The sequence below is a fragment of the Neomonachus schauinslandi genome, chromosome 4 (genome assembly GCF_002201575.2).
Source record: "Neomonachus schauinslandi chromosome 4, ASM220157v2, whole genome shotgun sequence".
Classification (NCBI taxonomy): domain Eukaryota; kingdom Metazoa; phylum Chordata; class Mammalia; order Carnivora; family Phocidae; genus Neomonachus; species Neomonachus schauinslandi.
In genome coordinates this window covers 172993117-173065205 of record NC_058406.1, presented here as the reverse complement: position 1 = coordinate 173065205, position 72089 = coordinate 172993117, and positions in this window count along the sequence as shown.

Here is a 72089-nt window from a genome sequence, read left to right as displayed (position 1 = left end):
CAGAACACAAAACAATGTCCGAGGCCGCACAGCTAGTATTTGGCACAACTGAGATTTGAACTCACTGTTTTTCATGTCAGAAAAGTTAGCCATTTCCTGAGTTCTAAGGGTTTGTCATTCTGTGAGAGAAATAGAAAAATAACTTGAATGTGAGGCAGAAGTGTTGAAAAAAGAAAAAAAATCTTGTGGGAGATAAGGAAAAGGAGAGGTAGACACTGCCATCTCTTCCCTCTCAAACTTTTTCCACTGGCTTGGCAGCCTAAGTGGGGGGACAAAACTTTCCCAGCAGAAGACACCATGTGCACTGAGGCAGCTCAGGTATGCAAGAGATGCAGCCCATGGAAGCATGTAAGTACCATAAACAGATCTCAAATCAAAAGGACTCAGGCTGTAAACCTTGAAAGAAGGAGATTTTGAGTAAAAGGAAGGTTTTTTTGCTCAAAACCTGACCCTGTCATGGACAAAGACCATGAGTAAATTAGCATTGGTGCATTAGCCTACTTATGAGACAGGACTCTGAATAATTTATATTGAAGCCTTGGCAGGTGGGAGACCGTGAACCAATACTGCCTGAACTCTGAGCACCCCTCTGGACAACCATCAGATGAACAGGACGAGACTGTCTCCTTTCAAGGCTGATGGCTATATGTGAGGGGAAAAAAGGAGACACAGTAAAAGAATTCCTCACTCAGCTACTTCTCTGCAACTCTTTGCACTTTTGTGTCTGGGGGGGCGGATTTCTGCATTTCCCAAGGAGACTGCAAGAAGTGACTTCCTGGTGCCCTACCCACCTTGAGTTGACTCCACTGTCTGATATCACTGTGCTTTTGGTTGTCAAATGACACTTAACTTCCCTCTTCCACCTGCCCCTACCTGATGACCTCTACTGATAATGGTGTAATGGTGCCTCAAACTCTTTGCCAAAAGGTAAGGAAAGGATTTCAAGTTCACTTTCCAAGTGAGCACATCGTAAAGGTAAAGGGAGAAGGATGAAAGAGTTTGTGTGATTTCCCTTTACCAATGATATGACGGTCTCCTTTCTTCCCCCATCTAGGTGGCACTATCCTGTGCCTTCCTCTCCCTGAGCATCCAAATTCTACCCATTAGTTGAGAATTAGCTTACAGCCTGCACCACTGGTGAAGGTTTGTCTGATCATTCTACCACCATTAACTTCATCTATCCCTGGAAAAACTTCAGCAAGCTGGGCACAGCTGATTGCCTAACTTTAGAGTATATGCTACCTCTTTTCTGTGTCACTTTGTCTTTGTTTTTCCATCCATGTTGAATAAACTTGAGTCAGGAACTATGTGATACAGCAAAGTGGAAATAATATGGGATTTAGAGTCAAGGAGACTAGGTTTGAATCACAGCTCTACCTTTCGGCAGCAGTATTAGTTGGGAATTGATTTAAAAAAATAAAGCAGAATAACCCGTACTAATATTGGCTTATACAAATAGATTAATTTTCTTCCCATAACATTGCCACAGAAGGCAACACAAGACTACTGTAGCTACTCACAGATATCATTAAGACCCTAGACTCCTTGCATCCTCATGCTTATGGACTCATGGTTACAAGATGCCTGCTGAACTTCCAGGAATTACCTCCAGGTCCTAAGAAAAACAGCAGGGCAAACACAATGGTGGTTTAAAAAAAATAGAGTGTTCCAGTCGAGGTGGTCCATTTTTAATTAGGAAAGCAAAAGTTTTCCTGGAATCCCCACCAGCAGACTCACAGTTACATGCCATTGACCAGAACTGTGTTTAACGACCTCCATTAGCTAGAAGAGGGCTGAAAAGAAAGAAGCTCAGGAAAGTTAAATAATCTCTTTTAACCTCAGTTTCTAAATCTTAAAGATAGGAGAAACAATGCTTGCCTTGGGTTTTTCTGAGAGTGAGTGGCACATAGCAGGTGCAGGTGCTTCATAAATTAAGAATAATAAATAAATAAATAAATAAATAAATAAATAAATAAATAAATAAATAAATAAATGTATTGTGTAATTATTGACCACCTTCAATGACCTAGTCACAAAAAAATAGATACCATTTACAGATTTTACTTTGAGCTAATAATAACTATGCAAAACCTTGTAGATAAAAAGATAATTAAAGCCTAATCTTTTCCCTCAAGGAAGCAATAATCTAGCAGGAAAAACACTTTACGTAGACATATAAGTTCAACGAAATGTACCAAGTTGCCATGTGACTATATTTACAAAGGAGAATGGGAGCATGGAGAAGAAAGAAACTAACAGTACCTATGGATTTAGAGAAGGCTTCATGGAGGAAGTGATGAACAACTGAAACATAAGGAAGGTGTAGGAATTATTGAGGTAAAGAAGAGAGAAGGGTACCCAAGAAGGGGAATCAGCATATACAAAGGTACACAGATATGAAAAAGCTGAGCAGTTTCATGGCAAGGCACAAAAAATGTCAGGCACAGGTTAAAGATGACTCACCTTCTCTTCAGGAAAGTTACTGTGGTAGAATTTGAATATATGCCAGGCCGTATTTCACATAGCTCACAAGCATCCCCACCTCCTAGAATTCACATCCTTGTGTAATCCCTGTCTCTTTCTGGGCTGGATCTAGTGGCTTACTTCTAACAAACAGAAGACAGCAAAAATGATGGAATGTCACTCCCATGATTAGGTTACAAAAAACTATGACTTTTCATCCTTCCATCTTGCTGGTATTCTTTCCCTTGCTGTGTGTTTTCTCTCCAGTGTTTGCTCTGATGGAGAGGTCATATGGCAAAGAACAGAGAGCAGCTTCTGGTCAACAGCCAGCGAGAAATAGAGACCTTCAACCCAACAGCCCATAAGGAGCTGAATCTTGTCAGCAGTGACATGAGTGAGCTTGGAAGTGGATCTGTCCCATTTGAAGCTTGAGACAAGGGCAGGCCCAGCGGATAACTTGGTTGGAGCCTGTCAGAGCCCCTAAAGCAAAGGCCCCAGCTGAGCCATGCTGGGGTGCCTGATGACAGAAACTGAGCTAATAAACGGTGGTTGTTTTCTGTGGGGAATTTTTGGGTTTTTGGGGGGGAGGTTAATTTAATTTTATTTTAATTCAATTAATTAACATATAGCGTATCATTAGTTTCAGAGGCAGAGTTCAGTTATTCATCAGTTGCATATAACACCCAGTGCTCATTACATCACGTGCCCTCCTTAATGCCCATCACCCCATTACCCTGTCTGCCCACCCACCTCCCCTCCAGCAACCCTCAGTTTGTTTCCTAGAGTTAAGGGTCTCTTATGGTTTGTCTCCCTCTCTGATTTCATCTTATTTTTCCCTCCCTTCCCCTATGATCCTCTGCTTTGTTTCTTAAATTCCACAATGAGTGAAATCATGATAATTGTCTTTCTCTGATTGATTTATTTCGCTCAGCATAATTCCCTCTAGTTCTATCCACGTTGCAAATATAAGATTTCATTTGTTTGATGGCTGAGCAATATTCCATTGTATATATATATATATATATATATATATACCACATCTTCTTTATCCATTTGTCTGTTGATGGACATCTGGGCTTTTTACAATGTTTGGCTATTGTGGACATTGCTGCTATAAACATTGGGGTGCAGGTGCCCCTTCAGATCACTATATTTGTATCCTTTGGGTAAATACCTAGTAGTGCAATTGCTGGGTCGTGGGGTAACTCTATTTTTAACTTTTTTGTTTTAAGCCACAAGATGTTGGAGTTACTTGTTACACAGCAATAGATAACCAGTACAGTTGCAAGGTTTTATTAAATACCTATATGGTACCTCACTATTGTCATACTTTCCATATAAGAAATTCTAATTGACCAAATTGATCCTATTACCTTCTGACTGTTCCTCCCACTGCCTTGGCCCTACTATTTCCCCACCTCCAAGCACTATTGCTGCATGCTCACCAAAAGTACCCTCCCCGTCTCCTCTACACACCAAGTTTTAACTCCAGCAAAGTCCACCTGGACTGTCACCACTTCTATCTTTCTAGATATTATTAGATTCTTCTGGATTCCTACATCTTTCGTTTGCAGCTCACCCTCTACCACTCGAATCCTTCACGGACTTGAGGCACTTTTGTATCATAGATATTTCATCCAATGTATTATACTCTAATGTGTACAAAGTTTCTAAAAAAAACCTTTTGGCCAACTTTCTACTTTCTCTTGCATCTCTCTGAGGCAACAATATTGGTCTTCTAGAATTACTGGAACATACGAATAATGAGAGGGTTTCTAATAGGTATTCATTCAACTAATATTTACAACATATCTATGCTACTGCTCCTGGCACCATATGTAGTAAAAGTTTTCTAAGAAAATGGCCCCTTCTCTTTTTTTTTTTTTTTTTTTTTTTTATTCATGAGAGACAGAGTGAGAGAGAAAGGCAGAGGGAGAAGCAGACTCCCAAGGAGCAGGGAGCCCGATGCAGGACTTGATCCCAGGACCCTGGGATCATGACCTGAGCCGAAGGCAGACGCCCAACCATCTGAGCCACCCAGGCGCCCGGCCCCTTCTCTTGAGCAACAAATAATCCAGCAGGAAAAATTAAAAAAAATTATTCTAATTGGCCTCACTACCAGCTCATCGTACAGGCTTTCTGTGAGAGGCACAGGGCATACTGGTGTCATAGGCTACGGGGGTCATGGACGGGTTCCCTGAGAGGCCACAGAGGGAATTTGGTATACAGAATGCTTTTTAAGGACTACCGTTGTGATCTAGCCCTGTGGAGAAGGAAGTAGGAGTGGCCAGAGGGAGAACTCAAGATATAATACTGGCCGTGCAGCAGCCTCAGTGAACGCCATGGAAAGTTCAAGCTAGGACGGCCCTTCAAAGCAGTCCCACATTGGAATATCATGGCCAGGCCTATACCATGCTTCAATCATTCAGTGAATGTGGACAAACCAAAAGGGATGTGAACTCAGGTGAGTCAGCTGTGTCCAGCTGAGCAGCCCTGAGGGGCAGGTGGCTGAAGGCTGTGTGCTAACAGCTCTTCCAGCAGCTGCGGAAGTATGCCCTTCCTTAAAAAGAGGATCTGGGCATTACTTTAAGGAAGTATGCCCTTCCTTAAAAAGAGGATGGTAATCCAGCAAACCTGGGGACGAAGAAATCGTGGGTGTAGACAATGCATTTGCAAATCTGATTGGGCAGGATGGAGAAAGGACAGTGACTACACATATACTTTAGGGAAGGAGTCTTTCTGGTAGTGCTGCTTTGTTTCATTTTTCTATTAGAAGACGAGTGATGTCCGTATGGAGGGAGAAGGTGACAATATAGGAGAGGAGAAGGATATAATTAGCAGAATAAAGCAGGCTTATTTATCTTTCACCATATAGAACTTTTTACACTTCAATTATAGCACTTATTCCATTATAATATACTTAGTCTTCCCCATTCTACTGTGATCTACACAAAACCAGAGACCCAAATAATTCTCAAATTGTATCCTTTGCATCTAGAACTGTATATGGTTCATAGTTAGCATGTAGCTGTTAGGTCATTGAGTTGAACATTAAAAAATGAAGAAACCTAAACCATTGAATATTACTTGTTAATTAACTTAATAGTTGACAAGAAGAAATATCTAAACATTTTATGTTTTTTAAAGAACAATATCCCCTACCTACTGTGTAAATGCATCTTTCCGCTGGTGTGGAGCAGGGGAAAAGGCGCAGATGTTTCTTGCCGTAATTATGTTAGATAATTAACAGACCTGGATTCTGGTGGCCCCAAGGACCTATCAGCTTGTCGACTCATTATATAAATAAGAGAATCTAAATTAATACATATGCAACTCAGGATTATATATATACATAATGAGATTTTGAGATATCTTAAACTGTCTTAAAGACCCCCTTCTTTATAATGTCTTTTTTCTCTTTTGAAGTATCAGCTGTGAAAGATGATTAACACACAGCTTATTGGACTGGAAACCAACTAAATCAATGTTGTATTCTTTAAGGCTAGAGCACTCGCAAGGAACAGTTTTTACAATATTTATTTATCTTTCATAATCTCCAATGGACAGATCTTTACAATTGATCTGTCAAGGGTCAGTGAAGAATGAGGGAAATTCTTCTCACAGTTAACCTTCATGGGACCTTTATTTCTTGTTGGTGTTTGTGTTGTCTGTTTCTCTGTGGCTGAAAGGAAAAGCAGCATTACAAGAACTATTTGTCGTGGTTTTCATTCCTGGAGCACCGGAAGAATGTAAAAGAAGGTGGAATTAATGGAAGAGCATCCTTCCAGATTCTCGTAATTCTCCACAGATGCATCTAATCCAGTGTGGGATGTGAGAAAAGAATACTGATTAGCAAAATGGATCTCTAAAATGAGCCTGTGAGGCACTCACCGTTTGGGGAGTTCATGATTATGTAAATCTCTGACTCTATATCAAGGGGTTTGGATATGTGCTCAACAACAGCAAAATACCAAATAGACTGTTTCATTCCAAATATTAGGCCCTCAATACTTATATTTCAAGAAGGAGAAACTGCCATAAATAACTGCACCATATTTGGGGAGGTTTTGGCTGCCAGTCCTGAATACACCTTAAAGGACCACTGAAACTTCTCCAAGATTGCTGCAAGATAGAAATAGAGAGCCAGAAAATTGAGCCATTTTTTAATCAACACATTAGAACTTAGACATGTTCTTGGCCAACTTAAAGTGGTCTCTTCGAGAAACTACAAACATTCCCACAAAGTTGCCATTACCCAGGACATTTTGGGTGTCCCTCTTCCAGAATTCTTTTCAGGTTGTTGTTCAAAACATGTGCTTTTAAATAGCTTCTGTGGCAGTAATGAGATCTGCATACTCAAACGTGGATTTGTTTTTTGAAGTTTATTTTTCCATTTGAAACAGTCAAAAGCCACTCAGAGCTGAGCTTGAACAAAGAGCTAGATGACGAAGGTGGGTCACAATCCAGTTTGACTCTGACTTTATGGACTGAATTACTTAGTAGTGCTCTCAGAACCTGTCCAAAAAGGTAACTACCCAAGGGGGATTGCAGAAATAGCCTGAGTAAGGGAAAACCAAAAAGAATAAATGTGCAGCCTTCCCAAGAGAAGATCTTTGGAAGAAGAAAAAACTGCACTCATAAGTATGAGTCCAGACATGCCTGTTGAAAAGCCCTCTTGTTCATGTATTCACTAATTTAGCAGCATGTTCAGGAAGTGTTACTGACTACCCACCAAGCCCTGGGCATAATCCTGGAAGCTGGAGACATTCAAACCAATAAGACCCCCTCTCTTCCCTGAATTATACACAGTCTAGTTGGTGAGGCAGACATTTAATGGAGTGTTATGGAAACTGAGAAATCCCTTTGATAGACACATGCATGGGCATCATAGAACCACATGAGACTGTGACCCAGAATAGGTCATGACACCCTTAGCCATAGTCTCATGTTTCTGGAGAAATTTATCTGAATAATATGTTTAATATTATAAGTTTATTAATTATAATATATAATATATAAATAATATTTTAATGCATAATATAAAATACACAGGATCACAAGGAAGGCAATTATATTGAAATGTAGTTATCAAAATATTTTAAGTGTATGTCTTCTTAGTTAACTTATTAAAATAAGATCAGTGGGCCTAATAACTACTATAGTTACCAGATAGTGAAGAATATAGTCAATATTTTTAGATATTTGCAATAACTATAATGTCTTAAAAAAAATCTGTGCTTCCTTTGGTAACAAAATCTCAAATACTGCTAATACCAGTAAGATTTGTTAACAACGTTCATAATTAAAACAAGTGACCAATTTCAGTTAGAGGTTAATGAAAATAGAAATAATTTCCCCATGTTTGGCCCTCCTGAGTTTCACCCATGGATCCTTTGGGGGAAGGTGAACCCTTGTTAAGAACCCCCATCTAATGGATAATCCCAAAGCTGAGTCCCAAATTAGTGGTGAGGTCAGGGAATCTGGGTAGACACATGAAGACCTCCCCAAGCACTAAGGGCTGTGTAAGCAAAGGCACACAGAAAGGAAACAACATGGCATCTTTGGGAGATATTCATGTCGTTTCATTACTAATAAATGGTATTTTGTAATATTTCTAGAGCTGATGACATATGATTTTGTTTCATTCTATTATTGTATGTTTGTGCAAGAGCCAATGGAATATTATCCACAAATAGTTCATTTTCTAGGAAGTGTCAGCTTTGGGACAACTGTCATCCTGTTTACTATGGTGTTGACAAGATTACTCAGACAAATTGCACAGGAGGGGGCCTGGATTCTAATCCTGGCTTCTGACTTTATTTACCTCATTGCAGGACAAAATATTAATTCCCTTATATATTCATTTCATCAATACTTCTTAAACACCTATTATGTGCCAAGCACTGTGCTAGGCTCTAAGGGTATCAAGATGACTAAGTCACAGATTCAACCTTCAGGGAGTGCAGCATCTTGACACAACTTGAATGTAAATACCCACAATCACAGCTAACAATGAGATAATGCATGAAAACCACTTGGTCCAGTTCTTAGTGCCTACGAAGCATTCAAGAAATTGTAGTTGTTTTTACGTTCTATTGGGTTTTTGGAAGGAAAGCAACACACCTATCTGGAAGGCATCAGGGAAGGCTTCCCCGTAAAGGTGACTTTTTCTTTCTGAGCCTTACCTAAGATACAACAGGATTTAGACTAAACGTCTGGCGGCTTCAGTTGCCTTTCCACTCCTCATCATTCCTCCACCCTATAGACTGATGGTATGGTTTAGGGTGGAAGGAGTGGTAGTGTCCAGTAAAGGGTGAAGTCACAGGCCTGGGTGGCCCAAACTCTGCACATTCCCAAGGGTCTTCAGGATTGGCCTTCAACTATCTGCTGCAAGATCACCTCTGAGCTCCTGGAATATCCTGCCTGATAAGAGTGTCTTTGGATACCTGAGGCCTTGGGCCACACCAGACAGTTTATGCTAACAGTAGGACTTAGGTTGAATGCCTCTTTTTGTATGCCTGGGACTTTGGGCTGCATTGTATCAATTTGACTTATAATGGGGCTGGAGTCTGGGTAACTGAAAACCTAAAAACTGTGAACTCCAAGCCTTGGATAATCTTACCTGACTGATAGTATTCCACACATGTTGGCCCACATCATTGCTGGGAGAATTGAGTGCTGTCCATCTGACTCCTTTGAGAGAAGACAACTGAAATCTTGTACCTCATCTTTCCTGGGCTCTGCCCGTGTGCCTTTTTCCTTTGCTCATTTTAGCAGGTATCCATCCACTGTAACTCTACTAAAGGAGCGTAACAGTTTTTCTGGGTTCTGCAGGTCCTTCTAAGGAATCATCAAACCTGAGTGTGATTTTGGGGAACCCCAATACAGGTGAGTAGCTTTTTCTCTCAAAGCCTCTGCTGCTTCCTTCAGTCCCAGATGTACCAGCTATTCCCTGCTCCCAAGCTACTCTACACCTTACAGCCTCATCTGTAACACACATGTGAATTTAAACAGTTATTTAACTGTTTCATGACTGTGTACTTTGTTTATCAACCAGACTCTTCATTCTGCAAGGCCTTGCTTACATTTTACACGTCCATAGATTCCGCACAGCCAGGGCTGGGCACACGGTATACTCTCAATAACACGGTATACTCTTAACCCATTCTGACTGCAATAAAGTGAGTTGCCTGGCAGGAAAGAAAAAAAAAAAAGTGGAATTCTTGCAGCTAATCAACTAGACCTGTTAAGGAGGAATGAACCAGGACCTTTGCCTTGGTACGGAAGGCAAACAAATTGGGAAGTAAAGGGCTCAAGGGAGATTAGTCAGGTATGAGAATGTCTGCCTACAATGGAAACAGGGAAAACAAATAGAAAATCTGTAGTAAAGAGATTACAAAAAGATTATATTGGAAATTGCAGGATGAAAGGAGAGGTGAGAAGGACAAAGTAATATAACAAGAAGCCAGGTCCTGAGAGAGATGGTTGTGCATTGAGTGGGGGGCAAAAAAGGTCGTAGAGAGGAGACAGAGACCATGCAGGCAAGCATGATAAACGTGAACTGTCTTGGGGCCTTGGCTGGCTATGGTGCTCTTGGACATTTTAATGCTATCAATGAGATGGGCATTGATTCACCAGGGGTGGAAAGAGGAAAGAGCATGTCTGGTGGGTACACACCCTAGTGAGTTCAGGTCTGGAGAACCCTAACCAGAAGCAGCCCCAAGCACGGGCTGAGAGAGGATCTTCCTGGGCTTGCAAACATTGTTACTCCCACCAAGCTCGTGTGCGCGTGTGTTTGTATGTGTGTACTTGCACACGCATGCTTGCACATGCACCAGCCTGACAACAGAAAAGGAAGTTGAGGGACTGAGGGGCGCAGCATTTTTCACCCTAACCTAGCATTGATAACCTGTTTCTCTTCAGTCCAACAACAACCAACTGTGGATCAGGCAAAGTGGATTCAATTGTCAAAGCCATGGACAAATTCCTAGATCTTCCCTGGAGGGCATACCCAGACACTGCCCTACACCATCACTGCCTAAGTGTGTTCCCCAGCAGGGGGTTTGCTTGGCCAGCTCATGGCACAGGCTGGAAGTACAGGGGAGTAATCTCTGAGGAGCCATGCTTAATCAATGAGGGGTTCCAGTTGGTAGACTCCAGCTTCACTGACCCTCAGTGGGACAAGTGTGAGATGAGTTCTACAGAGTTTATCAAAGAGTTTCTAGGGGAATTACATCCCTGTGGCCCATAGCAGCAACCTGCAGATTAGCATACCCTTTATTACTCTTCCTCTCTTCCCTATTTCATTCTTCATGACTAACAGTGCTTTCTAGGATCACTTCCCCAATAAACTACTTGAATTCTAATCCTTGTTTTGGGGACTGCTTCTAGGTGAGACACAAGCTAAGACACCATATCAGGTATGAATGAGAATAGAAAGAAGACAATGTTTTTACATGCTTACTGTAGCTAAGGACTTCATAGGTATTATCCCCATTTAATCCTCAAAACAACTTGTCAGGGTAGGTATTGTTATTATCTTTATTTCATAAATGAGGAAATTAAGGTTAAGAGAAATTAAATAGCTTGGCTCAGAGCACTAGCTGGAAGTTCACAGAGCTGGAAGCAAAATGCAGGCCTAATTCCAAATCACAACCCTTCCCATTGCATCACACAACATTTCCAATCAGCAGTGACACTGCAAGACCTGTGGTTTTTCAGGGTGGTATTCAGAGGGGATTAGAGGGAAGGACATTGAAGGCTAGGGATTATTTCAGAGATTTCTGCAATCAGCCAGCTCAGAAATCTGAGAACCTGACATGGGTCATGGAAGTGTTCAGGGAGAGATGAATGCAAGACTGGAGAGACAGGAGTGTCAGAGTCTGGTAATATACAGATGTGGAAAGGAAGAGAAAGAAACCAATAGGATGTCCCTAAAAGACAAAGTTGGTGCACTATTCCCAAGTGGGGCACTATCTCCCTCCCATGACCCTAAGGAATCTCTGTGCACTACGGGGAAGAGGTTTTGCATTTGAACGTGGGGAACAGTGTTATCAAATGACTTGACTCTTTTCTACAGGACCTCTGAACTGCACTGTTGGAGTCTCTGCCTAAATTACATCCTCAATAAATCCCCCCCCCTCAGACAGAGACAGAGGTCATTCCAGATTCAGATTACTTTCTTCTGGTATGGAAACTCTCCAGGGCTGGAGCTCCATCTGGACACTGATTCCAAGAGCCCATCCATCTCCATCATGGACTGAGCAGAGACCTGGAATGTGCTAAACCTTTTGCAAAATGACTCTGATAATATGACTCTGTCACTAGTTTTCCCATCAACCCTCATAAATCTTAAATTCTCAGTCTTGAGAATAGCCCAGCCTGTGACATCAGTGGATAGAACAAACAGATGGACTCAGGCTCATGTTAATATACAAACAAGATCCAAAAGAGCCAGTAGACATGAGGTATTGTCCTGGCTCCGCCATGAAGGAGCTATGCAGCCTCAAGCAGGCCCTTAGCCACTTTTGGCCTCCACTTCACTTTTGAAATGTATTTGGATTAAATCATCTTATCTCAAAAGTCTGCCAAATACCAACCCCTATGAGCGCTCCAGGGACTGGGCAAATAAAGGAGTCTCTCAGAGAGTGATTAATTGAAACAATAACAACAGGTTTAAAAGCAAAAACTGTGCTATTTATCATGCAACCAAGGGACAACTGTGTATCAGACACTGGAGAAGAAATTCATCTCTGCCACAGTGTCCCATATTTCACCTGAAAATTACAATTAAAGCTCTCCTGGTAAGACAGAGCCTACGCAGAAGGCAGCACACAGCAGCCACGACACAGCACCAGCCCGGGAGACCTGCCTTGCTGGCCCCCGGAGGCGGGGAGTCAGGCACTACGGGGCATGGAGCTGTGAGAAATAAGGAGTGGAGAAGACTTAGTGATGGGTAACAGTCACATCCATCTTCTGCTGAAATGGTTCAGACCCTAATGTGGATCTGTGAAGGTTTTCATTCTTTTGGAATTTTACCTGGCATTCAGTGTATAGCCCTCTACAAAATTCCAATGTGTCAATACTCCAAAAGCCTCTGAGTCAAGACTTGCTGGGATATTGGCAGCTTAAACCAGAACACAGGAGGGAGTGGGAATGTAGAGGAATCCCACAAAGGAACTGGCCAGTTGCTGTGCCATCTTGGTGGGGGCAGGGTGTCAGCTGGTCAACATATGTGTATAAATTACCTGAACATAGCTGCAAATCAAGTAGTTGTTGGAATATATGCTTCACAAAGAGCTGTCCAATGAGTGGAATCAGGTTACACACATCCACAGGGAATATTCGGGGCCAGGTGATGACTATTATGCCACAAAGTACGTCTATATCAGAACAGGAGCCAGGTCAACAGTGGAGAAATAAGGACTCTGAGGAGGAGCCCTGAACAAACTTATGTAGGCAAGATGTCAAGAATTCTGCCAAGTATAGAAGATAAGGGTTCCAATCCCAATGTTGTAATTGAAGTGAAAGCCAAGACCCTAGGCTTAGCAAGGAGTGTAAATGCAGCAACACTTAGGTAAAGGATGACTCACAGTAGCAAAATGATTGTTGCTGATCTTCCTGATTATCCCACCAAGCTCAATGGTTTCAGTTACATGGACCTGAAAAAGAATAAAAGTTGAAAAATCTGGTAATCACCCAACCACCACTTTACTTGAAGTAGTGAAATCTCAGGCAGAGTGACATGGCATTAATTCTCAACCCTGTAGTGTCCCTACCTCTATAAAGTGTGCGATACATCAGTGTGAGGTGCCCTAAGAGATCTAGTCTTTCAGTAAAGTGGAAGCCCATTGAAGTTCAGTATGTTCCCATATAAGATTGGAGAGTTCCATTAGCCCTTCATTATTATGTTACTTAATCATCTCTTGTCTACCATAAATTTTGCTAGATACTTATCATGACTTTGAAGATGGAAAAAGCTTATAAAAATAGTATGTCATATATTGCATGCAACTTACATGCTAGACTCTGTACTGAGTGTTTTTCCTCTTCCTCAAGCCTCACAACAAAACTGTAAAATAACCCTCAGAGGGTAGTGGGGGGATGGGGTAGCCAGGTGATGGGTATTAAGGAGGGCACATGTTGTGATGAGCACTGGGTGTTATATACAACTAATGAATCATTGAACACTACATCAAATATTAATGATGTAGTATATGTTGGCTAACTGAACATAATAAAAAAAGAAAAAGAAAAAAACTGTAAAATAAAAAATCGTTATTTCCATTCTACATATAAGAAAACTGATATCTGGATTGTGTAAGTACTTTGCTTGATATCACAAAGATGATAAGCAACGGAGTGGTAAGTAAACTCCTCCCTCCTTCACTTGGCCACATGGTACTTTTTACCTCCCTACTTTGCCACCTTATAAAAATTATCATTCTGAAAATGGCTCAAATGCATGAAAAATTCATCAAATATCTACACCTATAATGCTTCTCAAAAAAAGAAATAAAATCTATGCATCAGACATTTGGGGATAACTGATTACTTTAGTATATCAACAGCCCATTGTGAATGAAGGAAGGAAGTTCTTGAGGAGGAATGCAAGGAGAATTTCTCAATCAAAATTCTAACCTGGGACTCTCATTGGAGAAAACCAATGTGAGTTCACTGAAATGGACATTAAGGAATATAAAACAGGGTTGGTATGGGATTTAAGTGGACAAGAAACAGTGCATTCTGAATTTGTACTTAACTTCCAAGAACAAATTGTCAATCAGAGTCCAATTCCAAAAACATGTGAAAGAAAGCTGAAATGCCATCTCAAAAAATCTGCAGAAATGGACATGTCCTTTTGAGAACAATCATCACAGCAAAAATACCAGAGCATATAAGAGCCTAGAAATGTAAATCTGAATGTCACAAGGACATTTATATTTTTCAAAAGTTATCTCTAAAAAACTGCCCTCAAAATGACAGTATGATACTTAGAAAAGTGAAGGTCAGACCTCATCTCTCCATCCTGGATATTTGCAAGACCCAAGAGGTTAAAAGTAGAGCAGACCAGAAGAACTTCAAATAGGGGACTAGAGTGCTCTCCTGATCTACTTGTTCTAAATACCACACAGCTCAGGGTGTTCAAGGCCAAAAAAGGTACTCAGGAACTTACCCAAAGAGAAGCTTTGGGCCAAAAAGCTTCCTGGACTAGTGTTCTCCAAAGACCACCATTTGGGAACCTTTGATATATAGAAATAAGGACAAGATTAGAAGACATGTGATTTAGGTCTGACCATGGCATCTGCACTTCCATATCCATGTGATATTGGACTAATTAGTCATCTTCTCTGTGCTTGGGTTCCCTACTCTTAAAATGATCTGATAATGCCAAGGGCTGCCAAACTCACAACATCTCCCTGAGAGCCAAATGAAATGAAGGATGTAAAGGTATGCTCTTAGATAATATGGTTCATATGTAAAATGGTGTTAGCATCTCCCTTAAGATTGAATTCTTTTCCAATTTTTCTATTTTTAATTTTTAACTCATTTTAGTTAGAATTATAAAGATAACCATAAAAAAAAAAGTGTGCATATAGTTGCTACAGGTTAAAAGCAGATCCTTCTGGAGAGGAGCCTGGGAGTGAGGGGGGATAGGCTGGGGATTTATGTATTTCATTATTGCTCTTCAGGACCTTTGATTCTTTGATAATTGCACATTTAACTCCAAGTAAACAATTTGCAGATAGATAAGTATCAATTCACACCATCTCAATTTCTTTTTCCCAAAGCACTTATGTCACTATTTTTGTTTAGCTGTTGACTAACTTTAAAATTTAAACACTGTCTTTGATTCCTTTCTTTTATTCACCAAATATTGACATTATCTCTTAAGCAAATTTTAAGATGAATTGACTAGCAAACTTACCCTTCCCTTCACTGCATCTCCTTGCCCCCCCACCCCACTTCCACTCATAAATTTTATAGTTTGGGTTTACATTGTCAAGGTTGATAATATTTACATTTTGTATCAACACTGTTCTAAGCATTAGCTACTGCAGGAATGACGTCCTTAAGACTTGACTCTTTTAGTGTGTTTGGGATTCCTAAGTATCTGTTAATGTCAGTAAGTATACAATTAAAAAATGAAAAAAAGCTGGGTGGGGGGGAATATATTTGCCCTCCATGGAGTGTAAAATTTCTTGACCAAAAACCCTTGATCAACAGATGTAACATTTAGAGGAAAATTAAATGCTGAAAACATTTTTCCCCAAGAAGTTTAGGAGAAGGATGTGTGGGGTAGTGTCCATGAACAATAAAACTCTTCAGTTTTTTTTCTAGTCCGGGTTGCCTGCAATGAACACAAGGAATGGTGTGGAAGAGTATTGAATCAGTCAGAAGGTATTTATGTGCTCACCCACACATCCCTGTTTGCACAGTAATGACAGATAAGTTGTATACATCAGTTAAACATCATGGAGGTTGGCTCTTTCCAATCACCACCCACTTAATCTTTTTGTAGAATTGGCACATCTGAAAACAGTATCCCTGGACCCAGTGTCAAAACCAGCTGGGGTTCACTCATCAGCCATTGCTCAGGTTTTTCTAGAAACAGCACCAGTAGAGAGCCTTTTCATCAGCATTTACAATTTGTGAAGGATTAAGGTGTTCATCAGATATGATCTTAGCAAATTTACACATGTAATTCTCACTGCTTCATGATCAACAGAAGCTTTGTCACCACAGATTTTCAAATATTTTACACCCTGACACTTTTTAAGTGTCTGCAGCCAACTTCCTGAATATTCACACTTACCTTCAGTGTTTATTTCTTCATGGGCTAGCCTGGCTGCTTTCATGATTAATAAACTGATCATTGGCATATAGTTACTTTGTTTTCAAATCTGATAAATCTAAAATCAAAATCTTCATTTTTTTGACTAATGCAATGTTACACTCACCTTCCTTTAGTTCTTGTCTGTTGTTGTTACCATAAAACATCAACAAATTGTCTTTATATTTCACTAAGTTATATATGGTTGTCATTCCCATATTATATTCTTTGATAAGACACCTCACAGACACACTGTCCCATGTAACCTTTCTCCTTGCACTCTTTGATCTTAAGCTTCACTACTGAGTAAATCTTTAACCTAAGCATTGTGCTTGTTCCTTTATTTCTCAAATCCTCCTTCAAGAAAAATTCACCTTTTAGTGCAAAGAATGTAGTTAACTGACAGCCTTCAGCTATAGTATGTTCAGGATTTGTTTCAGCTTTTGAGCCAATTCCATGTTTTTCCTAGCCAGCCCCCAGCCAGTGACTAAGTACAGGGAACAACAGGGTCTGACCATCCCTCATTAATGAGCAGTCTTTGCTCCAGAGTGCCTGTTGATCTGAGACTTTGACTGGTCTGAGGTTCTTCCTGCCCAGTCCTGCTTCCAACCCCTCTTCATTTCTTAGAAGTCAGACCTGCATGGCAATCTGAAGACTTTCCCAGCCCAGTCCTGTTTCCATTCCCTTTCATCTCCCATAGGCATTATGCTCCAATAAAGCTCTTGTATTCCTCACTCCACCTCACTGTCTGCTTCCAGGAAAACCCAACAGACACACTGGCAATCTTCTCTTCAAGATGAGCTGGTAGGTAGCTGGCTATCATATTAGTGGACTCAGACCATCCTGGATTACATGGATGGACTCTAAATCCAATGATGATTGGTTTTATAAGAGACAGAAGAGAAAACACAGATGCAGAGAAGACCACGTGAAGATAGAGGCAGACATTGGAGTGATGTAGCCACAAGCCGAGGAACACCAGAAGAGTAAGAAAACATAACCACTCAGTGATCAAATATTAAGTATCTACAATCTAACATATAGATAATCAAGAGAAAGCAGGATGATACCCAGGTCCAAATTTTACAAACTCACAAACACGCATGTGCATGTACATGCGTGTGTGCACACACACACCACTTACACACACTAGTAGCTCATTCTGAGCACCTCTGTGTGTCAGGTACTTTGTTAGTCCTCTTATACATTTTACTTATACAGAAACTTTAAATATATCCCAGAATGTGAGGATTTTTCTAAGTTTTGATGTTTATTTATGTGAAGATATGTATGATGATGTATGAAGTAAAGAATGTGAAATGAGATCAATATGATGGGAGGACTTTGTGCTGTGAAATGAGGATAATAATGCTCTTTTCTTAAAGACAACAGACTAGTTTCAGGTGTACAATATAGTGATTCAACAGTTCTATACATTACTCAGTACTCATCACAATAAATGTACTGTTAATCCGCTTCACTATTTTGCCCATTCCCCCACCCACCTCCCCTCTGGTAACCACCAGTTTGTTCTCTGTATTTAAGAGTCTGAGGTTTTTGTTTGTTTGTTTGTCTCTTTTTTTCTTTATCTGTTTGTTTTGTTTCTTAAAGTCCACATACGAGTGAAATCATATGGTATATTTCTTTCTCAGACTATTTCCCTTAGCATTACATCCTCTAGATCCATCCATGTCACCTGTTAATATTTTATAAGCTTTTTCTTTTGTGTGTGTGTGTGTGTGTACAAACTATATTTATTTATTGTCATCTTATTTATTACTTACATGAATTTTTTTCATTGTTTGATTGATAGATATTTTCTTTTTTTTCCTTTTTTTTTAAATTTTATTATGTTATGTTAGTCACCATACAATACATCATTGGTTTTTGATGTGGTGATCCACGATCCATTGTTTTTGTATAACACCCAGTGCTCCATGCAGTATGTGTCCTCCTTAATACCCATCACCGGACTAACCAATCCCCCCTCCCCCCTCTCCTCTAAAACCCTGTTTGTTTCCCAGAGTCCATAGTCTCTCATGGTTCATCTCTCCCTCCAATTCCCCCCCCCCATTTTTCCCTTCCTTCTCCTAATGTCCTCCATGTTATTCCTTATGTTCCACAAATAAGTGAAACCATATGATAATTGACTTTCTCTGCTTGACTTATTTCACTTAGCATAATCTCCTCCAGTCCCATCCATGTTGATGTAAAAGTTGGGTATTCATCTTTTCTGATGGCTGAGTAATATTCCATTGTGTATATGGACCACATCTTCTTTATTTGGATATAAGCTTTTTCTTAACTTTGGAAGGATTGTTTGGGAAGGGAGCAATGGCATGTGATAAACATCTATCTGGAAAAAAAAAAACAGACTAGACATTTGGGGCTTAGGAGAGGACACAGAGAATAATAGCAAAATATAGGCTCTCCATTGACCATCTACAAATAATGACCTAGAAAAACAAGGTCCATGGAAGCTATACTTTATTGGCAAAAATCCAATCAAATAAAGAACGATAATATCTCTTAATGAATTGCTGTGTGTCTGTGTCATTTCAAAATATTTTTAATAATATATATTTTTCCATGTAATAGATTAAGTTGACTTAGTGGATAGCCCTGCTTTGCCTTTTGTTATGGGACTGACCCTTATTTCTAGTTATATCCTTCTTCAGGCCTCTCATATGTCTCTTTCAAAGATCTCTCAAACATATGTTTTTATCTCTGCCCCCTCTAAGAACCCTACTTAAAACTGTAAATGGATGAAAACAACCAAGCAAAACAAATTATGGACATGTAAGGGAAAGAGAACATGGAATAAAACAACAACATTTGGAAGCTAAAAGGAGAAGGATGAGTAATAATATTTACAGCAGACTTGAAAAAGCTATATCCTTGACCAATAGCAGAGTAAAACCAAGAAGCTACCTTTTCCTTCCTTAGAACCTTCAGAGGGTTTAGGGATTAATTATAGCAAGTACCTTTGAAAGTGAGTCCAAAAAAGGAAGATTAGTTCAAAGTCTATTTATAAAGTAGCTAAGTACTCAGACTCCCACCTTCACTTCTTATAGTTGGGTAAATGTTCCATTTCTACCCAACAGAACACAAAAGTCCTATTCTTTGGAAAGAATAAATCAGAGGGTTATCTTTATATACCAGACCTAGATATAAGGCTTGGATTTCATACTAAAAATAGGGATAACTTTCTCTCCTAGAGATAGATATCTGTAATGAGGAGACTACAGAATAATTGGAAGTAATTTTGCAGCAAATACACCAGAACACAAACAGCCAGATGAATATTTTTGCCTATGATGTATACACCTTGAGAAGCTACACACTTCTTACAACAAGCTCTAAATTTTTTGGAAAACTTGGAGGAAATTAACTTTAAGCCATGTTTTTTGTTTTTCTTTATCCACCTTGATGGTAGACTTTATTATAAGAAACAACAATGGTTCTTCAACAAATAAAGTTAGCAATCGTAGTAGATAGTGATACTTTGGCTTATAAATATACAAATACAATGTAGTTATTCTTCTTGTTTGGCTCATAAACAATTCAAAAGGCTTTCAAGTGAAATGTCCTAAAAATGTCCTGAGTTACTGTATGAATATATATGCGGAGATTCTGACTCAAGATGATTGATTGAACCCACTGACTTGACAGCTCTCAACAGAATGACCATAAAGGAATAAAACAAGATAATCCATAAGAACAACAACAACAAAATTAAGAATGGACTCATCACGGGACAAAAAAATGGGAACAGATTCATCACAGGGTAAGAGGTTTCAAAAACGTTCTGGAAGATGGAAACCAGATGGCATAGCGGTGGATGACAGGAAACTGAAGGACCTACAGCCTGGAATGTGTATGGAAATTGCTCCCCTAAAATCTGGGAACAATATCCTGACAGAACATTACAGAAGTCCTAGACTTGGCAACCAATGGTAGAATCAAAGGTAGTCCTGTGAACTGGGGCTAGAAAGAGGGGACTACATAAATTTCCATTTGTGAAACAATTAACTGTACCCCTCATGATCTGTACTCAGAAGAACAAGCAGCCATACTTTTTACTCTTAGGCAAAACAGTAAGGTAAAATAGAGAGATCTTCAAGACTGGGAATGACAAGGACTTCTGGGAATTTTACGGGTGGGGCCACCTCTGGAGACGAATGGTACATCTGAAGAAGCAACATCATGGACACTGGGATCCCCAGCCTCAGAAAAGTGTCTGGTGTCCATGGAAACAGAGCTGAGTACTTCAAGGGACAATGTGGCTTGGAAAATGGGCATTAGAATGGTAATCTGTGTGGTCCAAAGAGTGGGGCAGGCTCCCCAGAAGTTTTCTCCCTTCTTAAGATCCCTAGGACCTCTATACAACCCTGGGGTTAAGGAAGGAAAGCTCCAATAATGAGCTTGGTGATTGAATTCACCACCACCCAACACAAGCAGAGGCTTGAATTTAGATTTAACAATTTCAAGAAAAATAAGTATTGACTAAGTATTTTTAAGGTAAAACCAAAAATAACTATACAGAAATATACCCTAGTTAGTAGGTTTGTTTTTAATAAAAATATGAGTTAACTTGAATATGATTAAAAAGTAAGTATTGACTATGTAGTCTATGAATAAATACAAAAAGAACTGTACACAAATATTGTACTCTAGGTAGTAGTTTCATTTTTCACAAGGGTATGGTTGGTAATTTTGAAACTACTTATGTGTATTCTGGGATTGAGCAAATAAGTTAATATATCATAGATAATGGAAGCCAGGTTTACTGCTGGAGAAAGAAGTTACAAATAGGGAAAAGAGAGAGACTAGCATGACTCCTGTGGTGTTGGACTGAATTGGATATATCACTACAAACTCATGGTTTTTAAATAATACACACAAATAGATGTAGATATAAGTCTGTCCACTGAGAGGATTAGAACAATGATACCCTATACCAGTGAGAGACTCTTGATTTCCAAATGTCATTCTCCAAGCCTTAGAGAAATGGTTGATTCAAGGGTCCAGAGCAGGGAAAGTACAAGATGAGGCTGGAATAGCTTCTGGGGTGAAAAAGTAAGGAAGTGTTCAAAAAAATGACAGTGACAATTAAAAAATGCACAGAAGCCAAATTGATGGAGCTCCATATGGACAAATCTGGGACATTTTGGGGATCAAATACACAATGATAGAATGGATTATAATCCCTAGAACAAAGTAAAAATCCATGAGTAAATAGTGATATAAATAAATAATGGCATAAATAAATAAAAGAGGGGAGGAAAATGTTTTCCTTACAGTAGCATTCCAACTAATAAATGTAGAAGAAATAAAGGAAATAGAAAATCAGCATGTAGCAAATACCACAGTAACAATTATTTTCAACCAGGATCATCTATAAATACTAAAAATAAGTGTGTGAAAACATGACAAGAAATAGGATAGCAATATACTCTTATATTATTTCCCAGCAAGATACTTATTAATTATAAAAAGAAAATATTTACTATATAGTGGAGAAACGTGGCAGTCACGACCTTAACAAAGTGATCAAAGTTAACATTCTGGAAACAAATTGACATCATTTGCCTCCTGATTCAATGCAATGAGAAAGCCATATTACCATTTGTGCACAATTCTTGGCAAAAAAAAAAAATGCATAAGATGAATTTAATCATGAGGAAATACCAGATAAATCACTGACAAATCACATCTGCAAAAAGAACTGGACAGTACTCTTCAAAAGTGTCAGGTCATGAAAGAAAAAGAAAAACTCAGACAGTGTCACAGATTGGAGAGACTAAGGAGACATGACAACTAAATGCATTGTGTGATCCTAAATTCAACATTGGACTAGGAAAATAGTCGTGCATATCGGTGCGATTTGCACAAGGTCTGTATATTAGTATTACCTATAATATTGTATCTGATAATCCCCTAGCTTGGGTCATTGTACTTTGTTATGTAACATGATGACATTTGTGGAATTTTAGTGAATAGTTTATGGGACTTCTTGGTACTACTTGTGTAGTGTTCTGTTATTCTGATGTTGTTTCAAACTGAAAATAAAAATTAAAAATAAATCATCAATGGAAAAATAAACTGCAGTACATCCAGACAATGTAGTGTTATTCAGTGCTAAAAAGTAAAGAGTTATCAAGCCACAAAAAGACATGGGGGAACCTAAAATGCATATTACTAAGTAAAAGAAGCCAATCTGAAAAGGCTACATACTGTATGATTCTAACTATATGACATTCTGGAATAGGTGAAACTATGGAGACACTTAAAAGATCAGCAGTTGCCAGGGCTTAGAGGAGGGATAAATCAATGGAGTACAGGGGATTTTTAGGACAATGAAACTACTCTGTATGATTCTATAATAGTGTATATGTGTCATTATACATTTGTCAAAACCCATAGAATGTACAATGCTAAGAGTGATCTCTAATGTAAACTATGGACTTTAGGTGTTTATGATGTGTTGATGTAGGCTTATCAGTTATAACTAATGTACCACTCTGGTGGGGGATGTTGATAATGGGGGAGTCTAGCATGTGTGGGGGAAAGGAATATATAGGAAATCTCTGTACTTCCCACTCAATTTTGCTGTAAACCTAAAACTGCTCTAAAAATTGTCTACCAAAAAATAAAATAAAATAAATATATAAATAAAATATTTTAAAAATTAACTGTCAATGGATGTTAACACTAGTGGGAGAGAGTTTGATAACGAAGAGTGTATTTACAAAATTTCAAAGTATTTACCACAAGTTATTTATTAATTACAAGGAAAATACTGAATCTCTACAGTGTAGAAACCTGGTATATACCACTAAAGCCCAGCAATCAGACATCGCAAATATTGAGAAATAACATTATGCGGCTTCTTATAGATGCACCAAAGACAGCAGCACCTCTCTGCTATTCTGGCCAGATACACATAACCTGAATCCAACCATAAAGAAACAACAGACATCCCCAAATTGATGGACAGTCTACAAAATTACTAGTCTGAACTCTTTTTATTTTCTTATTTTATTTTATTTAAATTCAATTAATTAACATATAGTGTATTATTATTACTTTCAAAGGTAGAGTTCAGTGATTTATTAAAAGTATCAATTCACTCCCAAGATGTAATCCAAGCTGCCGCTATTTCTGTCCTGAATGATGGCACTAACCTGGATGGTGGTTTTGTGCTGTTCCAAACTATCTAATGTGGTTCTCCACATTCCTTCTCTGCTTTGTTCTGGGTTCAGTCAGACCATGAGGGAAAAAAGCAAAATTTGGAAGGCAGAAGGAACTCAGCAGCCATTATGCCCTAACAGTTGGTGTAGGGAGATAGATGCTAGTGCAGCTTGTGTATCTTGCTATTCATCTGCTGGCTCATCTGGTTGATGCAGAGCAGCAGCCAGACCTGCAGATCCTCCACCTTCTTCCAGATCCTTCCCTTCATCATCTCCAGGTCCTGGGCCAGGGGTGTGTGCAGCTGCCTAAGGAAGGGCTCCAGCTTCCTTTGCAGGTCACCCAATGTCATGAGAGGTAGTGAAAAAAGGATACAGGTTCAAGTCTGTCCTCAGTTGCCAAGCTCTTCATCTGGGTTGCCAACCCTCCTGACCTGTATAGTGACTGTAGACCAAAACTGGATGGAGGCAACAAGCCACCCTTAGACATTTATACCAGCTCCCACAATTCTGTAAGATCTAATCCCTGTCTGATTGGGCTATAACTGATTTACACCCAGAATAGGTCTCCCCCTTTTCCTGACCCTCTCCAATACACCATAGCAGAATGAATTTTATAAAATATAAAGCTGATCATGCCAACACCTCCCTTTCTAAAACTTTCCAAGACTGCCCATTCTTCCTGGGATAAAAATAATTGCTCCTAACACCGTCTGCAAGTCACCAGATCTGGTCCCTATGCATCTCCCCCATGTCACCTCTTCTTAGGCTCCCTCTTGTTCTCTTCTCAAGCCACATTCACCACCTTTGGTCCATAGTTCTCACCAAGCTTCCTTAAAGCATGAGCTCTTTACATATGCTATTCCCCGAACCCAGAACTCCCTTTGCTCCTCTCTTCATGTAATCAGTCTCTTCTCATCTCTCAGATCTCAGCTTATGCTGAGCAAATGCACCATCCTGAGTATTCATAGCATCAAACCAGTCTTCGTGTTAGTTGCCATATAGTACAAAAAATCAACTTCACTTCTATTCATGTGATCTCTTGAACAGTATCTATCCCCTCTACCAGACTGTATGTTGCATGAAGGCAGAGTCTGTGTGTGGTTTAGTTCATCATTATATCCCCAGAGCCTAACACAGATTCTGGAACATAGACAAATAACAAAGAATTGTTGAATGGATGGATACATGAATGAATGATATTGCTTCTGTGTCTTTATACTAAATATTCTTTTTTTGCTTTAGCAACTTTGAGTGGAATTCTGTGACCCTTAATCAAAATAGTCTTGAATGCAATAACCATCTCACCAAAAACCTACAGCATGTAGTTTTCATCTACAAAATAAAAGCAATAATTGTCACGTTGCCAATCTTGCTGAGCTATTGTTAGAGTCGAACTAATTGATCAAAATGAAAAAGACTTTATAAAGTTTGGTCATCCCTGTTCAGGCCTACTCTGCTCTGTCCCACCTGGATCTTCTAGATCCTGGCTGCACCTGCTGAGAAGCTGGTCCTCAATGGAGGATCTGCAACTGCATGTGTGGATGCCCAATCATTGTTATACAGCCCAAGATAATGGTATAAATTGGCACTGGTGGCTTACAGGGAATTTTATCCAGATCCCAGAGGAGAGATTCAAGTAATGCCTTGCTAAATGGCAGAGTGTACAACCATAGAAGGCAAAGTGCTTAAATTTCAGAGTGACATAGAAATGTAAGAAGCTGTTTGAGCCCCTATTGGACATGCAGAATATCATTTCCACCCATTAAGCATGTCACCAGTGAGAGATGGGGAGATTCAAGATGATAAAGCTCACCAAATATGTAGCAGCCTGATGACCTCTGATAACATTTGCTGACAACATCCAGTGGCTCATGGCAGTGAAACGTAGCTTCTCTGAGAGCATAGTGTGTATGTGTACCAGAGGGTTCCTTTAAAGCTAGCTTCCAGCTCCAACAGTGGCTCTGCTTCTAAAGTCACAGCTATATAAGATAGAATGGGCACCAAAGCTCTCTCTTCAGTTACTATGACCCCCAAGTATCCACAAGGTTAGCCCAGATAAATCCTAGGAAGGCCAGGCACAAGAAGTGGCCTTTAAATACACACACACACACACACACACACGGGGAGGGGGGGTAGGTGGGGAGGGAGAGAGAGAGAGATTGAGAAGCAGACAGGTATCAAGGCACCTGACCACTTAACACATTTCAATGCCTTCCTATTGTTCTCATGATAAGGACCAAATCCTTAATGAGTCCTTAAGGTCCTTGATAGTCTGGTCCCTGCTTACCTCTCTAGCCCCTTCATATTCCACGCCTGTGCCACCCACCATACAGTACTTACTTCATCTTACACATGCCCATATTTACTTTCTCTTTCTCTCTCTCTCTGTCTCTCTTTTTCTGTCTCTCCCCCTCTCTCCAGCCATATGGACTTCCTTTTGTTCCTCATTCTCTCCATGCTCTTTCTGTCCAGACATATGGCCTTTGTACATGATGCTCCCTTTCCTTGGAAATGCTCTTCCCTCTTTGTCCATTGGGTATTGCTTACCTTTCAGACCTCAGCTGAAGCATCTCTTTTTCAAGGAAGTCTTCTTTGACCTATCAACAAGGTTAATACCATGCCTACAAGGTCTCCCATTCGAATGTTCCTCTCCTGATTTTCAATTCATTTATGTGCCTATATGATTGATGTTTGACTTCTACCACTGGGGTGGCGCTAATGGACTTGCCAACTTTTGTTCACCATTATGTGCCCAGTCATTAGCACAGTACCTGCCTCTAGTAAGTTTCAATAAGTATTTGTGGAGGAAATCACTGGATTTTTAGCCATGTTCAACACAAGATTTGATTAATGCCTCTATGACTATTGATGTGCTTATATTTTCCTTCTGTAGGATCAAGGGTAATATAAAAAGACTAATTTAGCCTCTTCACAACACCCATGTCTCTGGCTCACAAATGTGGCCACCTCTCTTATATTCTTCTCAAGAAAACAAGAGTCCTGACATGAGAATTGCACCATGAATCCATAAGTTGATAGCCAGTAACACTGAGCTCAGGCATTTCCCACTTTTATTATTTGTTGGACAATGTATATTTTTATGAGGCTATCAAAATAAGGTACAGGAAAGCTGCCAATGTGTTTCTGAAGTGACTTTGGCAATCTATTTCCATCAGCCTCATGCGGTTCTGCACCTATTAACACATCCCTTTGAGATTCGATTTATTCCAAACTTCATCAGCTCTAAGCACACAAATCAAATTAAACACCAAGAAATTTCATCAGAATATTCCAATTAATTTTAACCCATTTCATTCAGTCTGGCAGTTCCAAACACTGAAATTTATGTCATTCTTGCTGAGTACACATGAACTGATTTTGCTTCCACTGGATCCTTTGCTTTTCACTCCTCTGCAAAGCATCTCTAAACATGTCTACTAACACCTTTAAAACTTCTAGAAAATCTTCTCAATTCCTAATAATTTGAAGGGATCCACGTGTTGCTATGAAGATTTCAATCCCCTCCTTCCTTCAGGAGCATGACCCATTTGACATCACAGAATAAAATGGAGAAGCCAGAGTGACCACAGGGGACTTTAAGGACTACATAATTGCCCTGACCAATAAGAACAAACATTATGGTGCTCAAGCCTGGCTCAGTGTAGAAGCTGCGTTCTCATATAGAACTAAGCTGAGAATATATTTCTTTTCAGAGTTTGAAATGATGAGAATGAGCACTCTGACATGTAAATCTTACACTGGTTACCTTTTGCTATAGTAAGCTCAAAAGATCTTATTTTTTCCAGAAAGGGATATCAAAATACATCAGGACTGAGACATTTAGTGAATGTGGTTGCTAGATTCACCACAGATGTGGTGAAAATGACATTCTGCCTGCCCATGATGAGGTCCATAAGCCATAGTGGTTTTATATACTCAATCATGTTACCCTGAAACTCCTGTATGATAATTGTATATATTGTTGGCAAGTTTTGGCACCAGAACTGGCATATGTTATGGGTGGAATTCCTCATTATGCCAACCAGAATCATCTTGCTGAACTGTTCAGAGGCTGCATAGGAATCCCTGTGTATTACACATGAGAAATCTGTGTAGCAACAATCTGAATGTGGACCCATGGAATCCTTTTTCTCCTACCGACCACAAGTCCACCTAGAGCCTTAACTACTTCTGTATGATTTTGCCATTTAACACTGTGTTAGTCTACCAATGAACAATGTAAGCTTTTCAGTATGCATCTAAAAGCTTCTGTTAGCTTCATTCCCACACTAGGTATGTTCTATGCTACATAGTAGCTTATTAGCTGAGTGATCTTATCCATTCACCATCGTCTCTTGAACCTCAATTTCCTCATCTATGAAATGTGAATGGTAATATCTACCTTATAGAAATAATATCTACTCTTGTGACACTAATAGGGAAACCAGAAATAAGCAATGAAATAGCTTAAGCCATCTCAAGTGGGTAAAACTTGACTAAAACATAAAAGGGCATCATCCAGATCATCTTGAGCTTTGCCTTGTCATGAGGTTATCACAATACACTACTAGTATCAGTCTCCCCTTGAAAAAGCTGTGGTCCCTGGAATTGCCATGTTAACATAATGAAGATAGGCATCAGTCATACTTGTGGTGAGATTTTTAATTTTTACCCCTCCCGTGAAGTTAACAGTCATATCAGTAACACGCAGTAACATGTCTCAAGTCCATACAAATGTGTCCATTTTGGTCAAGGCTGTATAATTTTCCAAGAGTACCTTAAGAGTTTCTTCATGGTATCTAGCAAGGGATCTGGCACACATCAGGTTAGCAATTAGTGTAGAATGAATGGAGGAAAGGAGAGATTAAGGGAAAGTCAACCTCTATAAATTAGAGGCTGAACAGTATTTATGATTCATCATTGGGAAGTGAAATACCAGCTCAATTTGCATCAAAAAAGTAAGAAACTACCAATATGCTTCCTTCATCTGAGCAGGTCCAATTCTACAGTTTAGGGATTCAGTCACTCCAGCTGTGAGGAGGTCCCTAATCACAGGTCTGGTAGTGTCTGGAAGCTTCTATTCCAGGGACTTTAACCTGAGAATTTCATTTCACATTTCCAATAGGCAAACTTTTTTCACACTATGTTCCCAGTTTAATTATGTTTTCTTGTCTCTTTTGTCTTTTAAAAATGTGAAAATCCTTCAAAATATATCCAACACTTTATTCTATACCCAAAATGTTACTGAATAGCATGATGATCTTAAACTCAGGATTTCCGGACTATATAGTCTTGAGCGAGTTACTATGTGAATCTGAATTTTCTCCTCTTAGAAATGAGGAATGTAATACCAAGTACATATGGTTATCATGAATATTAAATAAGTTATATTAATATAAAACATTTAGTAAAGTGCCTGATATACTTAACACTCAAAAATTATTGGTTATTTTTATTACTACTCTTGTTAGTATTTTAGCTCATCATTATATGTGTATGTGTATATGTGTGGGGGAAGAAAGCATGCATATATATTCTGTTGTCTTCACAAATGAGTTACATGTTTCTGAAAAGCAAAAGCTATTTATAACACTTTTTATGTGTCTTTCTTAGTGTCTAACTCAATGTTATGTCCACAATAAAGCTAAAAAAATACTTGCTCAAAGAAAGAACCCAAAGAAACAAGAGGGCACAATTCAGGAAGTGGGTATTTTAGTTTACATCCAATGCCTATAATTTTCCTTTTGATTCTAGATATTTCACTCAGAATTTCAGCACATCCAAATGACATATAGGACCATGAAATTACAGAGCATTGTAGAATTATACACCCTAAGCTTACAATAAAAATGGGACTGCAACTTCCAGCCTCCATGAAAGGGAGTCCATTCATTCATGCATTCAAATGACACTTATTTGGTTTCGGCCATAATGCAGTCAGTGAACAAGATAAATACAGTCCTTAAACTAACAAAGCATGCATTTTAGTGTTGAAGAAAGAAAAATAATAAATATTAGATAGGTAGGTAGATAGATAGGCAGAATTGCTATATAGAAAAATAAATCAGTATTAAAGTATGAAGAATGACTAGAGCATGGAATGTTTTTCCATCTTTTTGTGTCTTCTTCAATTTCTTTCATGAGTGTTCTGTAGTTCCTAGAGTATAGATCCTTTACCTCTTTGGTTAGGTTTATTCCGAGGTATCTTATGGTTTTTGGTGCTATTGTAAATGGAATCATTTCTCTAATTTCTGTTTCTACAGTTGCATTGTCAGTGTATAAGAAAGCAACTGATTTCTGTGCGTTGATTTTGTATCCTGCCACATTACCGAATTGCTGTATGAGTTCTAGTAATTTGGGGGTGGAGTCTTTTGGATTTTCCACATAAAGTATCATGTCATCTGTGAAGAGAGAGAGTTTGACTTCTTCTTTGCCAATTTAAATACCTCTTATTTCTTTTTGTTGTTTGATTGCTATTGTTAGGACTTCTAGTACTATGTTGAACAATAGTGGTGAGAGTAGGCATCCTTGTTGTGTTCCTGATCTTAAGGGAAGGGCTCTCAGCTTCCCCCATTGAGGATGATATTCACTGTGGGTTTTTCATAGATGGATTTTATAACTTGAGAAATGTTCCCTCTATCCCTATATTCCTATATACACCTGTATACTCCCTATACAGGAAAGGATGCTGTACTTTGTCAAGTGCTTTTTCTGCATCAATTGAGAGGACCATATGGTTCTTCTTTCTCCTCTTATTAATGTGTTCTATCACATTGATTGATTTGCGAATGTTGAACCACCCTTGCATCCTGGTATAAATCCCACTTGGTCATGGTGGATGATCCTTTTAATGTATTGTTGGATCCTATTAGCTAGGATGGAAAACATTCCATGCTCATGGATCGGAAGAATAAACATCGTTAAAATGTCTATGCTACCCAGAGCGATCTATACCTTCAATGTCTTCCTGATCAAAATCCCAATGACATTTTTCAAAGTGCTGGAACAAACAATCCTAAAATTTGTATGGAATCAGAGAAGACCCCGAATCACCAAGGAAATGTTGAAAAAGAAAAACAAAGCTGGGGGCATCATGTTGCCCAATTTCAAGCTATATTACAAAGCAGTGATCACCAAGACAGCATGTTACTGGCACAAAAACAGACATATAGACCAATGGAACAGAATAGAGAGCCCAGATATGGACCTTCAACTCTATGGTCAAATAATCTTCGACAAAACAGGAAAAAATATGCAATGGAAAAAAGACAGTCTCTTCAATAAATGGTGCTGGAAAATTGGACAGCTATATACAGAAGAATGAAACACGACCATTCTCTAACACCATACACAAAGATAAACTCAAAATGGATGAAAGACCTCAATGTGAGACAGGAATCCATCAAAATCCTAGAGGAGAACATAGGCAGTAACCTCCTTGACATCAGCCACAGCAACTTCTTTCAAGATACATCTCCAGAGGCTAGTGAAACAAAAGTAAAAATGAACATTTGGGGCTTCATCAAGATAAAAAGCTTCTGCACAGCAAAGGAAACAGTCAACAAAACAAAGAGGCAACCCACAGAATGGGAGAAGATATTTGCAAATGACACTACAGATAAAGGGCTGGTATCCAAGATCTATAAAGAACTTCTCAAACTGAACATCCAAAAAACAAATAATCAAGTCAAAAAATGGGCAGAAGACATGAACAGATACTTCTCTGAAGAAGACATACAAATGGCTAACAGACACATGAAAAAATATTCATCATCATTAGCCATCAGGGAATTCAAATCAAAACTGCATTGAGATACCGCCTTACACCAGTTAGAATGGCAAAAATTAACAAAACGGGAAACAACAAATGTTGGAGAGGTTGTGGAGAAAGGGGAACCCTCTTACACTGTTGGTGGGAATGCAAGTTGGTACAGCCACTTTGGAAAACAGTGTGGAGTTCCCTCAAAAAATTAAAAATAGAGTTACCCTATGACCCAGCAATTGCACTACTGGGTATTTACCCCAAAGACACAGATGTAGTGAAGAGAAGGGCCATATGCACCCCAATGTTCATAGTAGCAATGTCCTCAATAGCCAAACTGTGGAAAGAGCCAAGGTGCCCTTCAACAGATGAATGGATAAAGAAGATGTAGTCCATATATACAATGGAATATTACTCAGCCATCAGAAAGGATGAATACCCAACTTTTACATCAACATGGATGGACTGGAGGAGATTATGCTAAGTGAAATAAGTCAAGCAGAGAAAGTCAATTATCATATGGTTTCACTTATTTGTGGAACATAAGGAATAACATGGAGGACATTAGGAGAAGGAAGGGAAAAATGAAGGGGGGGAATCAGAGGGGGAGACGAACCATGAGACTATGGACCCCAAGAAACAAACTGAGGGTTTTAGAGGGGAGGGGGCTGGGGGAATCATTAACCTGGTGATGGGTTTTAAGGAGGGCACATACTGCATGCAGCACTGGGTGTTATACGAAAACAATGAATCGTGGATCACTACATCAAAAACTAATGATGTATTGTATGGTGACTAACATAACATAATAAAATTAAATTAAATTAAAAAAAAAAGAATGACTAGAAACTAGGGAGAGAGAAAATGCTACCCCAGCCAGGATGGTTGGAAAAAAGCATCCCTAAGGAAGTGCCACTTGAGCTGAAGCCTGATAAATATGAAAGAACAAGCCACATGAAGGTCTGAAGGAAGATGGCTAGGCAAAGCACAGGCAATAAAGTGGTCATGAACTCGGTATGTTTTAAAATAATAAAATACTAGAAGATAAGTGTGTCAGGGAAGTAATGAGTAAGAGGAGAGTATTAGGGAGTGAGTGTGGAGAAGTGGCGGGGGGGACAGACTCCAAATGGCTGATAGACACACAAAGGTATTTTTTTAATTATGTTTTTATCAGTTTCAGAGGTAGAGTTTAGTGATTCATCAGTTGCAAATAACAGCCAGTGCTCATTACATCACATGCCCTCCTTAATGCCCATCACCCAGTTACCCCATCTCCCCACCGACCTCCCCTCCAGCAACCCTTAGTTTATTTCCTAGAGTTAAGAGTTTCCTATGGTTTGTCTCCCTCTCTGATTTCATCTTATTTTATTTTTCCCTCCCTTCCCCTATGACCCTCCATTTTGTTCCTTAATTTCCACATATGAGTGAAATCATGATAATTGTCTTTCTCTGATTGACTTATTTCACTTAGCATAATAACCTCTAGTTCCATCCACATTGTTGCAAATGGTGAGATTTCCTTTATTTGATGGCTGAGTAGTAGTCCATTGTGTATATATATCCACCACATCGTCTTTATCCATTCATCTGTTGATGGACATCTGGGCTCTTTCCATAGTTTGGCTATTGTGGACATTGCTACTATAAACACTGGGGTGCAGGTGCCCCTTCGGATCACTATGTTTGTATCCTTTGCACACAAAAGGCTTTCAATTTCATTCTAAATGCAGTGGGAAAGGCTCAAGTAGGTGAGAGTTATTAGATTTGTGTTTGAAGTTTTTTTCCTCCTGACACCAACCAATTTTGACACCAACTGGGTGTTTTACAATTCAATTCAATTCTAACACTAACTATCTGGAGCCATATGAAGATGTGACAATTCAGACTGCCACTCCAGTCTAAGATGGCAGATCCCACAGTTTTAAGGGCTTGGTCCCATAAGACCACCTTCATGTCAGGCACCAGTTGCACATATCAGGTCCCCAGTTACCCACACTTCAGTTTAACTTGCCTATAAAGTCAGAAGTTCCCACTCACAGGACTCAGAAAACATTTTCCTCTCCCCCTCTGATTTCTCCCCCTTTGGATTTCCCTCCCTCCCCCTATGGTCCTCCGTGCTATTGCTTATATTCCACATATGAGTGAAACCATAAGATAACTGTCTTTTTCTGCTTGACTTATTTCACTTAACCTAATCACCTCCAGCTCCATCCGTGTCGATGCAAATGGTGGATATTCATCCTTTCTGATGGCTGAATAATATTCCATTGTATATATGGACCACATCTTTATCTACTCATCTGTTGAAGGGCATCTCAGCTCCTTCCACAGTCTGGCTATTGTGAATATTGCTGCTGTGGACATTGGAGTGCATGTGCCCCTTCTTTTCACTACATCTGTATCTTTGGGGTAAATACCTAGTAGCGCAATTGCTGGGTCATAGGGTAGCTCTATTCTTAACATCTTGAGGAACCTCCATACTGTTTTCCAGAGTGGCTGTACCAGTTTGCATTCCCACCAACAGTATAAGAGGGCTCCCCTTTCTCTACATCCTTGCCAACATTTGTTGTTTACTGTTTTATTAATTTTTGCCATTCTAACTGGTATAAGGTGGTATCTCAGTGTGGTTTTGATTTGTATTGCCCTGATGGCTAGTGAGGAACCATGAGAGACTATGGACCCTGGGAAACAATCTGAGGATTTCAGAGGGGAGGAGGGTGGGGGGAGGGGGTAACGGGATGGGGTGATGGGTATTGAGGAAGGCATGTGTTGTGATGAGCACTGGGTGTTATACTTAACTAATGAATCATTGAAAACCACACCAAAAACTAATTATGTACTATACAGTGGCTAACTGAACATAATAAAAAAAATAATAAAATAAAATCTAATTTGTCTTAAAAAAAAGAAAACATTTCCCTAATTATTTATTTACTTGCTATTACCAATTTATTATAAAGGACAACTTGGGAATAGCCAGATAGAATTAATGCATAGATCAAAGTATGGGCAAGGGACAGGGAGGCTCCATGATCTCTCTGGGCACATCAACCTCCCAACACCCTGATGTGTTTACCAACCCCAAGATTTCTGAACCTCTTTGTTTAGTAGTTTTTATGGTTTCATTACATAAGCATGATATTAATCATTGGCTATCGATTTATCCCCAGAGGTTGGGGATGGGAATGAAAGTTCCACCCTCTAAATCAAACCTTGGTCTTTCTGGTGACCATCTCCTTGAAACTGTCTAGGGACCCCCAGTGACCAGTCATCTCACTAACATATAAAGGATACTCTTATACTCAGAGATTTCAAGGGTTTTAGGAGCTGTGTGTGCCAGGAAGAGAGGACAAACACTAAATATGTATTTATTATACCACAGTGCTTTAATAGATGTATAAAGAAAAGATTTTTGGAAGGACAAGAGTGAAAGCAATGGGGCACGAGCTAGGCAGCTGTTGGCATAATCCAGGCAAGCAATTAACCCACAGTGGTTAGACTACAGTGGTAGCAGCAAAACTGACCAATGGGCCTCTTTGTGGATACTCCTAGTAATGGTGATTACTAAGAATGCAAGAATAACGGCTCCATCAGAGGATAGAGGACAGAAAATAGAGGATACTCAGGAAGTCTAAATATTTAGAAATGTCTTCTCTAAGCACTTTGACAAGAAGTATCAAGACCGCTGGAAATATCCATGTTCCTTGGTTCAGAAATCTCACTATAAATAATTCATCTTAAAGAAATATTTTAACAAAACAAAAAAGAAGGAAGAAGCGAGGGAGGGAAGAAGGGAAGGAGGGAAGAGTAAGAGATATGTGGAGTTATTTATTGTGGCATTAATTGTGAGCAAAAAAGCCCTTAAAATCTGATCATAGAAAGATGATGAAGAAAATTATGGTACTATAATTCAGTGGATTTTTATCAGCCACTAAAAATTAAAATTATGAAGAAACAATTCATCATAAAAATATTTGTGGTAGAATGTAAGGCAAACAAAGAGGACTGTGAAATATATGTCAGCTTATACCCACGTTTTTACATGGGTCTATATGTGAACAAAGCTTGGGGACAAGTAATTAATGTGTTAAAAAGATTGAAGGTGAATTTTTTTCTTAAATCATTTTCCATGAATTTTATAGGCTACTGGTTTTGATTTTGGCTTCTGAGATTTTGTGTTCCCTGGAGAAATCAAACTGCTCCCTGGTAAATAAAACACAAACTTCCCCCCAATAAATTTAACCATAACCCTAAATGAATCAGAGGAAATTGCTCTCTTTTGGAATCATAAGTCTTCCTGCAAGGCCCAAGGCCAAGGATGAGAAGGTACAAATGTAAATCTGGAATCAAATCTAGAAGCCTATATGTCATTTTAACGTCTTGGAACAAAGAATATACTCTTCTAACACTTTGCTCTCCCCTTCTGTAATTCCCATTTCTCTTCTTGATGGAACAAAAAACACTTCCAGGAAAGGATTAACATTCTTTTTCTCAGCCTTGTTGTGCACACACCAGGGAGCAATATATCCTTGTAATAATATCAACCCTCCCCCAAGAATTCAGCTCAGTAGATAACCACGTCCCATACTTTATTGGTGTTTGACTGCCTCTAAAATGGCATAACTGGAATTTAAAAGAGATGCCATTACATCCTATTGAGTATCTTGCCCCATGAAAACCTAAATGTAACATCTCCTAAAGACAATCAACTCCCCAAATGACAGAACACAGAGGATACAATGATAGAATCTTGAAATAAGAGTATGTAACACAGACTGTTTTCAAAAGAATCAGGATGCCTTGAAAATAAAATCAAGAGACTTAATAAGAATCTTACCACAGTTGTTCTCCAAGGCCCAGATGGCTTTAACAATCAGAGGCCCTTCCTCCTTTTAAGTCTGTGACATGAGCAAAGCAAGAATTTACCAAATATATGGCTCATAAGAATCTAGAAGTAGAAAGCAAGGTCTTTGAATTCAGGGAATTTATTATTTCATGAGCATGAGAGATTCACACCAGCATCAAATAGAGAACAATGAGGACATGTAATGAAATGCTAACAGTAGCAGTGAAGTTACGTGGTAGAAGGGACAGAGCTCCCCTTCTGTCAAGACTTAGTCTTACCTTCCAATTCAACCAGTTACCAATTAAGTGACTTTAAATGAATCATTTTATTTTATTTGAGCCTCTGGGTTTTTTTTTTTCTTAAAATGGGAATAATAATAACAATCATCAGGCCTCATATGTGTGAGAGTCACGTAACACAGGGAAAAAACGTTAGGAAGGATGCCTGTGGTTTTGAATTTTATGCAGACAGTAGATCACAATTTCAAAAGTACATGACATATCTTGAGGGTCAAAATAATTGTCCTCTTAAAAACTACATATAAAATGGACACAAACTGATGAAGGAGCATCCTTAAGTCCTTTTGTCACCCCTAAGAAGCAGGCAATAAAAGCACTTTGGAGGAGCTTCTGAGTTGGGAGCCACCCTGGAGGTTGGTATCTGTCTGCTTGGAACCAGTAAAGGCTGAAAGAATTCACTTGTACACACAATCTAGTCTCACAGAACCAGGGAAATTCCTGCTCTCCTGGGTTTATGATATGGCCCTTCCCCTATATGAGCCTCATGTAAAAAGTTACTCTATGAAAACTTACCTTATTTAAAAATTGAGTATTTTCAGGGGTGCCTGTGTGGCTCAGTCAGTTAAGCATCTGCCTTTGGCTCAAGTCATGATCCCAGGGTCCTGGGATCGAGTCCCACATTGGACTACCTATTCAGTCAGGAGTCTGCCTCTCCTTCTCCATCAGTCTCTCCCCCAGCTCATGCTCCCTCTCACTCTCTCTCTCTCTCAAATAAATAAATAAAATCTTTAAAAAATATTGAGTATTTTCAGAAGAGTCACCTTCTTCAAAATACAATGCCTACTACATAAAAAAGAAGAAAGAATGGAAGTAACCTAAATGGCAAAGAACACTCACCAGGAATATATGACCATGAAAATTATAATGGCAGATGAAATTGTTATCAAAATTAGTACCATAAAAATTAAACAACTTCCTCTTTAAAACAATGGGTATAAAGGTTCAGTAATGCAAGATAAGTTCTAGAGAATGCTATGGGATACGATGCTTATGGTTAACAATATTATATTGTACATTTTTAAAATCTATTAAGAGGGTGGATCTCATGTTAAATGTTCTTATCACAACGAAATAAAAATAAAAATTAAACACACCTACACATACCCACACACACGCACATTTCCAAAGTAAAAGAAAACATTTGTTCAAAAATTTTATAGCCTTACCAAAAAAAAAAAAAAAAAAAAGTCGTCAGCTTGTAGAACTCAGGGAAAAAATAGTAAGGAAAGTAATCCTAAATAAAGGGCACAATAGGAAGGTAGAGAGGACAATTAACACTACCAAAAACACAGTAAGGGCCAAGAGAAGAAAATTAAGAAAGGCAGGTAAGTGAAAAGATACAGATTAGAGACTTAAAGTAAAAACATAATAAAATGGAAAACAGGTAAGAGCTGGTGGTCATGAAGAAAGTATCCAGAAAAAAAATAGGGAAAAAAGGAATAAAATTCAGAAATAAAGTGAGCTTGAATATATCAACTGAAAGGCATATGTCCCGGTAAAACTTTACAAACCATTAACACAAAAGTATACAATAATAAAGTTAACAGATTTCAAAAATAAAAAATTTTTCAGGCAAAATAAGAAGATCAAGTCATTTCTAAGGGCAAGTCATTTCTAAGATCAAGTCATTTCTTGGGGCAAGTCATTTCTAAGGCTGGCCACAGTCTTTTCTACAGCAACCTTTAACCTATAAGAACAAGATTTATAAAGCGCTCTCTGAAGAAGAGAAAGCAAGATACAAGAATTTTATAGATAGGTAAAATAGTGTTCAAATACAAAGACAAAACAAATATTCTCAAACAAGAAAGTACTTGGGAAATGGAGTGTCCATGTGCCCTTCTTGAAGAAGCTCCTACAGGGTAAAATTCAGCCAACCAAGAAATCATTAGAAAACCTCTAGCAAATGTACTGGTGGTGAGCAGTGAGTCCGTTTAGAAATAATGTATGAATACTAAAACAATTGTAGAAATTATGACTGTTAAAAGAAACTCAATGTAATCATGACTGTGTAGAGACTATATAACTAGCAAGAGTTTAGAAGAGGTAAAAATGTTGACAGGTAGTATAACCATGCTGAGTCCCTCATATTACATAGCCGAGTGTTGGGGTTAATGTAGAGCATGAAATCAGCCATAATACCTGGATTGCTAAAATGTAATACAGAGGCCGCTGGGGGCGAGGGAAGGTTTCGGAGAAGAGCGTGGGCCTTTGGAATGCTGGGGCCCGCGTGACCACTCTGCCGTTGGAATGCTGCAGGGAGTTGCCTTTCCCGAAGCTCTCTTAGCCCAAAGAGCCACCCTGTGATCTAAGAGATGTATGCATTGTCCCTTAGGCTATGTTTAGTAGAACACATAAATTAGCATATCTTATCTTTCCCATAAATCCTCTCAGTTTCGGTAAGACCCCATGTCACACATCCCGGGCTTGAGACACAGTGATAAGGATTTGTTATCATCCTGAAGGACCAATAAAAGCGGGAGCAAAGAAGAGCAAAGGGTCTTCGTCTCTGTGCATTGACCCCCTTGCCTTCTCCTCTCTTTCACAGCAAAGTTTGGAGTCGTCTTTCATCCGTCGGTACAGGGATTGCTGGCCATTCCGGGCAGCTGAGTTCTATAACAATAATAATTATTTTTTATTTTTGTTTTTTATTATTTTTTTATTATGTTATGTTAGTCACCATACAGTACTTCATTAGTTTTTGTAGTGTTCCATGATTCACTGTTTGCATATAACACCCAGTGCTCCTTGCAATATGTGCCCTCCTGAATACCCATCACTGGGCTAATAATAATATTTTTTAAAACCTGACCAGGGATCATTAAAAAAAAAGTTTAAAATACTCAGGAATACAGTTAATGAGAAATCTGGAAGAACTATATGAAGAAACTTTAAAATACTTCTAAAGGATATACACATATAAAAAAAATTAAGCCAAGGAAAGGTATAATGTGTTCTCAGATATAAAGACACAATGTGTTAAATATGCTAATTATTCCCAACATAATATATACATTTAATGCAATCCAGATAAAAATTTAAATTTGATGTTATCATAAATTTCAAATAAGGCACTCCGGTTCGAAAGTCTATATGCAAAGACATATTTTTAGTATATTCTGAAAATGAAGAGTAATGAGACAGGAAGTACTCCAATCAGATACTGAAATATTTTATAAAGACTACAAAAATTTAAATAGCATTATATTGTCACATGAATTATAAAAACATTGGAATGAAATGGAGAACAGAATCAATATGTGTTAAACCTCAATCCATAAGTGAAACAGGTGGCTTTCCATTCAGTTGAGAAAATACAGATTATTCAGTTAGTGGTGTCAGTATAACTGAGTACCCGTTGGCGGGGGGAACAAAATTATGCTTGATTCCAAATCCATTCTTCACAACAAAGCAAATTTCAACTAGAGAAAATATTGAAATGACATCATCAAGTCATAAATGTTCTAGAGGAAAATAATTTTTTAAACTGTAGAGGTAATTCTTAAATATAATTTCTGCAGGGTAAATAGTATGACATAAATTCCAGAGCCCAGAAAGGGAAAAAATGAATAATTTTGATTAATACTTTTAAAAATACATCATGAAGGGAACAGGAAGCTTCCAGAAAAAATATACAACTGGCTCTGAACCATATAGAAGATGTGCAGCTTCATTATAATGATATGCAAATTATAACCATAAGGAGATACCACTCCCTTAAATATCAGATTGACAAAAAGTTTTTTTAAAAAGCTTAACAAAATGGTTTGACAAATGCATTTGCAGTGCGAGTACAAGTTCATGTGCTCTATGAAGAACAACTTGGAAAAACCTATTCAATATAAAAATGTACACCCAGCAATTCCACCCTTTGGAATTTATCCTTCAGGTATTCTTGCACTTAAAAAAATGATATATATATACACTACATAATTATTTGTAGTGGCAAAAGTTTCACAGCAATCTAAATTTCTATCAGTAGAGAATTTATGTAAATCATAGACAGCTAATAACAATGAAATAGTACACAATGAACAAAAGAATGAGAGATTCCTCTATGTACAAATATGGAATAAATTTCTAAGACATATTGTTAAGTAATAAAAGCAAGGTACAATGTGTATACAGTAATACAGTATGATTCTGTGTGTGTGTGTGTGTGAATATGTATTTGAAAACTCATAGACTATCCCAAGAGGAATTCACAAGAAACTGGTAGTAGTGTGTATCTCTGGAGAGAGGAGATGGGTATCTGGTGGACAGAAATAGAAAAAAAGAGCTACTTTTCACTGCCCTCTTTGATTCTGCTAAATTTTGCATTATCTGATTTTAAAAAATCGATTTCTTAAACTATTGTCTCAGGCAATTAGAACCAGACCAGGAAGAGGGAAATGAAAGGTTTCGTCTTTTATTATAAGCTCACTTCTGTATTATTTGATTTAACATACATTATTTTTATCTTGGTTAAAAATTCATAAATTAAGCATAAAAATAATTTTAAATACTCTGTTCTATTTAAAATACTCTAGCCCACTATTCAGCTGTTTGTGCCAATTTTAGGAGTAGAAAATATGTCGCTGTAGCTGTAGTAGAGACAAAATGTTCAACGGATTATGGGAACACAAAAAGAGATCGATTAATTCTGCAGGTGGATGGACAGTTACCAGGACACTCAGAGACGGAATGCACAGGATGATAAATTCACCAAACACCTGTGCAAAAGCCTTGTGGGTATGGGGTACAGCATGAGCAAAAGCATGGAGGTGCACAGAACCTGTCATATTTGAGAGCCACAGCGATCTGGTGATGCATGGCGGTAGGAATGGCACAGAAGAAATGGCTAGAAGTTGCAAAGGAGAAATGGCTTTGAATGCCATGCTATGAAAGGTTGACTTTATTTAGTACATCAGTGGATCCTAAACCTGACTCGTTATCAGAATTACCTAGGGTAACTTTGTAAAACTAAAAATTCCCACAGCCCTCCTCCATACCAATAAAATCTGACTCTGATAGAAAGACCTGGGAATCTGTAATTTTGTATTAAAATCCCTCTGCTTCAGCCATAGATAAAGGAGAGTCATCAGAATTCCATTGATGGTGTTTGGGTCACCACTCTGTGTGCAAGGAGAGAGGAAGGGAACCGAATGTCCTATTAGGAGGTTATTAGGAACTAATCATATGTATAGCCTCCCTTCTTATACCTGTCAGGCTAAAAATTAAGATCTCTTCCCAGGCACTTAAAGTTGTAAACTCATTCTCTCCTGGACTATGCTGAAGGTGGAATAGGAATGGAACTGAGGAAAATGTGGAAAGGAGAAATAGCTCCTGTTTGATATACTACATTTTCCCTGCCCCTGCCTCCAAGCATCCTCATTATGTTCCTGCGGTGAATACCTAGTCAGGAAGAACATAAAAGATACAAGAGCAATCAAGCACATTCACTAAGATTTTCCTTAGAAACAAGGTCTTTTCCCCCTCTCTTCTTAAAACAGCAATAACCACAACCCATAACCAGTCCCTGTCCTGGGCAGCAGATTTTGTGTGACCTTTTGATAAGCTGACTTAGTTGCTACCCTCAGGTTCCAGACTGATGTTAATTACACAGATGATGCTCCCCAGAAACTGGTGCTCACGAATTCCTCCAGAGTCCTCCTGTCAGTAAAAGTTGTGCTTCATTGATTCAACACAAAAGTGATGAGCACAGAAGTATGAAAATGCGTGAGACATGGGTCCTGCCCTCAAGGATCTAACCCTTCCCTAGTGATCAAGAGATCGGCCACAATTCCCTCATCCTGCCAGGGTCCTGTCAGATCCTGGGAGTGAAGAGCTACCATGATGTGGTAGCAGCCGACAGGGTGGGTAGTTGGTAGAATAATCCTGGTGAACTTTGGTCTCAAGCTGAACACAGAATATTAAATTTAAAGAGAACCTTCAAGGGGTGTCTGGGTGGCACAGTTGGCTAAGCTACCAACTCTTGGTTTCCAGTCAGGTTGTGATCTCAGGGTCATGAGATAGAGTACTGCACAGGCCTGCAAGCTTAGCATGGAATCTACTTAAGATTCTCCCTCTCCCTCTGCCCTCACACACACACACTCTCTCAAATAAATAAATAAATAAATAAATAAATAAATAAATAGTTTTAAAAAAAGATAAAAGAATCTTCAGCATCATTTAGTCCAATCACCTCAATTCATAGATGAGAAAACTAAAGTGCACAGAAAAATACATTGATTTGTTTAACATTACACAGGAGCAAAACTCAAGCTGAAATCGGACATAACCAACTTCCACTCTGAAATTCATAGGTCGGGTGATTATAGTTTCATGTTCCAATACCATAACTAACTTTCCCAAGTAGGGCATGAGTGTTGTGGGCATTAGATTCACTTCATCTCTTAAGATAGATGAAGAAATCAGAGAACTTTAAGTTAGAGGGACAGGGGATCTATTGACCCACAGGATGGAGATCACAAGACTTTGGTTCATTCACATGCCCAACTTCTGTAACAGTTACTGAGTGTCTGTGATCAATAATAAGTAATACAGATAAGGTCCCAGCTTTCTGACTTGAATATTGTCAATCATCTCACCCCAGACACAAAATAGTAGAAGGTTAACCTGTGCTTTTTTTCATCTTTGCTGGCTCCAAACCAATAGTCTGCCCATATTCCTTTTTTCCCTTCTCAAGTTTGTGTCTCAAGGCACAAAACAGAGATGACAGATACACAGCATCTATGCTATTTCTGTCTGTCCACCATCCCTGGAAGACATCACTAATCGATCACAGCACTCTTTCCACAGTATTGCAAGGACATCTTAGAACCTTTCCCCACACAACTCTAGGCAACAACTGTCAATCCATCTAAGATGACATATGACTCTAAGGTACATGGATTTTGCTCATTTTACCTTCCTACATAATCCCAGCCTGAATTGAAACCTAAAATAGAATTGCTGGAAGGATAGAGTGAAAGAGGAAAAGCCTCAGGAATGTTCTAATAAGTAACACACACACACACACATACACACACACACACACAAAATGGTTGTAAGACTGGCCAGAATCAACTCAAAATGATTCAATAAAAATTTACTGAGTGCCAGCACCATGTAGGATGAGGGGTATACTGACGTGAATACACATAGACTCCATCTTCAAAAGTTTCCACACCAGATGGGGAGAAATTTTCTATAACAGATAATTTTTAAACAATATCATAATGACTATAACTGGGTAAACTCCATGCCTCAGGCAGGGATCATGACTATATTTTTCACTATTGCATACCCACCACCCACCACCACACGTGGCATAGTAATGGTTGTTAAATGATCGAGGCAGAGGTCACAATACTTATTTTTTCTGGAATAAATGGGCAAAAGCCTTAAGGAAAAAGCCAAAGTTTTCCTGCATCTTGAAAAAATCAGTAAGAACCTTCCAGATGAAGAGACATGCATATAGACAGGAACGCCTATTTATAACTTTTCTCCAAAATTATGATAAAAACAAAATAAGCCACTTGTCTTCCAGTTGTTCGTAGATAACAATTACCCACTTTCCAAATGATTTAAAAGAGTGCTTCATGAATATACAATAAAGAGAAAGTTATGACTAGTTTTCATCAAAGCTGTTGTAATCCATCTTTATTTGTTCTAGATGTCCTGGAAACCCCCAAATTCAACAATGTTCAAAGATTCCACCGGGTACATGCTCTCAGAGTGATTTTTATCAGTTTTCTTTTGTGGAACACTAATTAAAATCAATTAGGGTGACATGTCATTGACTGGCCTGGTTTTATCAGTGCATAACAAAGAGACAAGAGAACAGACTTGAAGGGTAATAATCTGCTACTTGTTTTTACTTCCTAAATTGCAGATGTCTGTTTCTAATGGATGAACAACTGAAATTTCAAAGCACTTACTTCAAGCATAACTAAATGTCTTCCATCAAGCAGCTATATTAGAGATTTGATTAACATTATCTCTTCAAATGTGCTTTAAAGAATTCATTCCTGTTTTTCATGGAGAATATCTTCAATCATGCCTCTCTTTGAACTTTGATAAGTCTTATAGCCCACGTGCCCCCACTTTTGTACTTGATTATACACTCTTCCGCGTGGCACATTAAAATTTTACGTGTGCTAAGTCATGCGTCTACAGCAAGCTTGTGGGTCCACAGCAAAGAGATCAGATCTTCTATTTCCTTTATGTCACATATAAAAGGAAGGAAACAGGGCAAGGAGAATAAAGGAGAGAAGAAGGGAAGGAAAGAAAATAAGAAAGAAAAAAAAGAATGAAACGTGCACCTACTAGACATCCATTATCTTCAATGCATGGCTCTATTTGCTTTGTATAAAATATGGCACTTAATTCTTTCAAGAACACTATAAAATAAGCACTTCTTTCTTTTTTGGAAATAAGGAAACTCAAACACAAAATTGGTAACCAGCTGAATGGCAGAGGCAAAATGAAAACCCAGATCCATCTTTCACGTTTACTTCTCCTTCTGAAAGAAGTTGCCCTGCCAAAGCCCCTTCTCAGGTGACAGCGATGAGTAGCCATGTCATATACTATCAGACTCTGACTCACCCCCATCCCTTGGGCACAAGTAACTGAACAGGACTTTGGTATCTGAGGCATAGCCATGTCCTGTATGAAAAGATGAAGCCATTCAGATTATTTCTATTATTGACCTAGAAAGTAACTGAGAGACAGAGTCAGTTAAGAGTGAGACACAAGGGCGCCTGGGTGGCTCAGTTGGTTAAGTGACTGCCTTCGGCTCAGGTCATGATCCTGGAGTCCCGGGATCGAGTCCCACATCGGGCTCCCTGCTCAGCGGGGGGTCTGCTTCCCCCTCTGCCCTCTCCCTCTCGTGCTCTCTGTCTCTCATTCTCTCTCTCTCAAATAAATAAATAAAATCTTTAAAAAAAAAAAAAAAAGAGTGAGACACAAAACCAAAAACAATGAATTAAGAAATGACCTGTCAAGCCACAGAGTAGAATGCATTTACAATAGGTACAACCAACAAAGGACTTATATGTGTATGACATAAATAGTTCATATAGATCAGTGAAAAAAAGGCAGACAATGTGAGAGGAAAATGGTGAAAAGATTTGAACAGTACCTCACAAAAGAACATATGCTATGTAGGGTGGCCATATAATGCATCATCCAAACTGGGACCACTCAGTAATTATACCAGAACAAGAGGAGTGAGCCAGGACTGACCCAGGCAAAACGATATATAAGGTGCCCCACCCAAGTAACATCAAACACATACAAAGACGCTTACCCTTATTGGTCATTCAGGAAATGCAAGTTAGGACTACAGTGAGATACTGCCACACACCCATTGGAATGACTAAAAAGAAAAAGATTGATAATACCAACTGTCAGTAAGGGTAAAGATATGGAGCATGTAGAACTCTCCTGCACTGCTGGGGGAGTATAAATTGAGATAATCACTCTGAAAAACTCTTGGGTAGTATCTACCAAAGTAAAACTTGTATGTCTGATAACCAGTTCAACTCTCAAATATAAATACCAAAAAACAACAAAAATTTGCATAGCAGCATTATCCATAACAACCCTGAACTGGAAATAACCCAAATGGCTATCAGTAGTAGAATGGATAATATGGTATAGTATACTCATACAATAATGACTATACCATAATTAAAATGAATGAACCAGTGCCACACAAAACAACATGGATGGAAATCAAAAATACAGTACTAGGGGCGCCTGGGTGGCTCAGCTGGTTAAGCGACTGCCTTCGGCTTGGGTCACGATCCTGGAGTCCCGGGATCGAGTCCCGCATTGGGTTCCCTGCTCGGCAGGGAGTCTGCTTCTCCCTCTGACCCTCCTCCCTCTCATGCTCTCTGTCTCCCATTCTCTCTGTCTCAAATAAATAAATAAAATCTTTAAAAAAAAAATACAGTACTAAATACTAAGAAACTGGGCTCAAAGAGTAAAGAGTATATGATTACATTTTTATAAATGTTAAAACAGGCAAACTAATATATGGTGTTAGAAGCCAAGCTACCAGTTACCTTTGGAGAAGGGCTAGTGACTGAGACAAAGGTGGAGAGCTTCTAGGAAGCTGGTAATGTTCTGTTTATCTAGGTGGTAGTAATTCAAGTATGTTCACTTTGGAAAAAATCATTGAGCCCTACACCAAAAATGTGTGCAAATTTTTTGTCTGTATACTATACTTCAATAAATAAGTTTATGAGTAGGAAGAAAAATTTTTTTAAAAAGAGAGAGAGATGAAAATTTCCTGAAGTAAAGTAAGACTATGATGGGCAATATGCAAGCTAGAGTTATAGGAAGTAAAACTAAAGTAAACAGAGGAAGCCAGTCAGTAAAGAGAATAGAATGAAACAGATAGGCAGGTAGAAGGTGAGAAGCCATGGGAGAGAAACCATGGGTTCATGGAAAAGAGACAAATAGAACAGCCAATAGTTTGCACTCCCTCTAATTCTGACGATTTTCCTATTCCTGATCCCATCTATATGTATTTTTACAATAATCACCCTTTTTCTTGATGCAATATAAAAGGCTCTCCATAAAAACAAACAAGGCTAGGGGCACCTGGGTGGCACAGTCAGTTAAGCGTCTGACCCTTGGTTTAGGCTCAGGTCATGATCTCAGGGTCCTGGGATTGAGCCCCGCGTCGGGCTCCCCTGCTGAGCAGGGAGTCTGCTTGAGGATTCTCTCGCTCTCCCTCTGCCCCTCTCCCCCACACTCTCGTGCGTGCTCGCTCTCTCTCAAATAAATAAATAAATATTTTAAAATTTTTTAAAATTAAAAAATAATAAAAACAAACAAAGTTAACTAAACCAATGTTTTCTTTCTCAGACCTGCTAAAAGTACAATCTTGGGAGCTAGGGAGCTTATCTTCATCAAAAGCTATCTGTGTTATAAATGAAACCAAAATAAAGTGAGCCATGTGGGTGATGAACCCTCATGCCTTTCTTGACAAGACTTAGATGATTTCCAAAATATATTGCAAATAGAGAAACCTCATCCTGATTCAAATCCATCATCTGTCCTGGGCATATAAACCATGAGTGGTACTCAAATAACAGATCTTATGTCATTTCATGTTGACACATATTTATTGAGCTGTACTACAGCTCATATACTAAACACAGGGGTTATGGAGCTGAACATAACATGACTTCTCTTGACCTCATAGGTTTTATTCGTTTTGTTTGTACTAAATCTCCAGCACCTGGAATAGCGTCTAGCACCTAATAGGTGCTTAATTAATATTCATTGAATGATTTAGTGAATGAATAAGTAGAATAGATACACAAATAATCACCATGCCATGGAATATAGAAGCCTGAATAACAGGCTTTAGTGATACAAGGGAAGTTGTTATTTTCCAATAGAGGTGAGATAAAGATACATACAGAGAACTATTTGGTTGAGCCCTGAAGAATTTTCTCATTTATTGACAGACAGTAAAAGACATTCCAGGCAAAGAAGACACCATGGGAAGAATTATGGGCGTGTATGTGTGTGTATAATGTGTTCACTCTTAAAGAGTCGGAAAATGTAGGTGGCCCACAGACCACGAAGTAAATATCCCACTGGTCTCCTGAATCAGCTGGTCAATTCTGTCTACAGAGAATAGAGAGGGATGAAGAATTATTCAGAGGATATGTGCTACCAGAAAAAATGAGTACTTGAGGACTGAGTCCTCCGGCTTACTGATCTCCCATGAGGGATTTCACATGGAGTTTCATATAGCCCTCACATATGTCTAAGAGGTATTGCTGCATAAACCAACCTGGAGTGAGAGGCAGAGGGCGAGTGGACAAGGTCCTAGGGCCTCCATCCCAGATTTAACCAAAGCAGCTGCTCTTTTTAATCTGTTTTCTGTAAGATTTTAGTGAGAACATCAGTTATTCTCTATATAACTGGATAGTTTTTCTACTTTCTAAAAAATACAGTTTTTGAGCAACTGATCTATTAAGTGCAAATTCACGGAATAACTATACAGACATTTGCTGCACTATTAATCACTGTAAATGAAAAGAAAACTCTATTGATTTTTATTTTTTTGAAATTATGATCTACGCTGAAATTCCCAATCTACAGGGGAGTAGTACCTCGTTGTGATCTTTAACACCATACAAGAGAAGACATCTGTCACAATTGTCTCGAAAATGAAGGATCTGTCATGTACTGATTTCGATTACTTCTCTTCATTCTCATATACTATATTGTGTCCTTTTATTTTGGTATGCTTTGCACTGGGACCCATGAGCCCCTTCAAACATATCTCTTGGTTGCCATGTTGTTTTGGTGGCGGGGTGTAAGAAATAAAATATTATCTCAAGCTCTTCTCTTAGATTTCCCCATTTAGTCTCAGTTCATGACTTTATTTGCATGCATTTACATTCTTCATTCATTTATAAAATCAAAGGATCTTATAAGCCAGTTTAATGGGCTAACATCCAAGATGCCCATACCATTTCCAGAGAGTTGATGTATCCAAATGATTCATTTCCTGTGTTCCTTCCTCCAACCCTTCCAGTGCCATCATTCCACTTTTACCAAATGAAATTTTATAATTTTAACAATTTTTAAGTTCCTGACACAATAAATATATGCGTGTGTACATAATAGAAATCAACCAAATACATATATATAATATATGTGACTATATCACCTGTATATAAAAGACAACAACAGGGCGCCTGGGTGGCTCAGTCAGTAAGCCTCTGCCTTCGGCTCAGGTCATGATCCCAGGGTTCTGGGATCGAGTCCCGCATTGGGCTCCCTGCTCGGCAAGAAGCCTGCTTCTCCCTGTCTTACTCCCCCTGCTTGTGTTCCCTCTCTCGCTCTCTCTCTTTCTGTCAAATAAATAAATAAAATCTTTTAAAAAAATAAAATAAAAGACAACAGTGAACTTTAGATCCTTCATTTATTAGCTCTAAGACCTTGGCTTCCAAGGTCTTAAGATTTTTAATTTCAATGGTAAAAGAACCTTGTGAATGTTACCGAATACTGAAGAGTAAAGGATGAAGAAGTTCATTCATTTAACAAATACCGCATCTCAGGTACCCTTGTAGGCACTAGTTCATTCAGGCAAAAAAAAAAAATTAGAGAAAAGGCCACAGGAATCATGGAGGCTTTCCAGAGGTACTGGGGCCAATAGCAAAATTTCATTCTGCTAATGCAATAAGAAGAGCTGACCAGCCAGTTGGCAAAGACAGGGCTATGTCGTTTTCCCACTGGTAGAAATCCATGGCCATATATCTTCTCTTCCTAAAGTGAAAATCAAATTGATTCAGGGCACTTGCTTTCAGCTGCAAAAAGCCTCAGGGAGCAAGTCAGTCCAGCCAGTTGCCTGGTTCTTCCAACTATTCAGCAACTTTCGGAACTTCTGATGATGAGTTGGATAGGCTGTCTTCAAATCACTAAAGCATAGAACCACCTTGTGTGACCTACGGTCTTCTCTTTGGTTGCCCCATGGTCTTGCCAAAATCATACCTGTTCCCAATAAAATTTCATGCACCAGCTCAAATGAGCTATTTCTGGTCTTCTCCCACTTTCACATGGCATATGTTCTCAACTCAGTCCCAGGAAAATTCTGGAAAATTTGTAACAGAAGAGGGAGAGGTGGTCAGAACCTCAGCCCAACCATACCCCCGTCACATGTCCCTGTCAGGACCAGGTATTTTTCCACAAATGGAGCTCATTCCTCCTCTTCCTCCATATTGCACCCATAAAAGATCTGTTCTATTTGCAAAGCTGTTAATTGGTTCACCTGAGCCAAGGCTAGAAAAGGACCAAGCAGTATGAAATAGAGGAAGAGCATGGGCTTTGGACTTAGACATGAACTCTTGTGGCTGCCAGACTCAACTTATCTGTCTTGACTTCTAGCTTTCACCACATGGTTGATTCCTAGAGCAAGTTACTTAACTTTTTCTTCTTCTATAAAGTAGAGTAACATTCTGAATTCTAATTTTGCAGGGTTACTGTGTAGATTATATTAGATATAGATATGTATAATAGATCTATTATATATATATACCTATTTTATATATAAAATGTATGTAAGTATATAAAATAAATTATATATATATGATTTAAGTATATATAATGCACTTAGCACAGTGTCTGGAAGTATTTTATTATTATTATTATTATTATTATTATAAGGTGTTCTAGTTATCTATTGTTATATAACAAACCACCCCAAATCTTAATGGCATAAAGCAATAGCTATTCTATTCAGCTCACAGCAGGGATAGTGCTTAAACTTGGGTTGTGTGAATGTCTAAAAATGGCCAGGGCAGCTTCACTAAGGCTCTGTGTCTGGGGTTTCCATTCTGACTATCACCTGGATTCCTTGGTTAGTCTCCCCATGGTCCTGCTGAGTCTAGAATGTCCAAGATAATTTCTTTACTCATATGTCTGGCAGTTGTGCTGGTATGACTGGAATAGCTGGGGCTGGCAGGGCATCTCTCTTTCTCTCTCCATGTTGCTAACTTGGACTTCCTCGAAGCATGGTGGTTTTGGGGTAGTCAACTTCTTACTTGACAGCTGGCTTCCCCAAGAATGAGCACATTCATTCCAAAAGACACTGCAAGGCTTCTTATGAACTAGTTTCCAATGTCAAACAGTACCCCTTCTGCCATATTCTATCGGTCAAGAGCAAGTCACAGAGTCAGCCAAGATTCAAGGGGTAAGAATTACACAGAACATGAATACCAGAAGGCATGACTCATTCAAGTACCATCTTCGTAGATAAGATATTAGAGTTTTCCCTCTGGCCTGTAATGATACACATTCTCCCCACATGCAAAATAAAATCAGCGGAAGATGGCCACATCAGTAACTCTCATCCCATATGATCTTCTGCAGTGTGATCTTGACATTTTCCTATCAAAAGGGAGAGTGTATTTCTCTATCCCTTTGGTTCTGACAGAACCTGTGACAGCTTTGGCCAACAGGTTATGGTGGAAATTATGTCATCTGTAGCCCTAACTGGCTGGGAGCTTCTTCTTCTTGCCATCTTGGAAGCTAGCCCCCATACAAGAAGTGTGATGACCTTGAATCCACTATGCTGTGCAAAGTACAAGCCAAGGCCCTGGAGGATGAGACGTGATGTAGGAAGAAAAAAATGGCCAAAGAACACCAAGGCACCAGGCCTGTGAGAAAAAAGCCATCTTAGACATTGAGCCCAGTTGATCCTTCAGATGGCTCCAAACCCAGCTGCCATCTGACTGCAACCATTTGGAGACCCCAAGTAAGAACCTCCCAGAACTCTGACATAGTAATAAATTGCTGCTTTAAGCGCCTACGTTCCAGGGTGGTTTGTTAGCAGTAAGAGATAGCTGAGAATGCCAGCTATGTGATAGTGCGCAAACCACTTGATCTGTCTGAGCCTCAATTTCCCCAGGTGTCAGAGTGGGGACAGAAAAAGAATATTCATTCCTTTCCTATCTTTAATCACAGCTGAGACAGAGATCTTATATTTGTTTTCCATACTCATGCAGCATGTTTAGAGGGAGGATGTGCTTCCTCTTGATTTGACAGGGATATAAGAAAGCAGAAGCATGCATTATTGATGCACAAAAACTTTTCCCACCTCTTCTTTGCTGACGTCAGCCTGAGTACCTCTTGCACTGTCACTTCTATATAAAGATGAGAGACCAGCTGCCTGACCTCCAGTTTACCTCTTCTGTCTAAATGGGTATCTCAGAAGGAAAGACATCTTGCACTCAGAAACCTTCCCTGGGATCCAGGGCCTTGCACACACCTCTAGCCTTTGCATATTTGTCTGCTTTTAAAAGGGGGCAACTTCTTCCAAAACATTGTCACTGTGAATACCAAAAGGAAAATGACAGACTGTTTTGGAAGTCCAAACACTATGCATTCCTAGGACTGTGACCATTATAGGCACTTAGGATTCAATGAATATTGAATGAATGCAGAAAAGGATGGCTCGTCTCATTTTTATTGAAAACTGCATTTCAAAACCTCTATTTCTCAAAGAATCTTCACGGATACATCACATCACAGTTACCAGGGTGCTTGTTAAAAATGCAGATTCCAGAAACATTGAGTTAGAATGTCTTGAAGTGGAGGCCACGAATTTGTATTTTTCAGAAACACCCACAGTGATTACTAAGAGCACTAAAATTCAAGAACCAACTCTAAATTCCCATGTTTTTTTCCAAGTTTGATTTGGGAGCTATCGACTGGCTAAGACTGGGAACAAAGAGACCCAAGCAGGATTTAGAAATTCTGGTGCTTTGTATACCTTTCACAGAATTAATCATGTCTATGGGCTTCTTCTACACTTAAGGGTATAAACAGTACAGATGGTTCACTGATTTTTTAAATCTGTTTTTGCTTAATCTGTCTAAATGTAAAACAAAAATGAGAATACCTTATTATAATTTCCAAGGCTTCAGGGAAAGTGTTTATTTAAAGGCATGAGGAGGATTTAATGGCAACAAGCAATTACTTCTTTCCCAGGTAAATCATCATGAGAACTTTTTTGCCCTGACCAGATTCTCTAAGTGAAAGAACAAAGGATTTAGAGGACAACCTAAAACAAATCAATTAACTTTCCTGTGCCCCATTTTCCTCACCTGCTAGGAGAATTTCTATGAGGATTATATAGGGTCACCAAATTGCACAACTCACATTATGGTCTATGTGCCGTGCACAACTTGAACATCTGTACACAGAAGTCCTATGAGTGAGTAAATCAATGTGTGTGAAGGCCTGCCACATACTGTAGGGCAAGTAAGGGATTCTTAAACGGGGTGGGAAGAAAAAAGAAAACTTTATTTGGATCTGTAAAACAGGAACCTGAGAAAGAGACTATATAGATATAAAATTATTTGACTGAAGCTATTGCCCTGGTTTAGTAAGACTGTTGATCAGCCCAAAAACATACACGTGTGCACATGCAGACATCTGCAAACATACTGTTTGTGGATGCTTTAGGTTCCCTATCCATATTTTGAATACCTCCTCTTTTCTTCTGAAAAAATCCCCCTTTTCCATTTTTGGACAGCTCTGCTACTCTTTCAATCTCTAGATATGTGATCTGGGTAGGACTCCATATTCAAATACAAGGATGGGAAGCATAACTTATGCCTCCACCAATCAGCACTCCAGCTAGGAAGAAGGGCAGGAGTACATGACCCAAGCTGGACCGGTCTGAGTCAGTCTTAGGACTTGCACAAGTGCTCCTGGGAAAGGCTCTCACTTTCTCTGCTGTACTTGAACTGAGACCGGATGAGGCCAGGTCTGCTGCTGCCATTTGATACTAGGAAGGGTGAGGCTAGGGCTGCTCCAGGATGAGGGGAACAACTTGGAGTTTGAGTTCTGGATCCTACCTTGCCAGACTACCTTTGTAAGTCTGCCTATTCCCCTTGATGTTTCTGCTTAGGTCGGTCTGCACCGTTTCCCCATCACTTGCAACATCCCAAAACGAACACCATACACAGCAACTAGACCCACTCTTTGACTAATTCATAACAGGGTTATTTTATCTGCTGTTTGCCTGCCTGCTGGTAGTTATTGCATTGATACTTCAAGTTTAGCTATGCTGAATACATAATTTATCATCCAAACCAGGACACTTTTGAGAGTGGAAGGGGCATTATTATTATTATGACTTAGGTCAGGACAAAAGTATAAACCAAAGTAAATCATGCTCTATGATCACCATAATTTTAACCAAATGGCCTGGCTGTTGATAATTTGAAGACACAACCAGAGTCCATATTTTTTTTAAGTGGTTTGCTTCACAGTACTCACCACTGTATTCCTGACATTTAGAACAATGTCTAGTGCAACACTGATATTCAATATTTATCTAATGAATAAAGCATCTCAAAAACATTTCAATGTGTCCATTCATGTATTTCTTCAACAAATACTTGAGTACGTTTTATTATATGCCAATCATTGTTCCAGGCACTGAAGGTACAAATGTGGGCAAGACAGATAGGGTCCCTGCCCTCCTGGAGTTTCCATTCTTGGGGAGAGGGACAAGACAATACATGAGGGAGTAAACAAGTGCTATCTGGTTGGGGCACGTGCTGTGGAAGAAACGAAACAGGGTGGCATCTGGGGAAAGAGACATTTTCAAGTAGTGGGATCAGGAAATAGCTCTCCAAAAAGTGGACTTCTGAACTGAAGCTGAGGCCATCAGGCAAGAGCAAGAGGGGCTCCTACAGCAAAGATGGGTTCTCTGCCCGCTGCTCTGCACTGCCCTCCAGCTCACAGCATGACCCCCACGGTCACACATGTCTGGGACTCTGGGAGCTGCCACTGGACCAACCTTGAGGAGATGCCCAACTGGTTGAGCAGAGGAACCACAGAAAAAGGCACAGGAGTGGATGTTATAAGCACCCCAGAAATGACAGCATCCTGGGATCAAGGGTGGGCACTGGAGGACGAAGCGAGATTTGGAATTAGGGAGTAGAGCAGTGATTCCAGGCTCTGGGATCAGGCTATGGGTTTGAATTCTGTCTCTCTGTGTATCAGTTTTGTGACCTTGAGCAGATAATCTTTGTGAGATTCACTATCTCATCTGTAAGACTAGGATAATAATAATAGTATCCTAATACGTACTTAGGGCTTAGCACAGCATCTGAGAAGCCATTAAGTGTTCAGTAAATATTAGCTATTATTGTTAAATAGTGCGGAGAGACAGTAACTATTTAAATATGTTCCAGAATACAAAAACAAATGGCCTTTCTGCTGGCCTTTCCGCTCAGGAATCTCACAGTGTGCTCACAGTAATGGGAGTTCTCAAACATACTTGGACTGAACACTAGGTCTCTGAAGGAAGTGTTCTGCGATGAAACCAAATAAGGACATTTTTTTTTTCAATTATCAAGGGAAAAATAAGTTTGAGATCACATTTTTTTCCAATTTCAAGTTTTCTTCCCAGATACATTTTTCTTAAGCTTTAGACATCTGCTATCTAAAGTACTGGCAGATGAGAATGAGTGAACAAGCAGCAGAGAAATATTACCAGAAAAACCCAGGAACAGCCGAGCATGTTTAGACCAACATCTTGTTCTTTTAGTGGATATGTGTACTCAGGTTGTGGTTTTTAAATCAGATGCAGACTGTCAGATTGTCTGGAAGTAAAGCTGTTCCTATTGCATATCCCAGAATTAAATATACCAGTATTTCATGGTGTTCTTTCAAGAGCCATGCTTTCCAGGTGCTCTATCTCCTAAATAAATTCAAGAATCACTCTAGAAAAGTTCAAAGCCCTTGACAGAGTTTCTAATTCATCCTCCCACTCTCCTAGGAGCTGAAAAGTGGAATTTGCTGGAGGTATAAGAGTGGCACGCTCACACACACACACACACACACACACACACACACACACAGAAATTAAGAGAAGGGGACGAGGATACTGTTATCTCCTTGAAGAAGAAAATGAAACCCAGGAGATGATGATTTTCCCAAGGTCACTCAGGAAGCTGACAAAGGAACTAGAAGTAAGAATGACATCTCGGGGAGTAATAGTTCATATAGGTCTCTGCTGTGTGCATAAAAATCACTGAGCTTCCCAAGGGCAATGATAATGAACAGTGAGATTTAAGAACTCTAACTGCAACATATTTTGAGGTTTCTAGTCCCAGAGGCAAAATAACTAAAAGGATCTCAAAGCAGCAGGCAGAAAGTGTCTGGTCCTTTTAATGGATGATGCCCCAGATGGCATGGAGTTCCCCTTTGCACTCTGCATATCCATCCAGGCCACTCTATCTTTGATTACAGTGGAGAATCCTCTCCATCAGTTACGCCCAGTGCCCAGTTTAAATGCTACTCATCCCATGAAGTCTGGTTGGAATCTCTCCCTACCCCAAATATCTTTCTTTAGTCATGGCTTTCACCTGTTCTCCAGTAAGATGCACATGAGAAATACCTTGATACGCTTGCATTCATTTTTTTTTTTATTGATGCCATAACAAATTACCACAAATGTAGTGGCTTAAAACAGCACAAATTGATTATCTTACAGTTCTGGAGGTCAGACATGGTTTTAATTGGGTTAAAATCAAGGTGTTGGCAAGACTACGTTTCTTTCTAGAGGTGGCCGGGAAGATTCCATTTCCTTGGCTTTTCTATCTTCCAGAGGCCACAGGCATTCCTCGTGTGTGGATCCCTTCCTCCATCTTCAAAGCCAGTCACATAGCATCTCTCTGACCCTGCTTCCATCATTATATCTCCTCTTCTGATCACAGCCAGAAAATGGCCCCTGCTTTTAAGGACTCGTGTGATTATACTGGGCCCACCAGGATAATCCAGGATAATCTCTCAATCTCGGTGTCCTTGATTTAATCACACGTGCCGCATCCCTCTGCCATGTAAGGTAACGTATCCACTGGTTCTGGGAATTGGGATGTGAATATCGTTAAGGAGCCATTATTCAATCTACCACAGTCCACCCTTGGCCCAGAAGATTCATGTTTGTCTCACACACAAAACACATTTTCTCCATCCCAAGTCCCCCACAAACCTCATCCAACTACAGGATCACTCAAAGTTCAAAACCTCGTATCAATCAAATCAGTTCAAAGAACCCAAATCTCAGGATCTAAGTCATCTAAATTAGGCAAGGGGGAGGCTCTGGGTCTAATCCATCCTCGGGTACAATTCATCTCTATCGGTGGGCCTGTGAAACTCAAGAGATAAGTTATCTGCCCCCACAGGCAATGCCAGGAACGACATAAAGTGACAGTTACAGATATTCCTGCTCCAAAAGGTAAGAAAGTGAAAGGAAAAAAAAAAAAAGAGTCAAGCAATTTTGAAATCCAGCCAGGAAAATTTCATTAGGTTTCAAGGCCTGTGAATGATCCTCTGAGGTTTGTGGCTCCTCCCTCTGGGCTCATGGCTCTCCCTCTCTGGCCTTGAGCCTCTGTCACCTGAGTCGTCTTACTTTTTCATAAAAGGTGGCACTTGCTTGCAACTGAATAGTTTTATCAGCTTGTTTCTTACCAGTACAATGTTGAAAGCAAACAGCCTTCTTTCATATAGTAATCTCTTTCAGTCCAAGCCGACACTACAGAATTCTCAAGAACTTTGTAGGTCTCCTGTGTATATCATGGGAATTCACATGCAAGTCTTATCTGTTCTCAGGTCCTCTGAAACCTACTCAAGTTTCAATTCCCTCCTTCTATCTCAATAGACACAGAGTGAACCTGGAGATGGGGCTCACAGTGCCCTCAGAAATCTCTACCATTGTCCAACACTCTTGCCTTCCTTTGGGATATTCCTTTGGATAATGGCAGGGGAGAAAAAATATTCTTAAACCACCCTCCATTCATAACATGCTGTTATTTATGGCATAAAAATATATGCTCCATGAGTCCTTGGGACTCTGAGTTTTGATGCTCAAAGCCAGGGGTTCAGCCAAGAAGAAAACTGCTTCTCTCTCCAAAAGCATGGCTCCTGCAACTAAAAGCCTGAGCTTTGAGTGTTTAAAAGGCCATTCAGCTATTCATCTGACTTCATCATTCTAGTCAGTGTATGTAGAGAGTTCTACAGACTCCCACAGATGGAAGAATTATGCTGGGCAAAGAGGATCTTACATCTGCTAATAATCAGATTATACACTGAAATATGTTATACCAATTCTCTTGGTAATTCTCAAGGTGGAGATTAGTATCCCCATTTACCATTGAAGAAATAGATACACAAAGCATGAACAACTTGCTTAATCACACCACTTAATGAAGTGTCGAACTGTATATTCAAAACTCAGTCTGACTTCAAAATGGAACTGAGGCAAGCAATTCTTACAAATCTTCAAGCCAGAGAATCCTGCCAACCCTCAATTTCCACAGTTGTCAAATGATAATATGGTTCATAATCCCTCATGCACAATTCCAGAAGTGTTGCTGGTATTGTTGTTTGCAAGTTTTGTGCAAAATAAGACCTGAATTGATATTTGATGCCAGTTTTGTCTGTTTCTACCAATCACATGTGCCTCTGCTGCTAATTGATATTTTTTTGTTAAATTGTTTGGGGGGGGAGCGAGTGTGGCTTTTAATTACTCTGAAAATGTTAAAAAAATAAATAAAGGTAAAAATAGCCCAATGAATAATAGAAGAGAAAGAAGTATTATTTTTATCAATAGCCAAGAAAAAGGAGTTGTTGCAGAGATTGTGGTGTGTCTGTGAGGTCACTTATTGAATATAAAGTGGGAACCAACACTATAGACAACTTAGTGAAACTGAAAGACAATTTGTTGATGTTTTACAGTGATTATGACAACCAAGAACTAAAGAAAAATGAGTGAAGCATTACCTTGAGGAATATATAAATATCTTAATTTCGGATTTATCAGATTTGAAAACAGTAAAGTGAATGCATGCCACTGACTTGCTTGCTGATCACAAAACCAGCCAGACTAGCCCATGAAGAAGTAAACACTGAAGGTAAGTGTGAATATTCAGGAAGTTGGCTGCAGACACTTAAAAAGTGTCAGGGTGTAAAATATTTGAAAATCTGTGGTGACAAAGCTTCTGTTGATCATGAAGCAGTGAGAATTACATGTGTAAATTTGCTAAGATCATATCTGATGAACACCTTAATCCTTCACAAATTTGCAAATGCTGATGAAACAGCTCTCTACTGGTGCTGTTTCTAGAAAAACCTGAGCAATGGCTAATGAGTGAACCCCAGCTGGTTTTGACACTGGGTCCAGGGAGACTGTTTTCAGATGTGCCAATTCTACAAAAAGATTAAGTGGGTGGTGATTGGAAAGAGCCAACCTCCATGATATTTAACTGATGTATACAACCTATCTGTCATTACTGTGAAAACAGGAATGTGTGGGTGAGCACATAAATACCTTCTGACTGATTCAGTACACCTCCACACCTATGCTTGAGTTCATTGCAGGCAACCCAGACTAGAAATGTTTTTATTGTTCATGGACACTACCCCAACATCCCTCTCCTAAACTTCTTGGGGAAAAAAATGTTTCCAGCATTTATTCCCCCCTCAATGTTATATCTGTGATACAATCTTATTGGTCAAGGAATTTTATACTCCATGGAGGGCAAGCATAAATTCCCCTCCACCTTTTGTTTTCCTTTAGCTGAATGCCTGTTGGCAGTGAACAAAAGTCTAGGAATCCAAGACATACTAAAAGAGTTGAGATTGTCATTTCTGCAGTAGCTAATGCTTGGAACAGTATTAATACATCAATATTGACAAATGCTTGGCACAGGTTTTGGACTATAGGGATGTTTGAAAATGAACCTGCTGATGAAGACTTCGAAGATTTTATCCATACGGAGAATAGGTTCATGCCAAACATCATGGATGACACTGAAACTGCATCAGATGAGCACGTAAATAAGCTAGAAGTTAGCATAGAAGTGCTGAACGCTGGCACTATTGTGCTCTCCTGGAATGATGAGAAATTATCGAAAGCATGAGCTCAGTAGTGACAGCAATGATGATGACATTGTAAACCCCAATTAAACGTTTCCATGTGTGACAGGTTTACGAGGATCCCAGGAACAAGGCTGTACCTCCACGGGAAATGGAGAATCTCCTTTTGCCCTTCCTATTCCTCCCCACTGAACCTAGATTTTGTGAAGATATGCACATACCTGATGAGGTGAGACTTTTATCTTGCGGGTAATTTGCAGAGTTCATTTAAGTCGTGAATTATCTCTGTTGACTCAACTTATTTCTACAACTTTACAAGAAGCACCTGCAAAATGGCACGAGGGGATAGGAGGTATAGAGTGAGTGGAAAAAGAAGATATGGAATATTCCTAACATAAGTATCTGAGGAAGAATGTAGGACAGAGCACTTGGGCTACACTTGCCTGAGTTTGAATCCCGGTTTGGCCATTTGCGAACTGTGTGATCTTGGCCATGTTGTTTCACTTTACAGTGAAATATTTCCCAGCCAAGGTCACACTGTAAATGAGGGTAATAATAGAAATGATCTCACTGGGTTATTGTGAGAGTTGATGAGTTTAAACCACTTAGGATAGTGCCTGGCACATAACAAACACTAGAGAAATGATAGCAATTATTATTATCAGCCCCTTGAGAAGGTGATATTGAGACAAGTGCTTCACCCGTGGGAGAGACTTCAAAATATTAAAATAATGGATGAATACATGAGTGGCCTATATTCCACTCCAGATACAATATCTGTTATTCAGTTATTGCCAGTGGTCAAGCTAACCCTCTGTTTTTGTGTCTATACTCATCTCAGCTCACCCGAGTCAGTGGCCATGAACATGACCCCCCAAAAAGCAGTCAACATAAAGGTATTTTAAAATGATAATACCCACAATAAATTTAAGTGTATGAAAATGGCCACTCATCAAAAATTGCTGACAGAAGTATAAATTGATGAGGAAATGCTCTTCTCTAAACTTATCCCATAAAATAATCAGAAATGTAGACAAGGCATTACATCAAAGGACATTCACTTCCTCTAAGGGTTATAGGACACGGGTCCTGCTGAAGCCTGAGAGCTATTATTTATTGATAACCTGCATATGCCAGACACAGTTAAGGATGCTCTATATTCATTTTACTATTGGCATATTGCAAAAACTCTACAAAGAAAATTTTATGATCTGCATTTTAAAGGTAAGTAAACCAGAAAACACAGTGGTTTCTTTACTTTGCCATAGTCATACCCCTGGTAAGTCAAAGGCATAAACTTGAATCCAGATCTATTTGATACTCTAATGTGCCATTCTGCCCTGTGGCACACCTACACCTGCTAATTACTGTTATTATTATCCCAAGCCCATGGCTCCATGATTCAACAAGTCTAGGACTGTCGCTCTAATTTTTACAAATGTCTTCATCACCCAGCTCTCTGGAAACTAACTCTTTCAAGAACCCCCAAGCTAAGGACAAGTGATTGCTGGAGCTCATTTGCCTATGTGTCAGCTCCGTTCTTTCCCCTTTCCTTGCTCTGCTCTGATCTACAAACCACACTTCCTGCCCATCATGTCCACTAGCTTCTCAATAGTTTTTCCCAGTGGAAAATATTGACAGGAATTCGGGAGGCGAGAAAAGGGGAGAAATCAGATGTCCTAGTTGACTGCCTGGCATGGTCCTGTTCTCCTGCCTGGCTACCAACTGAGGCAGACTGGTAGAATGATAGTCATGACATAGGTAGGTCTCTGGGGCTATGGTATAGATTTTCCTGAAACTGAAGAATTGATGACAAGGAAAGATCAGTGGGCAGGACATCCAGAGTCTGGGTTTGACTTCCTGAGCCCAGCCAGCTGCTGTGACTTTGGACATACCATTTCTCTCTATGTCTCAAGTTTCTGTGTCTAGAAAATGGACACATTGACACTTTCTAGTCCTGTGAGGTTTAATTTCTAGTCCTGGGTCCGTCGTCATCAGAGGCAGAACTACACCCTGCACTGCTCCCCTAAGCCTCTGGGACACGGGGTGCACCTTCTACACCCACCTACAAGGCAACAGATCATGGGTGCCCTGGCCTCCCGGTGTCTTTCTCCACCCAAAGCAGAGACATCGTGCCCTGCATACCCACTTGCTTCCTGATGCCTATCCTCAGTTTCCCTCAGGGAGCTAGTTTTTTGAAGGGAGACATGTTGCCTGGAACTTCCTCATTCTCTCCACGGTAAGGCATGGATCAGCCATCATATGTCATATAACTTCATAATTCCTTGTGAACAGTGGGAACAAGTGATTTTGCCCTGAAGATTTTTTCAGAATTCAACTAATTGGTTATGATCATTAGCAGAAATGTTGCTCACTTGAGAGCAGGCTAACTAGAATATTATAGGCAGCTATTCCTACCCAATGCCACACATGCCAGTCCAGCAAACATCTTTATTAGCATGAGGGTTCTGTCAGCTCTACTAATGCTACCATGTATAAGGCCTGCTTTGGTTTCATAGAATCTTCCTACAAGCCCTCTTGGGCTGGTTCCAGCATCTGCAAAAAGGCCCCAGACACAGACCTGTCCTTGAGAAGACCCCAGAAAGAACAGAGTCTCAGTCTATTTTTAAACCATGCCCTTTTTATATAAACATAAAACCTCTCCTTTCCTTCCTAATCTGACATTTAAATTAAATCACGAAGATCAAGCCAATACTAAGATATTATATGTTACTTGTTTTTTCGTAAAATCAAGTCAAAGAAATTATATGCTCTTTCACACGTGAGCTATCCTCATCTCCCAGGGACTATGATATACCGCCCCAGGGGTAATTCGTCACTCCTGTTCATGCTTGGTTGGGAATCATTGATCTGGAAGGAAAGGACTGTATCAGATCTTTCAGCATAAACGACGAGTGCTCCCCACTTTCAGCTTTTTAAACGTGGATGCAGAGGAACCAGGAGGCAAGGAAGACAGCCCAGGCTTTGGTTGTGGGCACACCTGGGGCCATCTCCCAGCAGCTCCACTCTCGATGACCTGCATCACCTAAAGGAAGGTGCCCAATCCCTCCAACTCCAGTTTCCATGTTTCCTAAATGGAGAAGATAGCAACCACCACCTGACAGGTTCATTGTGAGGACTGAATAAGATGTGTGAACTAATATATGAAACAGCCCGTATATTGAGGGTTTTCTACAGAGGGGGTGTGTCAAGTGCTTTATGAGCTCATCTACCCTTCACAATGACCCTTTGAGGTAGAAACTGCCATCCCATTTTAGAGAAGGGAAAACTGAGGCTTCAAGGAATTAAGTCCTTTGCCCAGACTTCTCAAATTATCAAATGACCAAAAAGGGACTTAGTCCCAGATCTGTCAGACCCCCTGAGCAGTGTCTTGAACCATGATGTTATATGCCTCCCAACATGCATATTAGCTCCCTTCCCTTTGTGAGCAACACCAGCTACTTAAACTAAGACCCATTGCAACACTATTACTTCTAGAAGAACAGGTGTATTAGTCAGCTAGGGTTGCCATAACAAAGTACCACAGACTGGGTGACCTAAACAACAGAAATGTATTTTCTCAAGTTCTGGAGGCGAGAAGTCTAAGATCAAGGTTCTAGCCAATTTGGTTTCTGGTGAGAGCTCTCCTCCTGGTTTGCAGACAGCTGCTCTTTTGCTCTGTCCTCAATGGCCCTTCCTTGCAGTGTGCATGGGGTGAGAGATCAAGACTGAGAGAGAGTGAGCACTCTGATGTATTTCCCTAAAAGGACACTGAATCCTATCAGATCAGGGCCCCACCATTATGACCTCATATAACCCTAATTACTTCCTTAGAAGCCCCACCTCTGAAGACAGCCACACTGGGGGTTAGAGATTCAACATATGAATGGGGGGCAGGGGGCATAAACATTCTGTCCATAAGAGTAAAGGTTTTGACTATATTCACCATTCTACCCCCGGCACTTAGAACGGTCTGATACAGAGTTGGCACGTAGCAAATATTGGTTGAATAAATGAATGAGTTAGTAAATGAATGAACACAAAATGAACTTGAATTAATATAGGACACTGATCTAAACCTTTTTACCGGCAGGGATTCATTTTATTAATTTCTTCCCATGGGCCTCATGCTTTGATAAATTTCATCTTCCTAGCTGAGACTAGTAACAAATTGGTTTTTCCCATGTTTAATTAATCAAAGACAGATAAATTGCTAACCAGTACTTCTAATCAACATGAATACATAAGCACTGTAAACAGGCTGAGTTGTTTAATTCTGGGCTGAAATAGATCAAATGACCTGTTGGCTTAGGTGTCCTTATTAAAAGCAAATAAGCGATTATTCCCAAGACTTTAAAATTCCAAAACTAGCTTATGAACTGATAAGGATCCAAGGACCCCAGTTTGGGAAACACTTCCCTAGTGCAATCTGTGTCATAAATCAAATCTTACAGAAGGCTTGGGTTCCAATGCAAGAAATTAAGAAACATGTACATTTGGTCAAAATTATCTTTGAAAATCCATTAAATCACCCAGATTTGAGGTTTTTGTATATGCAGTCTTCTGCAATAATAAATGTCTATAAATTTGCCATGTATATGAAAACATACAGCACATAATCAAGTATATTTGGGCCAATGACATATATATGGCAATATATTATGATATATAATTATATGTAATTGAATATCCAGTGTACATATATGATTGAATTGAAAAGCTAAGTGTGCATATGGCATGACTCACCATAATATTTTCATCTATACAAAATAACATACATACTATTTAGATTATAAAGAATGATTAAACATCAGTGGATTTACCACCCAGTTTAAGAAATAAAACCTTTCCAAGAGTTTCTAATTCCTATGTTGTCACCCATACCAACATTCCTCTGTCTATTATCCTCCCCTAGCTTCACACTGTCTTGCATTTTGCTTTGTTTTTCAACTTTACCAGGTGTTTGTATCACTAAGGAATACATTGTTTGGTTTTATTTGAATTTGAACTTTATATAAATGGTATCATATGGTATGTATTCTTGAGTGATTTGCATTATGTAAATATGTTTTTGCCAACATTATGCTTCTGTCTATATGCATGTGGCTATAGTTCATTTTCACTGCTCTAGAGAAAGTAATTTTTCAACTTGAAGTGTTCCTTTCCTGAATTTAGTTATTTTTATCTAATTTAGCCATATAATATGAATGCATTCACACAGAACTCTAACATGTAATTGCTGCAACAAACAACCCCCAAACTGAGGGGCATTAACAAAATAAGAGTTTCGTTTTCTGCTCTCATCACAGCCCAAAGCAAGTGGGTAGCTCCCCTGAGCTGCTCTCCTCCAAGAAGTAACTCAGGGATCCAGGCTCCTTCCATCTTGTGACACTGAGATCGTCAACAGTGGGTTTCTGGTAGCCTTGGAAGAACAGAAAACAAGAAAGCCCTCTCAGGGTACAGGGGAAGCTGAGAAATACCTCCTGTGTGCTCAGGAAAAGGAAATGGAGTTGGTGAACATCTCATGGTCTCTGTCACATTTAAAATGCTATAGAAGATTTCACTGGGTTTAGGACTGGAAGATAGGCTGGAACAGACTTTAAAAATTACCTAACTCTCTTCATTTTATCATTCAGTGAATGTTTTTTTTAGCACCAACTACATGCCAGGCAATGACTGAATGACATCTACAGCATCTTTGATGGGGAACTGTCCATCCCCAGCTTGAACAACCCCCAGGCCAGGGAGCCCAGTAGTCCCAACGAAGCAACTGCTATATTCACACAGCCTAGGCTGCCCACTATTCATAATGCACAGGCAAGCAGTTCCCAGTGACAACAAGGACCACGGTGTGTCTGTGCCTGTGCATGGCTGAAGAGGACTCAAGATGACCCTCAGGTCAGATGTGTTGAAAGGGTCACTGATGCTGAAGTCGTCTATGAGGATGACAGTAATTCTGCATTCTGAACATAATACCTCACTGACTTTTCTCTTTTTATACTGTTCCAACAAATTGTCATATAGTGTTTTCCAAAGTTTGGATGTATTAGATGTCTCCAAATCCCAAAATAGTTGAGCCAGCTGGGTTTTGCCTTTACCCAACTGTTCCCCAGCTTTTCTCCATACACACACACACACACACACACACACAAATACACACACAGATACACACACACATAGACACACACAGACACATAGATACACATACACACACATGCATACTGAGACCAATTTATTATTTTAAAACTGTTTAACTTTTAAAATTTCGTAATACTCCCAGTACCTAGCAACCTAGCACAAGCACACTGCATCTCTAACACAGATATTTCCCAGGGGTATGAAAAAGTTCTCAACATCACTCGGCATCAGGGGCTGGTTTTCAAAAGAGGCACCAGTGCAAATAAATCTCATTCCCAGAAAGTAATACTGAAACTTTTCTCTACTCAAAAATACTTTGAACTCAGTGAATGCTAACTCCCGTGCCTTATCTCTTCTGTTGGCCTTGAGTTTGGAGTTTGACTGTGAAATCGAATCACCATTTTGCTCCTGTATGTATATGTACACACCCCACAGAAAAATTGAGGATAAACAGCTTGAATTCAGATGTACTAGTTATGTTCAGGCCAGAGACTGGCAAACTTTTTCTGTAAAGGGCTAGATAGTAAATATTTTAGGCTTTGCAGGCCATATGTTCTCTGTTGCAAATATTCAACTCTGCTGATATAGCACAAAAGTGTCCAGAAATGAATGGAAATGACTGCGCTCCAAGAAAACTTTCTTCATAAAGCAAGCAGTGAGCCAGATTTAGCCCAAGGACCATAGTTTTAGGATCCCTGGTTTCAGCCATAGAGCCTGCAGCCCTTGAGAAAGCAGCAGAGCTACCCCAGCATTGGGTCAGGTGTAAATAGACATTCCCAGTGTCCATCTCCCGAGGAAAAGAAAGTGACAGTAGAAGGCAGGTCTGAAACCAAGCAGGAAAGGGCTCTCCTGCCTTTGAGCTTCACTTGACTGAATCTCAACTTGGAAGATGTGAACTTGCTGGTGGGTAAGAGGTAAGAGGAAAATGATGTCCTCCACCATTTGCCACACGGAGGCACTTGCAGACTTTAACAAAGAGGAAGCCTTGAACTTCCCTTTCAACTAAAAGGAGAGCGAACCCCTTTTATGCACCACTTTCTCTAGCACCCACCATTCAGCTGTGCCCTCACAAGTGCCCTGCTCCCATCTCCCACTGCAGGTGCCATCCCCGCCCTAATGGGTCAAAATTCAAATTCCCGATGAACTCTCCCACACCTGCTCCTCCTCCAGCCATCCCCCTCTCAAACTGCCACCTTTATTCCTCCACTCCTCAAGCCAAAGAGCCTTGGAGTCATCCCCTCACCCCCATCACTTCTGGTTTCAACTCAACCTTCTCACCATTTCCACCTCTGCTACCCTGTTCCGAGTCATCACCACCTCTGTCTGCCTCTCCAGTCCCTCAGAGATCTTGGCAAGTCTCCTGACTTTAAATACCATCTGTCTATACATGGCAGCTTCCAAATGAACACTTCCAACCCAGACTCTCCCCTGAGATTCATGTGTATTCTTTCTGCAGACTGTTCATCTCTACATGAGCATTATTAATAGACATCTAAAACTTAACAGGCACAAATGTGCACTTCTTGCCTCCTCTTTGACTCAGCTTTCCAGTGGTTTTCCCCATTTCAGTACATTGGAATGCCATCTTTCCAGTGGCTCAACCAAAATCCAAAATACCTCCCTCCCTCCCTTTCTCTCTCTTTCTCTTTCTCCTTCTCCATCCCCTCCTCTCTCTCTCTTTCTCTCTCTCTCACTGTGTGTCTGTCTCTTTCTCTCCCCCTCTTCTTTCTCTCTTTCCCTTCCTTCCTTCGCCCATCTAACCCACACAAATCCTGCTGGCTGTACCTTTAAAGTGAATTCAAACTCCAACAACTCCCACCCCCTACACTACATCACACTCACTCATCACTTTCTCAGATGATATAATAACCTTCTGCCTCCCTGCCTCCAACTTTGTCTCCCTGCAGTCTACTCTCAACCCAAAAAGCAGACTGTTATAACTAGTTGTTCATTATGATAATTCAAACTAATTTTATTAGAACTGCTTGCAATTGGGGCGCCTGGGTGGCTCAGTCGGTTAAGTGGCTGCCTTTCAGCTCAGGTTGTGATCCCCCCGGGTCCTGGGATAGAGACCCTGCTCAGCAGGGAGTCTGTTTCTCCCTTCCCTTCTCCCTTTGCCCCTCTCTCCCTACTTGCGTATGCTCTCTTTTTCTCAAATAAATAAAATCTTTAAAAAAAAGAAGTGCTTGCAATCAATGTTAACAAATATAACAAACATTCTAGTTCAAAAATGCTTTCACTTATTTAAACTCATTTTTTACCTCATATCTGTAAAAAAAAAATAGCTAGCATTTTTTGAATGTTTACTGTGGTCTTTGCTTACAGTGTAATCTTAATTGATTATCAAAAGAAACTTGTGAAGTAGCTACTATCCACATATTTTAGACAAGTGAATTGAGGCCCAGAGAAGTAAAGTAATTTTCTCAAAGATACACAGGACTGAAACTGTAATTCAAACCCAGATCTGTCTGGCTATAAAGCCTTGCTCTGCTTGACCTCGTTATAGTGTTGTTGTAAGGGAAGAACTGTGGCAAAATGAAGTCAAAAGAATAAGCCCTAGACTTGCCTTAGCCAGCACTGAATCCTAGCTGTACTACTGTGTGACTTTATCCAGTTTGTATAGCCTCTGCAAGCCTCAATTTCTTCATCTGAAAAGTGAGGCAATTAATATCTCTCTTGGTGATTGTGAGGACAGAGCGAGATAAAGTAGGTAAAATGTGAACACATTTTTGTTATTATTTCTGATTTGATAGGTGAAGAAAAAGGGAACCATGAAATAAAGTGAGTCACTCAAAGCTAAACTGCTATCAGAGGAAGAATCAAGAAGAGATTAAATCTATGAAATTTCTGATATTCCACATGCCATTCAGGCAATTTTGCATGATTCAACCTAAGAGGTCTTCTGTCCCTGGTTCTATGCTCTATTTTCTGGACGATAGATGAATATTTGAGATCTGTGATGTCAGCAGCTTTTAATAACCTTGGTATGAAGGATTCTCTAGTGATCAGTGTCTGCAGGAAGAGAAAATGTGGGCACTTCTTCTGAATTTCAGCATCATCACATTTTTAGCAGCTACAGCAACACACATTCATTATGTCCCAATGTCCGCGAGCCAGAAGTCCTGGCACAGCTCAGCTGGGAGATCTGTTTAGGGTCTGTCAAGGATGCAAGTATCAGCCAGGGCTACAATCTCACCAGAGGCCTGACTGGGAAGGATCTGTTTCCAGCTCATGTAGGCTCTTGGCACAACTCCGTTCCTTGGAGTCGTAGGACTGGGACTTGGAGTTTCTTGCTGATTGTTGGCTGGGGACCACCCTCAGCTCCTGGAGGCTTCTCAGAGCCTCTTGCCCCATGGGGTTTCCCTGCTTGGAAGCTTGCTTCTTCCAAGTCACGAAGGGAGACAAAGAGACTCCAGCCAGACAGACCCTACAATCTAATGTAATTAATCACATTGTCACATCCAGGTAGTCATGTGTAGCTAGTCATCTCAGCCATACATTGTTGGGTAGAAGCAAGTCACAGTCCCACCCACACTCAAGGGGAAGGAAGCACCTACGGGCAGCCCCAGGAAATAAAGATCTTGAAGACATCTTAAGAGTCTGTCTGACATAAAGGGGATGGCAACAGAACCACATGGGTGAACATACCGATGAAATGTGATTGTAGCAAATAGTAGGAGGGATAAAAAAAAAAAAGTCAGCCCACAGCTTGTCATAGGTTACCTACCCCTATCATTGATCCTACAAACTGGCAAGCAAAGTGACAGATTCAAACCATGGGTTTGGAAATCTTAAAGTTCTACACTTAAGATTAATGCATGTTAGATATGTCATAACTCAATAAAATAATTCTGGAGGTTTTACTATTTCTTACAATTTCCCTTTAACTAGGCATAATTTATTTCTTCCTATGAGTTGTATGCTGGTTGTGTAACCTGATTTTTAACAGTATTAGAGTTCTGATTATTTTCTTTATTATTTTAAATAACAAAAGTAATTCTAATTTAGTTCTTATTCAACCAAAACAAAACAAAAATCCCGATTTTAACATATTGTTACCCCCTGAAGAGACTGGAAAAGTCAAGCATGGTTGTTTCATTTTAATGCTTGATCTCTTAAATAAGCTGACAAAGAAATGACATATTTCGATTGAATTTATCAAATGTTTATTATTTTTTGCTACCAGTTGTTCAGGGTAATTATGGCTCTATAATTCAGTAAACATGTTCTGATGTAAACAACCATGAAAATTGCATTTTTGAATGCTCCAACTGTGCCCACAACATAATCAGAAGCAGTAATTTATTATTCAGACTAATAATTAGAAGTAATTAACTACTAGAAGCAATTAGAAATAGTAATTTATTTCTTAACATAATGTAATGAGCTGCTTTTTCAATGCACGTTTGAGTATTTAGCAACCAGCAATTACTTTCAGAGAAAAGAAAGAATTGTGGCTATTTAGTTAACAATCCTAGATGCCTGCCTCATGTGTCAATCTGGCCCCATTACCACGGAGGTTTGACAAGCCACTGAGTAGAGTCCTGCTGAACATGAGATTTCTGTGACACACTTGGAAAGAAATGGTCTCAGGATTTCGTATCTACACAATCGCTGGGTGAGTGTTCACTGAATGTCTGCTGAGTACTGTGTCATCTGCACTAGGAACTCGGGACAGGAAAGTAAAGGCAATAGACACATTCCCTCCCCAGAGAGGTCACACTTTAGAGAAAAGAATAGACCATGTGGTACGCAGCTCGAGGGGAAAGTAGGTACAAGGTGCTGAGGGACTATAGCATAGAGAAGAGCTTTTTGTTTTGTTTTTAGTACCTCATCAGCATAGGGAATATCGTCAATGTACTGTCATAGCAATGGGTGGTGAAAGATGGCAGCTACACTTGTGGTGAGCACAGCATACGTATAGAGATGGTGAGTCACTCTGTCATACACCTGAAAATAACATAACATTGCATGTCAACTATATTCAAATTTAAAAAATTTTAAAAATACTTCATCAGCGTTCTCTGACTGGTGTGTAAAGCAAGGTATTAACTAGAGAAAGAAGAGGGAGAAGTCTCTGGCTCCAGCAAAAACACAAGTGAGAAGCCCCAGAGGTGGGAATGTGTCAGGCATCTCCACAGTGCGGGGAACACCCCTCAGACTGGAACAGACAGAGCAGGGGAAAGAGTAAGAGTCGACCTGGTCCCCGCATGCATGGCTACACCAGCCACGTTAAGGTGTGTAGTCTTCACCTTAGGAATGAGGATTCTAAGCTGGGGAATGACACAATAAGATTTGTCTGTTTAAAAGATCCTTCTGGTAGCTATTCAAGGTAGAATGAGGGAAGGCAAGAATGGATGCGGGGAAACCAGAGAGCTTGCTCGGGAGAAGTGCAGTGGAAAGATATGATATCTTGAACCACAAAGATGGCTGTGGGATGGAGAAATATAGCCTGAACCATGAATATTTAGGAGTATAATCGGCAGGGCTTGATGATAGACTGAATGAGAATGGTGACAGAAGGAAAAGGGAGCTGCTTGGTTTCGCTGAATGGAACCATACACTGACCTAAGGACTACACGAGCAGCTTCGGGTTGCATTGTTGACTGACGATGCTTTGGGGGATCTGTTGAGTTTGAAGTGCCCAAATGCATCAGATATTCTGTTAGAAGACAGAATATAAGTGGGTTTGGAGCTTAAATGACAAGCCTCAGCCAGAGGTACAGATTTTGGAGTCTCAACAGCATATAGGAGGGTCATGTACCTGACAGAGAATTGACAGTAAGGAAAATTCAAGCCAGACTGAGCCTGGAGAACCTCCATCTGCACAAGCCCCATAGCTAAGCACTCTGCATCCCTCCCCAAGGCACCCCAGTTATTTCTCTGGGTTCCCATGTACACTTAACCATTCTTCCCCTTCAGCTCCCTCAAAGACATTCTCTGCTGCTACTGCGGCTGACACCACCTAATAAGAACCAAGTGCTGCTCTTCTTCCTGGGACTTCCGTTGTTCCCAAGGCTGGACCCTTAAGGTAAACAACAGTGATGTGCTCTCCTCAGCCTTCACCACGTTAACACATGCACACTAACCTCAATGCACAAACAGGAACAGCCCTCTCTGAAACTCTGAATTGAGCATTCTCTTC